The 72,089-nt window shown below is 27.9% G+C and overlaps 4 protein-coding genes and 2 pseudogenes across 4 annotated transcripts; 2 read left to right on the plus strand and 4 right to left on the minus strand.

Annotated features, from left to right (window-relative positions):
- Nucleotides 1-326: 326 nt before the first annotated feature.
- On the minus strand, nt 327-2,983 carry LOC132947087 (E3 SUMO-protein ligase PIAS3-like). The gene is given in 4 exon segments (XM_061017283.1): nt 327-501; nt 503-1,503; nt 1,570-1,906; nt 2,896-2,983. Coding segments are annotated over 3 exon segments (1,476 nt in total). The 5' UTR covers nt 1,904-1,906; nt 2,896-2,983; the 3' UTR covers nt 327-360.
- Nucleotides 2,984-10,525: 7,542 nt separating this feature from the next.
- LOC132947354 (mini-chromosome maintenance complex-binding protein-like) lies at nt 10,526-14,147 on the plus strand. Its single transcript, XM_061017626.1, has 12 exons — nt 10,526-10,845; nt 11,000-11,176; nt 11,260-11,387; nt 11,626-11,698; nt 11,777-11,975; nt 12,066-12,186; nt 12,284-12,463; nt 12,790-12,899; nt 13,317-13,450; nt 13,514-13,684; nt 13,756-13,844; nt 13,917-14,147. The coding sequence occupies exons 1-12, from the start codon at nt 10,762-10,764 to the stop codon at nt 14,017-14,019; spliced, it is 1,569 nt and encodes a 522-aa protein (XP_060873609.1). The 5' UTR covers nt 10,526-10,761; the 3' UTR covers nt 14,020-14,147.
- Nucleotides 14,148-22,392: 8,245 nt separating this feature from the next.
- Nucleotides 22,393-23,174, minus strand: LOC132947559 (uncharacterized). Its single transcript, XM_061017861.1, has 4 exons — nt 23,168-23,174; nt 22,804-23,015; nt 22,603-22,707; nt 22,393-22,533 (listed from the first exon to the last, which is right to left on the minus strand). Exons 1-4 carry the CDS (start codon nt 23,172-23,174, stop codon nt 22,393-22,395), a joined length of 465 nt encoding a protein of 154 aa, XP_060873844.1.
- Nucleotides 23,175-24,955: 1,781 nt separating this feature from the next.
- On the minus strand, nt 24,956-27,612 carry LOC132947093 (E3 SUMO-protein ligase PIAS3-like). Its single transcript, XM_061017290.1, is given in 4 exon segments — nt 24,956-25,130; nt 25,132-26,132; nt 26,199-26,535; nt 27,525-27,612. Coding segments are annotated over 3 exon segments (1,476 nt in total). The 5' UTR covers nt 26,533-26,535; nt 27,525-27,612; the 3' UTR covers nt 24,956-24,989.
- Nucleotides 27,613-33,418: 5,806 nt separating this feature from the next.
- Nucleotides 33,419-35,011, plus strand: LOC132946049 (uncharacterized; annotated as a pseudogene).
- A 1,174-nt stretch (nt 35,012-36,185) lies between these two features.
- On the minus strand, nt 36,186-37,342 carry LOC132947292 (uncharacterized; annotated as a pseudogene).
- Between the last annotated feature and the right edge of the window lie 34,747 nt (nt 37,343-72,089).

Here is a 72,089-nt window from a genome sequence, read left to right on the forward strand (position 1 = left end):
AATCATTACGTAAGTCGGTGGTCTCAAAAATATGGACCACAATAAATATTATAATTATATTAATTTAAAAAAAAATACTACGTATAATAAATGAAATAAATAAATGTTGTATACAACTATTTTGTTATTTTTGATTTAGTATTAAGATGAGTAAAAAAGTGTATTACTCTCGAACCTTTGACATATAATTGATATATGGGCCCGTTGGTAATTTGAGTTTGAGACCACTGACATAAGTAGTATTTTAAAGAGCGTGTATTGTCACTATATTTAATTAAAATTGTATTAAAATAATAAATAATTAAATACAATATAAAAAAGAAGGATATTATTATCTTAACATTTATTAAATATAACATTTTAAGAATTAATTTTATCTTGTATGTCTATTTCAATTACTACTCCTTGCTCAGAACTAGTAACAGCTTGTTGCCGCTGTACTTGAGCTTGTGGTTTTAAATCAACTACAGTAACTGGTTGTATAGCATTAGCAGCTGGCGCCCTCATTTTCATGTTTATCTTTTTCTTTTGGTGGTTCTTCTTCATTGTCACTTAATGTCAAATCGACAAAGCTTAAGTTTTCATTTTCTTGATGTTTGACAGTTTCAGTTTCAGGGTGTTCTACATTCATATCAAAGGATTTTTCTTCGTCGCTATCTAAATCCACAGAATCAATAGGTTTTAATTTTGCATCAGGAGTACTATTTGCGGTTTTCGTCTCTTTCTTTTCTTCATAAACTATCCATGTGCCATCAGCTAAAATTTCAATTTCCTTACTACTGTCTTTTAAATTTGGGCTAGACACAACATTCAAAAAATAGTTTTCTATTTGTATGTCATCATACAAACAGGGCTTATTGCATGTAGGGCACATCCAAGTAGGCTTTTTTTCGTTCATCAATATAAACGTGCAAGCATCAAAACATTGTAAATGATCACAATGGATAGATTTGGCAGGCATTTTCATTCTGATTTTACCCAATGGGCACACCAAGGAAAATCGATACGATGTGGTGGCCAAATCTGGATCCACATCTGCTAATTTTTTAATTATATAGTTTTTGGTCTGTTCTGAACTCCTACCTCCTTTATCTCGAAGTCTTTGTATCAAGGTTTCTGAAGTTAATCTTTTTACCAGATAAATAGACATAACGTAATTTTTTCCATCAGGAGTCCAATTGATACAGATCACGTTGGGAGTGACTGGAGAAAGTTTGACAAGTTGAGTGCAATTTATAGGTCTTGGAGATCGTCTGGATTCAGCTCCTGGCCGAGTATTAGGAGCAGTAGGTGGTAATGGACATGCTTTCGCACCAAACCGGATTTGTAGTCCAAGAGGCATAAAATCTGTTACCTCATTAGTCATAGGTTCCACTAACTGACTAATTCGAATCTGGAATTGATAAATATAATCATTTTTTCCTGGGGAAACATCACGATTCATGGCAACAAGATTGACATTCTCAAGTGACACAAAAAATTTTAATTGCGTTTCTTTCATATCTAAATAAATAAGACACTTATTATAAATATAATAAACTTAAGATAAATAATAAAATATATTGCTACCTCTAGGAACGTTCTGTAATGTGCACTTGTCAGTGCCAGCTAGAAAAGTCGGCTGAAGAACCTCGTCAATTACCTCATAAAATGGTAATTTTTTGAACTTGATTTGGGCTACAGTTTCAGGAGATGATAGATAATATAGTTCAGATATTTTTGCTACATATGCAGTTTGGTTAAAGCCAGTTGATCTAGTTCTTAATAATTCAAGTGCCTGATCTTTTAATTCAGGTTTTCGTCCTAAAGTATTTTGACCAAAAGCTCCCAATAATGTTTGTAAGTCTTTAATCCGGAATTTAGACAGCATATTTTCATAACATTCATAACGGTTGGTCATCATAGTCTTAAAAAAAAAAAAAATAATAATAATTTAATACATTTTTTTTTATTAAGTAAATGTATAGTTATAAATAGTTATAATTGCCACATAATAAAAATAAATATTTTTTATTATATTTAAAATGGAATATAGGGGCTCATATTTAGCTTTATTAATCTGCTGTTGCGCGAATAAAAAAATATATATTAGGTGGTGATTCGTTATTAAAGTACTTATCAATTCAGTAACTAGAAACCTTTTAAATGTAAAATTGAAAAATAGGATTTTCCTGATTAAATTAAAATCATAGTTATTACAAATGTCCCATAATCATCCAATATACATGGTTGAAAATTCAACGCCAAAATAAAAAATATATTGTAATAAGTAGGTAAATAAGAATGAATATAGTATAAATATATTTACACATCTAGTTATTAACAGTATTTTTGTGTTGTATTGTTGTTTTTTTAATAATTCAGTTTTCTATCCTTGGGAAGTATTTAGAAAAAATATACAAAAGATAATATGAAGACGATCATTAGTATAGCGAAAAGCGAACAGTGCAATCACAACAGCGTTAGGCCTATGCATAATGCTAACGCTTTATAGGCTTTAGACAGGCTTGTCTAAACTGGAATTAAATAAAATAAAACGACTTAGACTTTATGGTTATTAAATGTCTACTCGGAATTATAGTAATAATTGTCTCCAGCCGAGAAAAACACAATAGTATAAAGTATAGCCACACACCACACTCAGAGCCTATATATGAGATTCTCTAACACAGATAAACACACTGGTATGTTCTAAACTTGGTTCTGTGCATCTGCAGTGCTACGTCGTCTGCTTGTTGGTGTTGTCCATCATAAAACACAGATAGGTGTACGTCATAATTAAACATAAATATGGTGCTAACCAAGTATACCTAATTAATAATAGGAACATGCATGCAGTTTAGATTATACCAGTGTATTTAGCCATGTCGTCTAGCGCACACTACTTATACTCACTATGGTTCCAGATCCCAGTACTCCAGTCCGCTATAAGGTATTAAAGTCCAGCGAAGTGAACAAGTAAGGATGAAGAAAATTTTAAGACTATAAATTACACATTGGAAATTTAGAAATTCGTATGTGAATAAAATATATTTATATAGGTTATTGGCGATTGAAAGTGATAAGATGTAACAGGGACGTTGTGTATACAACAATAAGGACGCCATTGGTCCATGATCCGTGTTCGTGGCTGACGTGGCCGCGTGTGCAGCCGACGATGGCACGCCGGGTTCAATCTCCAAGAGCGGTATAAACCATATTATGTCAATCCATGGTTATATACGATTGGCGGCAATTTTGACTTGTTGCGTTCACTGATACTTATTTATCTCGTTTAATATAATAGGTTACGACAAAAGCTTATAATTTATAATTTATACATTTTGATACAGAAACACCAGGAAGGATGTACTATGTACAGTTCCCGTAAGTCCTGTACATCCATATAATCATTCATCAGTGTTGTTAAATATACTATTATGGCATGTTATAATTTATAAGTGGGTAGGTATACCTTGTTTTATGATAGTAGTGTTAAACATTGTTTGTTAGTGTGTGTATTTAGAGTTTGGTATACATAGTGATGTACCATAAATTATATTATACACATTTTAGATGGTATAAAATTTAAATTGGTTTTAAATTTAGGTATTTTTTAGTTGGGCACTAGGAACATAATAATAATAATGATGATACAAATAAAAATAATTACATTATTTATAAACCATAAACTTGGTTTGAGAATCTGTATAAATATTTAAATGCCTTTGTATAATTTTGGGATTTTTATCAATAAAAAATGTATCTAGATGAATTCATTTAGATGAGTAAGAAAATTATCTAAGATGAACGTTTAGATACCTTGTAACTATTTATCTAGATAAGATAAAAGATGAACAAATAATTATCTATATATTTATCTATATAAGTCCGAACACTGCTTACACTATACCAACATTTTCCTTCCTATGTTAACAACTTCGGACTGTCTAATTCGTGTCGTAATTCATGCCTACATTTACCAGTTATTTCCGGTAATTGGAAAATCATAATTTATATTATAATTCATTTCTCTACGGCTCAACGCCACTATGGCACCTATGGCCTACCTATTTAAACATTTTAGTTAGGTAACTAATTATATCCGTCGACTTGGCAAGTGGTAAATAAAAAGGTATCTACCTAATTAATTTCCCGTTGTCTTATTTCGTGTAGATTCTTAAGGAAATGTAACTACCTATACATTAGTTATCTGAGGGGTTGGCGTATAACATAAATTGCGGATTCGTGTTAGGGATGTATATTTAAATATTTTATTATAAATAACATAAATCATTTTTTTTTTTTTTACATTTTATTAGGCTTGAAATTTTTTTGTGGGTTCAGACTTCAAAAGTTGTGTATTTTTTAGATTACTAAAAACCCGTATTAACTAATATTAACCCGAATAATAACGGTTATCAAAACCCGAACAATTTTTTGAATTTTTTATCCTGGTGTTTGAACTCCCGAATACATCTAGCACCCGAAACCCGAATAAATGATTCGGGTGCTAAGCCCTGGATAGTATGTTCAAAACCAAACCAAATAAACTGTCAATTTTTTTAGATTTAACTATCTTTGCTGATCATTATGTTTTTTGCAATAAATCAAATTTATCAAAAAAAGACAATATTTCCTTAAACAATAAAATTAAATGTCTAAGTAATTTACAATGTCCAATATATTAATATGCGTTAGACGTTACTTTTTTTTATCCAAATGTATTAATTTAATCTATATTGTATTTTTATATACAATATTATAAATTATGTTAACTAAACAATTATAAATATGACGTGTTTACATTAAAAACCTAAAAACTGTATAATAATATGTGTTTTTTATCTAGATACATTTTCATCCATTTTTTTTTTACAAATTTAAGTTGCAATACGTATTAGGTATACCTCTATACGAAATGAAGTTTCGTAAATAATAGTCAACGCAAATAATGTATTCCCCTACAGTACCACAGGCTAATGACCTAGTAGTCGAAGCCTTAACCCCCCCCCCCAAAAAAAAAAGTATTCTAGACATTATTTACACGCAGTCGCGGTGCATACTTTTATTTGCCAGGGCGACAAGAAAAGTTCAGCTGCTCAACCTACATATAACAAGATTATACCCTTTGCCCAACACACCTATTTGATGGATTTCATGCTGGATATATTTTAAAAACTAATATATTTACATCTAATCTTTGAAAATGTTATACAAGATTGCATTTGTGTTTTCCTAAATCGTTGCAACAGTTTTGACTGGTCCAACAGTTGGTCAAACAGTGCTTATACCTCGCATACCAATGATTCCAAATGATTTAACTTTTAGTTTTAAAAGAATTCAATTTCCAGTTAAGTTATCTTTTGCCGTGACAATTAATAAACCACAGGGGCAAACATTTAAATACGTAGGAATCGGTTTACGTCAAGACCAACTATATGTCGCGTTGTCAAGATCGGGTTGCGGAGAAAATCAGTATGTTCTACTGCCACAAGAAAATAAAACTAAAAATATAATTTACGCAGAAGTACTTTAAAATATATTCTTTTAAAAACTTCTTAATCGCGATCATAATAACAGAAATTGACGTGGACGAAGTCGCGGGCAACAGCTATACTTATTATATAATTGAAGATAATAATATAATTTACTAATTGTTTTTATTAATTTACCATGTAATGATTCAAAAACTTTTTAAAAAAATTGTTTTTTTTATTCGGTGATAAAAATAAATGAGAATTTATTGTTTAATATAGATAATTTCAACTCGCATACGAATTACGAAGGTATGTATCGTTACTGGTTGGCGGGCAACGTCGAGTAATTCATTATATAAAATAAAACATAATAATATTATAGTTGGCACTTTTAGTTGGGCTCGCTATGGTTATTATTTAAGGGGCAACATTAGGCAATTTATAATCTTGTCATAGCCGCCAGGGATCTATGTGTTAGTTGTAAATGATTATTAGTGTGAGTGAAATTAAGTGCGGGTATTCTCTATCGTACACGCATGCACATGTCAATAACTCGATAACCATATAAATTTCACTACACGAATTGTACAAAAACATACATTTGTTTTGACAAAATTAAAGTTAGTTAACGTTGTCTGGTTTTTATACTGAATAAATATTTGAATTCAGCAGAAAAGTGTCTGTAGATCGTACGAAACATTTTCCGTTTTTAATATTAATTATGATTATTTTCAAGTTTTAAATTACAGTTTACAATAATATAAAATTTAGTTTTTACAAAGTGCTTCGTAGGATCTATAGATAATTTTCCGGTGAGTTCAACCTACATATAACAAGATTATACCCTTTGCCCAACACACCTATTTGATGGATTTCATGCTGGATATATTTTAAAAACTAATATATTTACATCTAATCTTTGAAAATGTTATACAAGATTGCATTTGAGTTTTCCTAAATTAAATAAAAAAAAAGTTTACTGAAAAGTTAATATAATTTTTTACGATCTTTTAAATCTACCACCCGTAAATTAACAAATTCTCATTCGATATTCTTATTTTGTTGTTATACAAAAACTATTAAACGTACTTGAAATTGTCTTCAGCTGTTTATTTTATCATTTTCTAAGAATGACAAAATATTCAAAATATCCTTATTCGTTTTGAGATATTTAGAGACATTTGACATTTTTTGGTGTTTTCTTCTATATATTTCAATAATATTTGATTCGTTGGATCTAATAAATTGAAAATTGTATTTGTGAACGATTAATTTATATGTGAACGTAATTTGGTATTTTGTACAGCCTACGAAATTTAGATCTACAAATCTCTGGCCATGTGGATGTAAGTTAACTTTAGTCAATCATGCCAACGGACCTGATAACGCGATAAGACTTCTGATAACTGATTTGAATTTGTTAATATATATCTAATTAATATCGATCAGGCTACTTTTTTAAAACTTTGTACCTGAATTCCCATACATTTTGTTTGAATATTTAAAATTTACGAAATTGTATATGTTGATTATTAGAAAATTAAATTGAATATCTTAAAAGTACCAATCTCAAGGGTGGCATGAACAAATAGGGCCCGGGCATCGAAATCCCAACCATACATAATATGGTATTAACATGGATCTAGTTGTCTCGGCATCTATTTGTCTTCCATTGATCAAAATGTCTCACTAGTAACTAGTAACCAGGTTAGGTAAATAAAAATGTATTTTATCATTATCAACATTTATAAATTATAACTTAATAATTTGTATACTTTTTAAACAAGATGATCGTCATCTAGGAGAATTTAGGTCTTTAGTAAGAGATTAATTGTTTAATGACTAAAAAAAATGTCTAAGCTTCAAAGAGTAATTATTTATTGTTTCTTCATAATAATAATAATGTAAAATGTAATAATGCACGAGAAAAAAAATTTTAATTTATTAATAAGATAACTGGCATTGGCTTTCTGCTAGTTTTAAGGATTCTAGTATATAATTAGAAAATATAATTAGAAACAGCTGCTCGTACACTTATTGTAAACTATTTACTGTTTGTAATTATTGACCGATATTTGTTCTTTAAGTATTTCATACTCGAAAATGTTGACTCGCATAACCAAGTTGAACCAAAAAATGAAGTTATATGAAGGGCAATGTTTCGTAGATTTGGGTATTTTTGAGTAATTGCGTGTTTCCAAAATTCCGAGGTAATCTTAAGTAAATAAATTCGGAATCTAAAAACGAAAAATATACGGAACATACAATACGTGTTGCACACTTGTGTTACGTCCCAACCGACGCCGATATATACATCAACGCAGAAATGAAATACGTGATGTACTAGGTATGATGAATGTTTATTAACGTAGTACAAAATTACAATGTTATAATATATGGTGTAAAAGAGTGGTGTTACGACTCTTTAAGATAGAATTTAAACTGTGAGTGGTGTTCCGACCTGACTCTGAATGTCCCTAACCGTCTGAAGAGCTCTTGTCCTGGGCTTCTATATATATGATTGTGTCCTTTGGAGTGGGTGGTTGTAGTAGTGGCTAAGCTCGGTCATGAGACAGAGTTCGGGTCTCGTATTTGGTATGCTGGTCGACTCGTATCCTGCGTATGGGTGTTGGCTTTCCAGGAAAGATACGTGTGACGACACCTTCTATAGATTAATTGTTTTCTCTACGCTTTTGCAACGACCTCAGTATGTTATACTATACTAATTGCCTTATTAGTTATAGTGTCAAATATTATTAGAGACGTGCGGCGCGCTGTACATAGTTAATTATATGACTACTTAATACGTGGGTACGTAATACTTGCACGTGATGACTAATTAACAGTCGAGTCATAACTGACAATAATTTTGACTATCACGATTGACCGATAATGGTAAATTCCTAAATTACAATATAGCAATCCACATTATCCAATTATTTATTACGCAAACGACCGATACTGGTAAAATTAATTTTTATAATAAACGACTGGTTGGCGACCCCTGGTCGTAGCATTTTTTAAGGAGTAATATTTAGGCAATTAATTTGACACGTACATTTGGGGTGTGTCAATGTGTGAGTAGTAAATTAACATACTGTGTGTAATCCATTATGGTTTATAAGTATCGTATGTGCATGCACATGTTAAATCGTCACGGAAAATTTTAATATTTTTGTTTGTATGCGACTATAAAAATAACTAAAAGGAATCTTGTATTATATAAAAATTTTTAAGAATTTCTAACTCAAAATAATTTGCTAATTTTTGTGATTTTTCCGTATTTTATTTAATTATTTATTTATTATTGAATACGGGACGAGCCCAATTACATTGTATAGTATACAAATAACTAAAAGAAAGTTACACAAATAACAAAAATTACAAATATGAAATATAAAGAACGAACAGACAATAATTTAATGCTAAGTACTAAGGAAAAGTGAGTCCTCATTCGCCAGTTTCATCATACGGACAATGGGACGATTTGTTAGATAGATACAGTGATAGATCACATATTAATGTGAATAAAGTAATTTATATATAACCTATTTACGAGGAGCCTTGTTTAAAATTTTCAATCCTTAGCTATAGAAGTTGAACATTTTATAAATTTTTAACTACAAAATAATTATTAAATTTGAAATGTGATATATTTTGTCTAAATTTGAACTTTAAATGATTATAAAAAAATTGTGCATATATATTTTTAATATTTTTCAATATCTATTGTACCAATATATCAGGAGTTTTGCATTAAATTTTCACGCTTTTTTACCCAACAAATGCAATTTTATTGATATTTATTAAAAAAAAAACAAATTAAAAACTGACAATGTCCGTAAAAAATTTAAAAAGAGTCATAATATTTTCAAAATTGTACGGTGTATAGAAAATGATAGTATAAACATTCAGTAAAAGTTTCATGCATCTACAGATATTCGTTTTTGAATAACAGCAAAATAACAAAACCGCTACATAAAAAATCGAGTTTATATCATCCAATATTGAAAAAATATGAACTTCAAACGCTCATAAAAATAAATTTGATTTGTTTGTAGACATTTTTTTTTTTTGATTAAGGTTAGGAATGATGAATCTTGTATTATGTTTTGAAATATAAGATTTAAAAAAAAAAATTTTTATGAATTCTCAACTCAAAATAATTTACTAATTTTCGTGATTTTTTCGTATTTTGTCAAAATTTGAACAAAACTGTGACTAAGGATTTTTAATATTTTTCAAATGTCATTGTAACAATCTAGTAGGAGCCTTGAATTAAATTTTCAAGCTTTTTTACCAAACAAATAAAGTTTTATTGACATCCTTAGAAAAAAAGACTGATATTTGTAGAAAAAAAAACTAAAAAAAATGGAAACAGAAAATGTCCGTAAACAGCCCATAATAAGTCAAAATATTTGGAAAATGTTATGGTCTATAGCAAATGATAATATAAACATACAGTTAAAATTGCATATATGTATGGTTATTTGTTTTAGAATTACAACAAAAACCGAAATCAAATTTATCGAGAACCGACTTAGCGTAAAAATTCCCGGTTTTTTTTTTTTCCTTTTCTCGGCGCTTTTGAAAATTATTGGGAATTTTAAATTTTGACCTCCCAAATGCATAAACTAGATTCACTTTGCCATCGAACAAGATACAATCTAGTATCTACTCTCTAGGTAAGATTGATACTAATTACTAACTGTGTATTAACATTGATTATAAATACTTATTATTTATATTTTATATTATAGACGTTTGTGTAATGAAGACAATAGAGTGATATGAGACATTTGAATTTTTTTCTGTCAAAAAGTGTAACTATTTGACTATTCGAATGTAAAATTATAAAAATAGATAGGTCATAAATGCAAAGGTGATAGAACTGTTTTCTAATACCATCCACGCTATCTATCTAGTATCAAGTCTCTCATGACCACGATGTTGATTATCTATATCGTTGAGATAAACAAATAAAAGTGGGAGAAAAGTTTAAATTGATAGCATATTGCATTCATTTTGTGAGTGATGCCCGCGTTGCCACTCGCTGGCTACGCTGCGCTCGGAAAAAAAAAACGAAAATATCCCCCGACCTGTTGTGCAACACCACCACAAGTTGGTCACTGGTTAACCGCCGTAGGTTAACATTCTTATAATTTTTGGAAAAGTGCTTATCACTCCTTCACAGTTGTCTATAACTTGATCGTTCACTAATTTATCGGTTTTAGTTTTTTAACCTATTACAATTATTGTATTATTATTATTGCATCTCACCCAGTTATAAACAGTTACTATTATGGATACGTGGACTGCTGATATTTGGAACGGTTATGAAGAGGAATGCAAAAGAATTCTGAATGAACCAGGAAATTGGGAGAAGGTAATGGAAATTGATTGTTTGTCGATCTGTAAAATATGAGTACCTGCATTTATTAATGGTCCGCTTATAATCATTATGCTACTTTTACTTTACTTATGTTTAACACACATTTATTTTATTGCAAAAATCTTATGAAATTCATTTTAATTGTTAGGTACCTTTATTATTTGATGATAAAATAGCTCTTGGAACCTTTGTACGATTTAAAGGAATGATACAAGATATGTTAAATCCAGAATATTATAGTAGCAGTTTTAAAATTATCAATTCTGAGAATGATGAATTTACTTTGCGTCAAGCAAAATATCATAGCAGTACTCAAAATCTCAAAGTAAGAATAATGATTAACAAAAAAAAAAAAAAAAAAATGAATTATATTTGTTATAACATTTATAAAATTTATTCATTTTTTAGCCTGGAGAAGAAGTTGTATTTGGAGATACATTGATGGAACGGAAAATTGTTGCCTGTATTCCAATTCCAGGATTGAATGAATGGGCCAAAGACGTAAAAAATACAAACCAAAATGCGGAAGCTCAACTGTATGTTAATTATTAAATACTAGGTATAATCTGTTTTAAGAAAGAAAGGTACTGTATCGTGTGTGTAGACTAAGGGCCACTAACTGCCTACCAGGCTGTTGAAGTGTTGTACGCACTCTATTATTACTGACGTATCACCTGTTTTCGTCAAGACATGTTACCTTTCTTTCGTGAGACAGAATATACTTACAAAATTATTTATATTAAATTATTATTAAAATATAACATATTGATTTAGAGAAGAAAATATAAATAAACGCATTCGTCTTGATCCAGCATGTCAAAAATACTCTAAGGAAATATTTATTTTTGTAAGTATTAATTTGGTTGTTTTGTCATACATTTTATCATTATGATATTATTATTAACTTAAACATTTAAACATCTAGGTATACCCTGAAGATATTAATACCAATGAATTAATGCTAAACCAAATTGTAGAAGTTGTAGGATTTCTTGACCGACGTACAATTCAAGAGGACAATGGAGATTTAGAAGAACAATCTTCAATAGCTAAAGAAACGAATTGTATTCATGCAGTTCAATGGAAACTACTAACAAATTTAATTCCAGATAATGAAGAAACGTGTAAGTTAAATGTTTTGTTTACATATTTAAATTACGAAATTTGTGTGTGTAATTAATAATTATTATAATGTTAATACATTTATAAAACAGATAAATCTATCTGGAATGATGCACCAAACATTCACGCAGAGCTAAAATTTGTATTAACTCAAGCATCATTAGGAGACTCTTTAGTGGCTGACTATTTATTATTTTATCTTGTATCTACCATGTATGTATAATTGATGTTAAATACTACAAAATGTTTCCATTTGATTTTCACGTGTGCAATGTTAATATTTATATATATTTATTCAATATTTTTATAGTTATAATAGGCAAGAAAATTTGGTTCCTGGAAAATTGGCATTAAACATTCGTGGTATTCCTCATAGTATTGGACAAAGGTACACAAAACATTTGTACTCACTTATATCTTTTTTGGTAGTAAAAAGTGAGTATTTACCAATTCAAATACACACTATGAACAACATGGAAATAATTCCAAGGTAATATATATTTTATTACCTACCCATACAAAATATTAAGAAAATTTAAAAATATATTTATGCATATTATGTACTTCCAAACTTACTTGACATTATATTATTGATACTTACTATGATACTAATAAATAATATAGTTATATTGAGTATTTTTCATTAGTCAATCGCTAGAGCTTCTATTAATTACTTCAAAGTTAGCATGTATTTTGTAATTCAGTAGTTCTCAGCCAGTGTTCACTGAATATACTATTTAAACAATTTTTCTTAATCTCCCATTGATGAATAAGTTATAAAATGCTAAAGATAATAAAAATTGTATTTTGTTTCAGAAAATGCTATACTTCCAATAGACTGCAGAATGGATTTTTACAATTGTCAGATAGGACACATTTGGTCTTGGATGAAACAGATTTACAGCCGGGAAATTTGAATAGTCAAGGTATTTCAATATGTTTGTATATATATATTATTTTACCTCAATAATAACAGAATATTTTTTTACGAATAAAAACATTTTTTTGTGGATTTATGCAACTAAAGTAAGAAACATTATAATATATTTTAGTGTAGAATAAAAATTGACTAAACTTACATATTCAATTTTAAATAAAAAGAAAGCATTTAGCAACTACTTAGTATTGGTACATTTGGTGGGGGGGTTAAAAGTATTTCACTTAGTCATTAGAAGACAAACATTTTTTTTTACGGAAACATTATCAAAATATCTTAGGTCCTAAGATTTTGTCACATATTTAGTCCCTAATAAACTATCTATATAAGTATTAGTATACAATAATTAATATTACTGTTTGTATGTTTTCACTTTTAATAAATTATTGATCATGATTTTTCTTAGGAATGCTAAATCTTGAAGCTCTAAAAAATATAATTTCCAACCAAAAAATGAAGTATGATTTCACTCATTATATGATGGACTATGAAACCCAAATACCAACACTGACATTATCTATCGGAAAATCTCTTCTACCTGTAACTTAATTAGTTAGTTATAGTTTTGAAATGTATAATTCATAACAATATATATAATTTCAGTGCGATATTGATATTGTACTGAAACCAGACCCATCTTGTTGTGATGTCGAAGAGACAATGAAATCAGTACATGACTACTTAAAAATGCAGTTACCTCTTTTGGACAAATTGAGAAAATATATTGCAATAATTTCAACATTTCCTTTTAAATATGAACAGGATATTTTACAAGTAAGTCACCAAATATTAAGTTATTGTGAATTAATAATATAATTCATTAACCACTTTTATTTTTTATTTAGGTGGTTAAAAATGATTTTGTAGAGATGCTAATAGTTGATCCCAATAATGTTTCTAGTGATGACTTGAATATTTTTTTGATGCTTTCAAAGTAAGTTTTGAAACTTCTAACTTATATTTTGATAGTTGATGTTTGCTTACTTTCAATTATATTATTTTATAGATTAATTGCCTTATGTTCTGGAAAGTATGAATTTGATAATGCAATTTGGGAAAGCGTAAAATCATTAGAAAATCAACGCAAATTAAGAAATAAAGAACATTGAACGTATAAATAAGTATTGAAATACTTAAATGTTTAATATATTCAGGTCTAAAAACACAACGGGTTAACATTTTTAAATATTCAATCTAATGATTTGTTTTATATAAACATATACACATCATAAATAATATACCGATAAATACATTATTTATAATTATTACAATAAAAAATAATTCATAAAAATATGGATTGAATGATCAAAAATGTATTTTTATTATTTCAAGTTTTTGGAACGGATATGTAAGACTTCTCGATTCTTTTCACAATTTATTTCCAGAAACATATTTTAGTTCTCTATAAATCTTATTGTGTTGATACCAGCATATTTATATTTCTTATGTTAGAACAATAGAACCCTATTTCCTGTTTTTCCCTTTCAATCATGCTTTCTAATGATTTTATGATACAACTCTTGGTTTAGATTTTATAAAAAACTTTTGTGTTCTCCTTTTTTATTTTTATGAATAAATAATTAGTAAAGTAACCTGATTTGATATAATATCATTAACAATATAGAAGTTGTGTTTATAACTAATTTAAAATTCCTTCCTATAATCGATATTAGTTATAGGAAGAACATCAGGAATCCATTCGATAATAAATGGTATTGGTACTTGTCGAAGTTCATTGACAATACGTTCAAAACAAAAAGCTCCTTAAATTGTTTTTGAATATTTTTATTTTAATAAATAATTATAATATGGAAGTACCTACGATAAATATAAAATATATTTATAAGTGATTATACGAAAACTTCATAAATAGCCTATAGTAAGTTGATTGTGATTTTATAAAACTGGTACTGTATAGGTGCCAATGCATATTTTATTTTAAATTTGAAAGTGTGTTGATTCAGTCATGGAAATATATTATGTTATAAATTTATAATTCTTTGTTGATTTTCATAACGGCTATGTACCATGCCTCCGTGTTATTATTTGCTAACAACATATATACAAATTATAATATTAAATATTAATTATACTAAACAAATATAATTTATTTATATAGGTTGGGGCTTTATATAAATATTTAATGTATTATGCAAGCCTGGGCAAGTAAATGATAATTTTTAACTGAGTTAAGTTAAGTTGATAGAAAACATTTTATAAAGTTTAAAGTTAACAGTTAACCTATTTTTTTGTTTTAACTCAGTTACGTTAAAAGGAATATGAACATTTTCATTTGACTTATTTTTAAGTTAAAGTATTTATTTAAGTATTTATTTATTATTATTACAATATGCTCGTTTGCCACAGTATGGTATATCGTATATTTTTATATATACGATACACCTAAATGGCTATTGCTTTATGTATAATTAAGTTATTTTTCTTGAATTATTCTGGTTAATGAAACAATAAATAAATGTAACTATATTTCTAATTTCTTATTCTAGTAAATGGTTATGTAATATGCATAGGGTTCTAAATTTGAAATATTTCAATGAAATTATGAAAAATATTTTTTCTTCTTTTAAACGTGTTCGGTCATAGAGGATTAGAAACAATACATTGATTACACACTTAGAATTAAAGAAAAACATATTATTTTTGTTGATTTATTATTTCATATTCATATATTCTATATTATATAGTGCTGAAAAATATTCCTGGCATTATTTTTAGGATAAAAACATTTTTTACATGAGTCTTAAAATATTGTTGTATATCACTGTTCCAAAAGATATAGGTTTGAAATAAAGTTGAAGTCGATTCCAACAATGAATGAAATAATAGTGTATTTTTAGTAATTATAAAATAAATAATAAATTTAATACTTAGATCATATAGTTTGTTATAAACTTTTGTTAAACAACTTATAAATTATATGTAAATATGTTACATATTTTCTTTGTTTCATACAATAAACCAACTTTTAAAAACATTCAGAAGTTAACGACTATAAACTTTTAGGTATAATACAAAAATAAGTAACCTCCATTATTCATTTTTATTAAAACTATTAAACAACTCAATAGATTGCCTTTATTTACTGCAACGATTAAATTTTCGAATAAATACTAAATCCACCAGAAATCTAGAAAGCTTTTTAATTAATAATGTTTCTAAAACATACTCTAAATCATCTCCTTCAAATATACTGATGACTATAGGAAACACTATGAATATTAATTTTAGTTAAAATTATTATAGCTGTAAAATTATATACCACATAATATGTAATTGTTATATTAATTGAATTCAAACTTTATACTATTTGTACCAACATTTTATTGTTTTTCATGTCACTACACAAAACAAATTTTTTTTTATATATATATATTATTCTGTAAATGGAGTTTTTTTTTTCCGTCAATAAAGATAATAATAATAATAATAATAATAATAATAATAAACATTTTATTTTTTTTTTATTTTTTTATTGGGGTTAAGGCTTCGTTGACTACTAGGTCATTAGCCTGTGGTACTGTAGATTTTATTTTTATATTTCAAGAAAATAAATTTCATGAAATTTTAAAACCCTAAATATGCATCATCAATAATAATTTTAGTTTTTATTATATTTATTATTTAATTATTTATAAACTTACTTAAATTGAATTTGATTAAAAGTTACTCGTTATCTATTAAAACATTGACGGACAATCATAAAAAATTATGTTTGTTTGGTGATGTCAGGGGACACTTTTGAATTCATAATATGTAATAGTACTGCTATAGAAGTTCTCAAAAACCGACCAAAAATGGACACTACTGCTACAGCAGTGGTTTTTTTCAATGGTATCATATGAGAGACCAAGTTTACTGTCCATATACATCATAAAGTGATATTGGTCACTGACAAAATAAAGCAAATATAATTTTAAAACAATATTGATTATTTTTTTTATAAAATCGATTAATAAAATTGATTAATTTAGGCATACTTTTTATAATTACTTATAATCCACACTGTCCGTCAATATGTTCAGTTTATATCAATTAAAATAAGTTAAGTTGAAAATTAAGTTAATGGAAATTAAATTTAAAAAAAGTTAAGTTAAAAAGTTAAAATTAACTTAACTTTTAACTTAACATTAACTTTTTAATTCGTTAATGCCTATGTATTATGTATCATAAAATATATAAATGATCAACATTTATAAGATTGGTAAAAATTATTAAAAAAATTAAGTAAGTTTTTCAAATTATTTAAGTGTTAGTTAAATATAATTATATTGCTTATAAGTAGGTAGATATTTACATATTTAAATGAGGGAATTTTTTTAAAAAACTTTCCAAGCATAGTATACAAACAGTATTCATTTGTAGGCATAATTATTGTTAATTAATAATTGTATAATTTGTAATAGAATCACCTATAGGTAAATTGAAAATTTATCCACGACTTGCGCATGATGCAACCTTCCTCCATAGGACATTAGAACTAAGTGGTGGGAGAACCAAAACCCCCACTAATTTTGAATCTAAAAAATATTTTCACAAGTTACAATATTTACTGCATTATGTTTACATTATAGCATTATTTGATATTTTAACACATTTCAATTAGGTTCATCTCCAGAACAAGCCTCCTATAAATAAAAACCAAGTTATTATCTTCTTAAGACGATATTCAAAGTCACTGATTTAGTTAAATAAGCTTTTAGCTAGGTACATCATACCATTCAATATATTATTTGGTTAATGCTAGTGGTGTTTTGGAGGGTATACGCGAGTATCACAATATAAATCACGGATATGAATACAACTATTTAAAGTTATCAATGTTGTGGACACGGTCGCATATACCTGCGTGGTTCACAAACCACAAGCCGTCTATACTTCGACATACGCATCGAATAAGGCAGTAACTCAAAAAAATCGAAAATTGAGTTACTGCTATGGCGTTATAGACATTTTTTCACTCTATCTCCTACGAAAACGGCAGTAACTGCATCATGATTGTGAACAGAGTAAAACAGGATCTAAAAATAGTTGGAAATAGTGAAATCCCACGAAAAAATAAGAAACTTGGGTTATGTCATCTTAAAATACATTTTACCATCGAAGATGGACGTAAATTGAGTTACTTCTTTTTTCTTCGGAATGTTTTTTTCTTTCTAGGAAGTAAGTAGTAACCATGTGTAAAATAATTATATTATAATTATTTTATTTTTATAACATACTTAATATTATAGTATTGTTATCACTGTTTATCTAAAAATAATGTCCGTGAACATATAAACAATTTTCCAGTAATAGAATCACACTATAACAGAGAAAATACAAAAAAACTATATTTAGAAAGTACTTTAACTATATAAAAGATGCATAGGTTGTTTTACTTTCAAGACTGGATTTCTATGAAGGATGTGGGTATTAAAACAAAAAACACAACATTACGTCAGTATACAGATATATTTAATGAATATAATTATAGTTTTCATAAGCCAAAGATGGTTTTATGTGATGTTTGTGAAAGGTACAGGATGCTCAGTACTGAAGAAAAAGAGGCAGAAAAAGATTTGTATAATGAATATATTAAAAATAAACTATTGCTAGAGAAAAAAAGAATTTTTACAAAGTAAGAAGTGAAAATGACAAAGAATTTTGTGTTGCAGTTTTTGATCTTGAAAAAGTTCTCATCACACCCCAGGGTGATGTTAGTAGTTTTTATTATAAACGTAAATTCGCTACGTACAATTTCACCATCTTTGATATTGGAAAGAAACATGGATACTGTTTTTTGTGGCATCACTCAGAGGGTAATAGAGGTTCAAATGAAATTGCAACTTGTCTATATAAGTTTTTAAAAATAATCAAAGACCAAGGTATTAAGGAAGTTGTATTCTATTCAGATAACTGTCGTGGACAGAACCGTAACCGTTATGTTTATTCTATGTGGGAATATGCCTCACACACTTTAAAACTTAAAATAACTCATTGGTTTTTAGAACGTGGTCACACCCAAAATGAGGATGATTCTATGCATGCTGTGATTGAAAATGCCAAAAGAGGTAAAATAATTTACATGCCTGATCAATGGGTCACATTAATTCAATGTGCTAAAGTAAAAGGTGAACCTTATACTGTTTTTGAAATGTTTTACAATGATTTCTTGGATTTTGGACCACTAGTTGAGAATAAAATATTCAACTGGAAAAATTCTGATGAAAAAACATTAATCAAGTGGAATAATATAAAAGAGGTGTCTGTTAATTATGAATTTCCTTATGTTATTCAGATAAAGTACAATTTAAGTTCAACAGATTCCATACAGATTAATTTTATAAAAAAAAAGAGAAAGAGGCCGATATGACAAATACATAACTCCCATAAGAGCATATAAAGAACAGCTGTGTATAGAAGAAGCAGAAATCCAAGACCTTTTATCTCTTTATAAAAAGGGTCTTATACCTAAAACTTATCATTCATTTTATGAAAATCTCAAATCAAAAAAAATGACTTAAATAATATTATTAAAGTTCCATATTCTTATTAATTACTACTACATTTTGTACTTTAAATGATGACAAAGGTTTTATTTTTTTTTTTCAAAATAAGAAGGATCTGTACTGTATATGTATTGTTAATGATAATACAATATAATAATATTTTTAATTATCATTCATTTTACTATTATTATCATTAATTATTTAAAATTATCATTCATTTTACTATTATAATATTATTATTATTATTTTATATTATTTTCAAGGTTGAAAAAGATATTTTGTATTTTGTTTTATATTAATAAAGAAGAAGTTACTGCTTTATATTGGTCATATTTTATCCCCGAAAATGGTGGTAACTTGAGTTAACTCATTTTGTGAAAGGAAGTAACTCAAGGAAAACCCAGGAAAATCCAAACTTTAATGAAATTGATATCAGGCCATATTTAGTGATACACAAATAAAATGTTGTGTAAGTTTCAATAAAATCCAAATAATATAAGAAGAAGAATTGTAATTCAAACTTTAATTTGCTTCTACTGAAAAGTAGCGAAAATTGAGTTACTGCCTTATTCGTTGCATTTGCGTTGACTTGATAATTGTATGGACGACGGCGCGTGCTTTGACAGTGGCTTGGTTGGTACTAATACAACAACGCAAACGCATTTACGCACTTTACAGTATGGACATAATCTTAGACCGTGGTATGAGACCTAGGAGGGCGTCTACTGGCTCCGTTCACAGACAAATGTCGTTTTCACGTCTTCTGTATGTTGTCGTGAGCTCGGAGTCGTTAACACATTAGACTAGGATGTACAGCTTGTCAAGACCGTCTCGCTAGTCTACTGTGTTGAGAAAGTTAAGGTTGTATTTCTAGTTCGGCATTACCATGTAGGTAAACGGCGTTTTAAGACCAGCTGGCTTATGCCTCCCCAGAACAACGGGAGAAAAGTGTTGGAGAATGTGTCGAACTTATTTTCTATTGTAACGGTATATATGACCCTAGCCTGGGTTGCATTAAGGTGAAGTGATTTTTTCTGACTTTGTGCTTTTTGATGACGATTTTTGATTGATTTGGTACTTTTCATGTATTCTGTAGTATTGAATTTTGATTGTAGGTATGTGAATATGTAATTGTTATTTTTAAAGTGATAATAATTACTTATTTAATTATAATTTAATTAGTGACGTGTAGGCGCGGATTTTAATTTAATAATGTTGCCAGTGTTTGCGTGCGCGCCATCGATATATATTGTTATCATGATGTTCACTGTGTTCGGTCGTTGGGTAAAAAATCTTGAAAACTTCATAGAAGGCTCCTAATATATTGTTTCAAAGACAGAATAATATGAAAAATATTAAAAATCCAGTCACAATTTTTTTTTTTTATAAACATTCAAAGTTCAAATATTGACAAAATACGTAAAATTCACAAAAATGTGCAAACTATTTTGAGTTAGAAATTCATAAACATTTTTCTTTTTAAATCTAAGATTTCAAAATATAATACAAGACTCCTCATAAGGTTGTCTAGCTTAATCAAAAAAAAAAAATTTTCTTCATGCAAATCAAATTAAATTGTAAAATGTAAAATATAACTACTTACAGACAACAAATATTATTTTAGTTAAACTAAAATATCTAACAATTATTCGACAGTTTGTCTAGCCATGAGCCACATTTATACAATAACATTATTCACTTTTTTCTCTAATAGATTTTTAAAAATTGTAACTATTATAAATTGTAATATAATATATCTAACTATATAAATGTGAAATGAAAATCTCTCTACAGGCTAAACTCTGGAACTATCTATCAGATCTTCTTGATTTTTAATTAAACGAAAGAGTATTTCACAAAGAAGGTTTATATGAAAGAAAATTTTAGGGAAATCCACCGGAAAAGTAGAAAATCTGGATGTCAAAAATACAACAGTGGCACCATCTGTCCAGAAAAAATAAACTAAATAATAAAATAAAAATTTAGTTTATTGTTGCAGATTAAATTAATAATAGTGTATAATATATTGGTGCTATTGGTTAATCAGGCATGTTTGTTGATTTGTATTACTATCTTTTGTTAATATAAACATACACATAAATTAATGTTTGTGGGTAGATTAGACCTCTGGGAAGAATATAGGCTAATTTTAAAAGGATTAAATTTGGTTTTTTTTATTCATGTGATTTTAGTACAGTTAGGTTAGGATAGGATTTTGTATTAATTGATTATATTAATCCACCGTAGGTGGTATTAAGTAAAATCGACAAACTTGGTTTAACTTTGGTACTTAAGAGTTAAATCATAGACTTACGTACAAATAGCACGGAGTTCGCGATCTACCGCAGGTACATTGTCTACCTGATAATGTACTGCTGCGAACCAGAATTTTTATTCCAGGCAACAGAAAAGTTGAGATAAATTTTGAATACCATACACCTAATATTAAATAACCAACTGAACAAAGTTTGAGTCATATAGAGTTGGTACATTTAACGGGCAACAAAATGCACAGGATCAGCTAGTATAATATAATAATAAGACTATATAAAATTGGCAATACTAAATTATGTATAAAGGCCGGAGATATAAAAATGTCAACCTTAAAAGTAAAAACTGACATATAATGTTATTTGTTCTTTGTTTAACATGCTTTACATAATACAATAGTCAATTATATGTTCACATATTTTTTACAGTACACCTCCTATATATTCTTTATATTTAAAAATTAAAAATTAAAATTACCGCCTACTAGGTATTTAAATTACATATATAATTTTTATACAAATTGGATTTTGTTTAGGTAATGCATTTTAGAAAATAATCAAGATTCATTTTTAGATTTAAGATTTCATATATTAATCAGTTTCACTGAAGAATACTGTGAGTGATACAAAATTAAAATTCATGAATATCATAATAACATTTTTCAAAATATAATAAATTATTAGTAATACTTCTTTTCAATCTTCACTGCTGAAGAATAGTCCTTTTAGGAGAAGATTCATTATAAAATAAGTTTTTTATTTCATCATTAAGAGACACACTGCTATGTAGTTCTTTTAATATGACTTCTTGTGTATTCCATTGTCCAGGTTGTTTATTATATTCCTATGAATACAAAATATATATATTAACTATTAAAAATATTGTGGTGGTATAATCATAAAATAAACATACCATAGCATATGTTTTTCCTTTCAATGAAGATAGATAAGGTTTTATCTTAAAAGATGATATCTTGTTTAAACCGGTAAGACAAATTCTACGAATCATTGTTGGTACCTAAAAAAATATCATTGTAATTATTACAATAAATTTGGCTAGCTATATGAATAATTATTTTTATTCAATATTAGCATTATTATATTTTATATTCACTTTGTTTAATGAAACATAGTTTAGCAATGCAAATATATTTTTAGATGGAATCATATAAGTTTTCCCAAAATCAATTAAGTTACATTCGACCATATTCGTATTTTTAAAATCTAAACTCGATACCCTAGCTCTATAAATCCCTTCGTTATTCATTGTAGAATATACTGTAACAAAATCGCCAGTCTTTACGGCTATTGGTTTGTAATGATTACCTATAAAAATAAATGATAGTATACACTATATAATATACGCATCAAAACAAGTTCAGTTTAATATTTACAAGAAGTTTATATAGGTACCTACTAAATACAACAACTTTTAAAAAAAGTACAATTTTTATTTTAAAATAAAGTATCTAAAATACGGTTCATAACCAATTTTAGATCTGAACAAAGTTGCACCAGTTTGGATTAATGTTTATGTAAAATATTACCATCTAATTACCTCAAAATTGCCAATATCAAAAAATTATCACAAATAAGCAAAATATTAAGTAGTACTATTTCTAAACCATTAGTTTTAGTTTTAACTGTTATAGCCCCTGATATTATGCAAAATCATAATATTATAATGTGACATTTCATTTATAATTAGTAATATTATTATTAGCAAAACCCACTCATGAGAAATCTGGTTTTAAATTTCCAATTCTTACCTATAAAAATTGAACATTTTATACATTTTTAACCAAAAAAATATTTGCAAATGTTCGAGATATTGACTAATTTCGTACATAATGTATCTTGATTTTTTCAAAATTCCTATTATAAAATCTCATAAGGAAACTTGTATTAATTGTTCAAGCTTTTAGACCCGTCGATAATTGTTTGGTCAATAATAGGAAATTTTTTTTCTTCAAAATTTCAAATGTTTATAAATAGGTCGAAAAGAGTCAAAATATTTTGAACATTTCAATATGTAGGTACTTACAGACAATTATAATATTTTATTATAATCTTTTGGTGAAAATTTAAAGTATCTGTTTTATTTAATTATTGAATTATTATTACAACAATATATAGAAAATCGTTTGAGGAGAAATTATTAATTAACGGTCGAATATCCATCGCAAATAAAAGAATTTCAAATGCTTAAACGAAATTAATGTGACTTTCTGGTAAACATTTCTTTTAACTTTTCTTGTTTGGACAGACAAACATTTTTTAATAAATGTTGGTCAAGTTTTAATTTTAGACGCCTATAAAAAAAATGTATTATGGATCTGTGTTCAACTGAAAGAATATTATTTAGACGATATATAAAAATAAAAATTTTTAAAGCTCTAAAAGAGTCAATATTTTTTGAATATCTTGTAAAAAAATGTTCTTGTACTATATAAAAATTTTATTCAAATATAAAGTTTTTACGGTTATTCATTTTTGAGTTACAACAGAAAAACTTAATTAATTTTGTAGATAACTGGTTTTGTGTAAAAATTACTTTAATTTGTTAATTTTCTTTTGTTTTTCATGACGCTTTTGAGAACCACTGGGAATTTCTTACTTTTGAGTTTTGACCCAAAAAGTACCAACTAGATTTACTTTCCTATCAGAAAAGAGGCTGAAGTAGAAATTTGAACCATTTGTACTGTCCTGATAGGTGATTGAAGACACAGAATAAAAATGAAATAGAAAAGAACGAATCGTTGTAAAATAAATTCAATCATGTGTGCTGGGGGACCCATCATCCTGCATTTCAGTTAATACTAATTGTTTTATCAATTTATATTTTTTAATTATTAAAAAAGGAAGATGTATGCTGCCAGACGGAAACATGTTGTTTGGGGTATTTTATCTTGAGATAGAATATAATATATTCTGCATGCCAATCATTACGTAAGTCGGTGGTCTCAAAAATATGGACCACAATAAATATTATAATTATATTAATTTAAAAAAAAATACTACGTATAATAAATGAAATAAATAAATGTTGTATACAACTATTTTGTTATTTTTGATTTAGTATTAAGATGAGTAAAAAAGTGTATTACTCTCGAACCTTTGACATATAATTGATATATGGGCCCGTTGGTAATTTGAGTTTGAGACCACTGACATAAGTAGTATTTTAAAGAGCGTGTATTGTCACTATATTTAATTAAAATTGTATTAAAATAATAAATAATTAAATACAATATAAAAAAGAAGGATATTATTATCTTAACATTTATTAAATATAACATTTTAAGAATTAATTTTATCTTGTATGTCTATTTCAATTACTACTCCTTGCTCAGAACTAGTAACAGCTTGTTGCCGCTGTACTTGAGCTTGTGGTTTTAAATCAACTACAGTAACTGGTTGTATAGCATTAGCAGCTGGCGCCCTCATTTTCATGTTTATCTTTTTCTTTTGGTGGTTCTTCTTCATTGTCACTTAATGTCAAATCGACAAAGCTTAAGTTTTCATTTTCTTGATGTTTGACAGTTTCAGTTTCAGGGTGTTCTACATTCATATCAAAGGATTTTTCTTCGTCGCTATCTAAATCCACAGAATCAATAGGTTTTAATTTTGCATCAGGAGTACTATTTGCGGTTTTCGTCTCTTTCTTTTCTTCATAAACTATCCATGTGCCATCAGCTAAAATTTCAATTTCCTTACTACTGTCTTTTAAATTTGGGCTAGACACAACATTCAAAAAATAGTTTTCTATTTGTATGTCATCATACAAACAGGGCTTATTGCATGTAGGGCACATCCAAGTAGGCTTTTTTTCGTTCATCAATATAAACGTGCAAGCATCAAAACATTGTAAATGATCACAATGGATAGATTTGGCAGGCATTTTCATTCTGATTTTACCCAATGGGCACACCAAGGAAAATCGATACGATGTGGTGGCCAAATCTGGATCCACATCTGCTAATTTTTTAATTATATAGTTTTTGGTCTGTTCTGAACTCCTACCTCCTTTATCTCGAAGTCTTTGTATCAAGGTTTCTGAAGTTAATCTTTTTACCAGATAAATAGACATAACGTAATTTTTTCCATCAGGAGTCCAATTGATACAGATCACGTTGGGAGTGACTGGAGAAAGTTTGACAAGTTGAGTGCAATTTATAGGTCTTGGAGATCGTCTGGATTCAGCTCCTGGCCGAGTATTAGGAGCAGTAGGTGGTAATGGACATGCTTTCGCACCAAACCGGATTTGTAGTCCAAGAGGCATAAAATCTGTTACCTCATTAGTCATAGGTTCCACTAACTGACTAATTCGAATCTGGAATTGATAAATATAATCATTTTTTCCTGGGGAAACATCACGATTCATGGCAACAAGATTGACATTCTCAAGTGACACAAAAAATTTTAATTGCGTTTCTTTCATATCTAAATAAATAAGACACTTATTATAAATATAATAAACTTAAGATAAATAATAAAATATATTGCTACCTCTAGGAACGTTCTGTAATGTGCACTTGTCAGTGCCAGCTAGAAAAGTCGGCTGAAGAACCTCGTCAATTACCTCATAAAATGGTAATTTTTTGAACTTGATTTGGGCTACAGTTTCAGGAGATGATAGATAATATAGTTCAGATATTTTTGCTACATATGCAGTTTGGTTAAAGCCAGTTGATCTAGTTCTTAATAATTCAAGTGCCTGATCTTTTAATTCAGGTTTTCGTCCTAAAGTATTTTGACCAAAAGCTCCCAATAATGTTTGTAAGTCTTTAATCCGGAATTTAGACAGCATATTTTCATAACATTCATAACGGTTGGTCATCATAGTCTTAAAAAAAAAAAAAATAATAATAATTTAATACATTTTTTTTTATTAAGTAAATGTATAGTTATAAATAGTTATAATTGCCACATAATAAAAATAAATATTTTTTATTATATTTAAAATGGAATATAGGGGCTCATATTTAGCTTTATTAATCTGCTGTTGCGCGAATAAAAAAATATATATTAGGTGGTGATTCGTTATTAAAGTACTTATCAATTCAGTAACTAGAAACCTTTTAAATGTAAAATTGAAAAATAGGATTTTCCTGATTAAATTAAAATCATAGTTATTACAAATGTCCCATAATCATCCAATATACATGGTTGAAAATTCAACGCCAAAATAAAAAATATATTGTAATAAGTAGGTAAATAAGAATGAATATAGTATAAATATATTTACACATCTAGTTATTAACAGTATTTTTGTGTTGTATTGTTGTTTTTTTAATAATTCAGTTTTCTATCCTTGGGAAGTATTTAGAAAAAATATACAAAAGATAATATGAAGACGATCATTAGTATAGCGAAAAGCGAACAGTGCAATCACAACAGCGTTAGGCCTATGCATAATGCTAACGCTTTATAGGCTTTAGACAGGCTTGTCTAAACTGGAATTAAATAAAATAAAACGACTTAGACTTTATGGTTATTAAATGTCTACTCGGAATTATAGTAATAATTGTCTCCAGCCGAGAAAAACACAATAGTATAAAGTATAGCCACACACCACACTCAGAGCCTATATATGAGATTCTCTAACACAGATAAACACACTGGTATGTTCTAAACTTGGTTCTGTGCATCTGCAGTGCTACGTCGTCTGCTTGTTGGTGTTGTCCATCATAAAACACAGATAGGTGTACGTCATAATTAAACATAAATATGGTGCTAACCAAGTATACCTAATTAATAATAGGAACATGCATGCAGTTTAGATTATACCAGTGTATTTAGCCATGTCGTCTAGCGCACACTACTTATACTCACTATGGTTCCAGATCCCAGTACTCCAGTCCGCTATAAGGTATTAAAGTCCAGCGAAGTGAACAAGTAAGGATGAAGAAAATTTTAAGACTATAAATTACACATTGGAAATTTAGAAATTCGTATGTGAATAAAATATATTTATATAGGTTATTGGCGATTGAAAGTGATAAGATGTAACAGGGACGTTGTGTATACAACAATAAGGACGCCATTGGTCCATGATCCGTGTTCGTGGCTGACGTGGCCGCGTGTGCAGCCGACGATGGCACGCCGGGTTCAATCTCCAAGAGCGGTATAAACCATATTATGTCAATCCATGGTTATATACGATTGGCGGCAATTTTGACTTGTTGCGTTCACTGATACTTATTTATCTCGTTTAATATAATAGGTTACGACAAAAGCTTATAATTTATAATTTATACATTTTGATACAGAAACACCAGGAAGGATGTACTATGTACAGTTCCCGTAAGTCCTGTACATCCATATAATCATTCATCAGTGTTGTTAAATATACTATTATGGCATGTTATAATTTATAAGTGGGTAGGTATACCTTGTTTTATGATAGTAGTGTTAAACATTGTTTGTTAGTGTGTGTATTTAGAGTTTGGTATACATAGTGATGTACCATAAATTATATTATACACATTTTAGATGGTATAAAATTTAAATTGGTTTTAAATTTAGGTATTTTTTAGTTGGGCACTAGGAACATAATAATAATAATGATGATACAAATAAAAATAATTACATTATTTATAAACCATAAACTTGGTTTGAGAATCTGTATAAATATTTAAATGCCTTTGTATAATTTTGGGATTTTTATCAATAAAAAATGTATCTAGATGAATTCATTTAGATGAGTAAGAAAATTATCTAAGATGAACGTTTAGATACCTTGTAACTATTTATCTAGATAAGATAAAAGATGAACAAATAATTATCTATATATTTATCTATATAAGTCCGAACACTGCTTACACTATACCAACATTTTCCTTCCTATGTTAACAACGTCGGACTGTCTAATTCGTGTCGTAATTCATGCCTACATTTACCAGTTATTTCCGGTAATTGGAAAATCATAATTTATATTATAATTCATTTCTCTACGGCTCAACGCCACTATGGCACCTATGGCCTACCTATTTAAACATTTTAGTTAGGTAACTAATTATATCCGTCGACTTGGCAAGTGGTAAATAAAAAGGTATCTACCTAATTAATTTCCCGTTGTCTTATTTCGTGTAGATTCTTAAGGAAATGTAACTACCTATACATTAGTTATCTGAGGGGTTGGCGTATAACATAAATTGCGGATTCGTGTTAGGGATGTATATTTAAATATTTTATTATAAATAACATAAATCATTTTTTTTTTTTTTACATTTTATTAGGCTTGAAATTTTTTTGTGGGTTCAGACTTCAAAAGTTGTGTATTTTTTAGATTACTAAAAACCCGTATTAACTAATATTAACCCGAATAATAACGGTTATCAAAACCCGAACAATTTTTTGAATTTTTTATCCTGGTGTTTGAACTCCCGAATACATCTAGCACCCGAAACCCGAATAAATGATTCGGGTGCTAAGCCCTGGATAGTATGTTCAAAACCAAACCAAATAAACTGTCAATTTTTTTAGATTTAACTATCTTTGCTGATCATTATGTTTTTTGCAATAAATCAAATTTATCAAAAAAAGACAATATTTCCTTAAACAATAAAATTAAATGTCTAAGTAATTTACAATGTCCAATATATTAATATGCGTTAGACGTTACTTTTTTTTATCCAAATGTATTAATTTAATCTATATTGTATTTTTATATACAATATTATAAATTATGTTAACTAAACAATTATAAATATGACGTGTTTACATTAAAAACCTAAAAACTGTATAATAATATGTGTTTTTTATCTAGATACATTTTCATCCATTTTTTTTTTACAAATTTAAGTTGCAATACGTATTAGGTATACCTCTATACGAAATGAAGTTTCGTAAATAATAGTCAACGCAAATAATGTATTCCCCTACAGTACCACAGGCTAATGACCTAGTAGTCGAAGCCTTAACCCCCCCCCCCCCCCCCAAAAAAAAAAGTATTCTAGACATTATTTACACGCAGTCGCGGTGCATACTTTTATTTGCCAGGGCGACAAGAAAAGTTCAGCTGCTCAACCTACATATAACAAGATTATACCCTTTGCCCAACACACCTATTTGATGGATTTCATGCTGGATATATTTTAAAAACTAATATATTTACATCTAATCTTTGAAAATGTTATACAAGATTGCATTTGTGTTTTCCTAAATCGTTGCAACAGTTTTGACTGGTCCAACAGTTGGTCAAACAGTGCTTATACCTCGCATACCAATGATTCCAAATGATTTAACTTTTAGTTTTAAAAGAATTCAATTTCCAGTTAAGTTATCTTTTGCCGTGACAATTAATAAACCACAGGGGCAAACATTTAAATACGTAGGAATCGGTTTACGTCAAGACCAACTATATGTCGCGTTGTCAAGATCGGGTTGCGGAGAAAATCAGTATGTTCTACTGCCACAAGAAAATAAAACTAAAAATATAATTTACGCAGAAGTACTTTAAAATATATTCTTTTAAAAACTTCTTAATCGCGATCATAATAACAGAAATTGACGTGGACGAAGTCGCGGGCAACAGCTATACTTATTATATAATTGAAGATAATAATATAATTTACTAATTGTTTTTATTAATTTACCATGTAATGATTCAAAAACTTTTTAAAAAAATTGTTTTTTTTATTCGGTGATAAAAATAAATGAGAATTTATTGTTTAATATAGATAATTTCAACTCGCATACGAATTACGAAGGTATGTATCGTTACTGGTTGGCGGGCAACGTCGAGTAATTCATTATATAAAATAAAACATAATAATATTATAGTTGGCACTTTTAGTTGGGCTCGCTATGGTTATTATTTAAGGGGCAACATTAGGCAATTTATAATCTTGTCATAGCCGCCAGGGATCTATGTGTTAGTTGTAAATGATTATTAGTGTGAGTGAAATTAAGTGCGGGTATTCTCTATCGTACACGCATGCACATGTCAATAACTCGATAACCATATAAATTTCACTACACGAATTGTACAAAAACATACATTTGTTTTGACAAAATTAAAGTTAGTTAACGTTGTCTGGTTTTTATACTGAATAAATATTTGAATTCAGCAGAAAAGTGTCTGTAGATCGTACGAAACATTTTCCGTTTTTAATATTAATTATGATTATTTTCAAGTTTTAAATTACAGTTTACAATAATATAAAATTTAGTTTTTACAAAGTGCTTCGTAGGATCTATAGATAATTTTCCGGTGAGTTCAAATTTTTTTTTCAGAATCAATATTTGACAATGTTAACTTACTTTAATTTTATCAATAATTTAGGTCTTTTCAGTTAAAATTGATGGAAGTAGCGAGGTCCCTTAATGAGCAACGAAGTGCACGGGATCAGCTAGTTTTGTATACGATTGAAAGATACACTATGAATACCTAATGAACATAATATATTTAGATAATTGACAATTCCAAACGTATTTTTTAGGTTCTAATTTACAGTAATAGTACCTAATCTATATAGAACACTATACTTTTGAAAAAAATGTTTCCAGAAATTTTTTTTTAATAATTAAGAAAACCTGTATTTGTTTTTGAAGTTGATGTTAATCGGCAAATTGATGAGATAGACAAAAAAAGTTTATTCATTAGTTGTTTGATAAAAATAGGGATATATGAAATCGATAATAATGAGTTGCTATTTTTAAAAATTATCTACGTTTAATTGTGCATGCATACTACAAAAGGGAAACATTTTGAAAATAGGACAGAATTTATATTTTAGTATCCTCTACCTTCCTCGAAAATTACCATCCATATCAGAGGTTATCCAGATGAAATATTTGGTATTTTTTAATAACTAAATTAATGAAACACATGCGACATATGTGATTATAAACTATAATGATAATTATAAAATACAACTGAAACAAGTATAAAACCCCTATTGATGCAGTATTTCACTGTTAAGAGGCACACATGTATTAATCATTTCCTATATTCATGTATACATCAATATAACCAATCAATTATTACAGTTAATCGATTAAATTGAAATTTAAGAAATAAAGTTGTTATGCAATATAATAATTTTCGAGTTTTTCAAGATATTAGTAAGACACTGTAATGGATGGGTTGAATTTGAATTCAATGATCAACCATTGCATATAAAATATGATTCTAAGCAGAAATAGGATATCAACCTCTATTTCTAAGAACATTTAGTAACATCACTCAGAATCTAAAATGGCTTATATTGGTATTAATTGTCATATTACCTATACACATTTAAATTAACTATCTTAAATAAATATTACATTCAATAATTTATATAACTATAAATGTTATAATTACCATTAGTACAAATAATGGTATCGCCAGTTCTCAATTAAATATTTGATAAGATTTCTAGTTCTGGTGTGTTTATCAACACTGTCTCGTTTTCAGTAACATTTTGTGGTTTTTGAATAGATTTTTAGTTTCCATTGAACACCTAAAAAAAAAAAATAATATATATTATATACATTTAAGTAACATTTTACTTTAAATTATAATGAACATAAATATAATATCTATAAGACTGTATGTAAAATACTATTTGAACTAAAAATATTTCTATTATTATAAGTATCAAATAAAAATAATAAAATTGTGTAGCATCAATCCTTGTTATTGTGAATGGATTATTAACATTTAATACATTTAATTCATTGAATAAATTATCTTATCTTATTAGTTGATTAATTATAATTATAAAATCATAAGATAGGTACATATCTATTTTCAAATAATTTTAAATAGGTATAGTACCTATACATTACGTACAATCATAAATGGCTTTCCAACGTCACAAAATGTTAGAAACATATCTTGAATTTGTTCAGTTGTTTGAATATCTTCTAAATCACTGAGTCCTATTTTAACAACTATTCCAGGCTGAAATTGTACAAATAAAAATAAACAGAAATGTAGATTAGACTATACATGTATAAATAGTAATTATATTTGTATTATGAACTGGAAAACAGACTTGACTCAAATTATGGTAATATGGATAAAAACCATAGAAAACTTGATCAAACAAAAATCATTAAAAATGAAATGATAAATTATAAGTATAAAAAAATACCTTCTTCAATTCATCAGCCAATTCATAAATAACATTTGATGGAACTGTTTCAATGTTTCCAAAATCAATGTAGAAAACATCATAACAACCTTTATTTTTTTTTAAATATTTTTACTCTATACAAACCATCATTTTCAGATGAAAAAACTTTGACCATGTCTCCCTCAACTGGATTATACTTAATTATTTTATCTAGTAATAAAAAAAATGCATGTATAAATTAATTGTTTTGTAGTTTATTACATTAAATAATTGCGAATATCAAACTAAGGTTATTGGTTATCTCCAACTACCAATTGTTATATGAAGACTATACTAACTAGTATGGCTACAATTTTGACTATCAAATATGGTGTTTTAAGGTTATACTTAAAATATTTTTAAAAATAATAATAACCATCATTTATCAGTTATTTTTTCCTAAAATATATTTAACCACAATTGATTGATTTTTTTTTTAACTGCATGCATTCTACAGATACTTGACTAAGACAGAAAAATATGCTATGAAGTTATTTCATTTTGGAATATGTAAATAGTCGTTGCAGCGATAAATTATCATCATTTTCAAGTGAACTTTTGAATATTAAAATATAAAATTTGTGATTAATAAAACATCAATTGAGGGGTGGGCGGGAATAACGTGCTATGTAACATTTTTTTCAATTTTCATGTTTTCGCGGAATAACGTGCTATGAAGCAATCTCGATATATTTTAAGAATCGAAAAATTCCCAGAATGTTTTTATCGTACACAATCATCGTGTATATACTTCGAAACCGGCGATTAGTTGACTATTAAAACGTGCTATGTGCGTTAAGCGTTTACTATTCACAGTAAGTCAACGCGACGCGAGACGTGCGAATATCACGATTGTGTTACCAATTTAACTATGACAAGTCTAAATAATTTATCTACTAGTGATGTTAACCGTTTAAGTGATGGACGAAAACGGAAAATCAATATGACAGATTGGAAAAATGTAAAAAACAAAACTCTTCGAAATAGTGGGAAGGAATATACATCTCAGAGTAAAAAGCTTGTACCAGCTAAGACACCTCCAACCGTGGTTAGTAAAAATGTTATGAATGTAGTAAAATAAACATAATGTTGAAAAATATTTTATACACATTTTTAAAAATTTTAGGATCAAGTTTGTGACCAGAGTTCATGTCCTTGGCAAGGTTGTGCAACAATGACTTTAGCAAGAAAACTTTTATTATTTGACGAATTTTATAAGTTAACGTATGATGAACAATCTGCTTTTTTGTATAAGTGTATAAAAGTAAATGCTCCTGTGAGAAGACGACCAGGAAAAACAGATGCTACATCACGACGATTTTGTTCATTTAAATATTACATAGGTGATTTAAAGGTATTTAAAAATACTCTTTTAAATACGTTTTGTATTACAAGAAGACGTGTTATGACGCTACAAGATAAAATTAAATTAGGTATTATTACACCTAGGGATAACCGTGGAAAACATTTAAATAGACCTCATGCTATTGATGCCCCTGTAAGAGATTTAATTAGACAACACATAAATAGTTTACCTCGACAACCGTCTCATTACAGCCGTATCGCTACAGATAACCTGCAATGTTTGAGTTCAGACTTAAATTTGTGTAAGCTTTATCGATCGTTTAAAAGTAAATATCCAGATATAAATGTCAGTAAACGTATCTATAGAAATATTTTTCGGTCAGACTTTAAATTACGTTTCGGCTATCCGCGTTCAGATACATGCAAACAGTGTGATTTTTTTTATAATAAATTAGTGGCAGCTGATACAGAGGAAGAAAGAAAAAAAATAGAAATTGATAGTAAGTTGCATCATTCTAAAGCTGAGCAATCGTATGATGCCCTTAAAAAAGATACAGACATCGGTAGACTCAATAGCTCTATTGTAGTGCTTTGCGTTGATCTACAGCAAGTATTATTTTGCCCAACTCTTACACATTCTAACATGTTTTATCAGAGATAACTTTCCAACGATAATTTAGCAATTCATAACGTAGGTAATAATGAAGTTTCTATGCATTTGTGGTATGAATGTATCGCTAAAAGAGGCTCATTAGAAATAGCTTCGTGTATTTTAAATTATATCGAAAATAATTACGATATTCTTGGACATGGTGAAGAGAGGAAATTGATAATATGGTCTGATAGATGTGTCGGTCAAAATAATAACTGGCGAATATTAAACATGTATTCCTATCTAATATTTTGCAAGTATTTTACAGAAATTAATCAAAAATTTATTTCGACTGGCCATAGTTTTTTACCATGTGACCGTGATTTCGCTTTAATTGAAAAACAAAAAAAAACAGCAAAAGTACTTGTACCGTCACAATGGAAATATGTTATAGCTAATGCAAAATTAGAAAAACCATTTCGTATTATAGAAATGTCTCAAAATGATTTTAAAGATTTTTCTGCATTAGAGCAAGATATTACAAAAAAAATCTAAAAATAACACAAGCAATGTGGTTGAAATTGACAGCTGATGCTCCTAAGCATGTAAATATTCGTGAAAGTCACAATACACTGAGACCTTGGACATTACATCAAATACGTCAAAACAACTTTAATGATAATACTTTATCTATTAAAGATTTACCACCAGCCTACGAATTCCCAGTGGCCTTAACAAAAGAAAAGCAAAAAGATCTTTTAGACATGTGCAAGTATATGCCTCAACAATACAGTGACTTCTATACATCATTACCTGGATAATATATTGTATTAACTTTAAAATATGTAAAAATAATTATGTGGTTTTTTAAAGGGTAATAAAATACCAGGATAATATTATATTGTATTAATTTTAAAATATGTAAAAAAAAATAATGTGATTTTTAGTAATAAAATAATATGTTTTATTAATATTAGTATTTATGATATAATTTTGTTTGAGTGAAATGAATACAGTACCTACACAAATAAAAAAAATAATAAAATATTGTAGAGTGTTATAGTCGAATATGGAAGAACGTTCTACGTGCGTTCCAAATAACATTAAAAAAAAATGTATAATACAGTTTTCGTTTTTAGTTGTTCCTGAACATTTACGAATTGCTACATAGTTTTCCTGATCTCTTACAATACCCTTCAAAGTTTTTTAATTATTTTCGTATGTCGAGGAATTCGTTTTTTGAATTGCACGATGCTATAAAATATGATATCCGAAAAGAGGATACAAATATGCGCAAGTCGATAACTACGGAAGAACGATTAGCTGTAACATTAAGGTAAGTTTATTTTTTATCTGTATAGATAATTAAGATATAAAACGTACTTTAATAAGTAACACTGAAATTTATTAGAGTTAAAATGATAAATATAACATCTAAATTTATATAAAAAGAAACTAAAACATTCTAGTATAAAATATAAGAACAGTTGAAATAAAATAAAATAAAAAATAAACACCTTTGTAAAAATAATATTAAAATAAAATAATAATGATAAAACAACTTGCTATAAATCAACCAGAAATATAAAAATTAAAGAAATTACTTAAATAATAATAGATAAACAATTTTAATATTTAACTACTTTTACACTATTTATGTTATGAAAGTATCAATCATTAATATTGTAATCATTTATATATGTTACTAAATTTGGTTCATTTGATGACTGATTAGGATATGTTTCAATAGGAGAGACGTAGCTTTGTGACGATTCTGATAGAGAAGTTGACCTCGATGTTGATGAGTGATTAGAAAGATTAGATGAACAAGGGCTATGTTGTTGTTCCCCTGTTATCACTAATGGTTGTTGAAAGCTGGATTGTGGTTGGTGATATTGATTATTATATTGTGTATGATGAATTAAGGGTGACATGGGGATACTGTACTGCTTATTAAGTTGACAATATGGATCAAAATTCGCCGTCATAGCTGGAGGTTTTTGCATCTGCAATCCATTAGATATAGCTTGCATAATATTCGATTTTACTGACATTTTTAAATGGGCAGGTACTTGCTTAAGGTCATCAACAAGTGACAACATAAACAAGCGATCTGGATCTTCCATGTATACTTTTTCTCTGCGTTCCCTTTCTTGTAAACTTTTCGTTACAGAGTTGAAAAATTCATTTTCATATTCATTTTCAACAGTTTTTTGCTTTTTGACGGGCTTGTGACGTAAAACATTTTCTAAAACTTCTCCAGTAGTTTCATTCAAGTCGCTATTAACTTCTTCAATGTCATTTTCATTTTCATCTGGAGAATCATGTGATGAACTTAAATTTGAAGTTGTCAGTTTATTTGCTGCACAAGAAGAAAGAAACGATAATTGATTATAATAAACATATGTTTTCTATGTACTTCCTCCTGACCCAGATTTCAAATTCTTTCTTTTAGCCTGTTCTCTAGAAAATGAATTCCTCAAACTCTTCCATTTTCTTTGTAACTCTTGCACTACAGTGTAAAACATTTCATAATTTATATTTTATTTGTAAGTTAATTATTTTTATTGAATTATATAAATAAAATAATAATAAATTTAGTAGAAGTGTCTTAAGACATTTTTTGTTATTTGTCGAATATTCTTTATTTCCAGATATACAGGATGTACATTAACAGAACTTCATTACGATTACAGAATTGGAGTATCTACATTGAGTAATATCATACAAGAGACTTGTGTTGCAATTTGGGATAATTTAAAAAATGCATATATGCCAGAGCCAACGGAAGAAAAATGGGTGGAAATTGCAGAACTCTATTGTAGCATTACAAATTTTCCTAACTGTATTGGCGCGATTGATGGAAAACACATCAGGGTAGTCAAACCAGCACATAGCGGCTCATTATACTACAACTATAAACATTTTTTTTCGATTGTTCTCTTAGCTGTTTGTGACGCAAATTATTGTTTTATCGCCGTAGATATCGGAGACTACGGTAAATATAGCGATTCGTCAATTTTTAAAAACTCAAATTTTTACAAAAAAATGATTAAAAAAGAACTGTCCATTCCCGAAGATTCAGTACTTCCAGGAGCGAGTGACTATAAACTGCCTTACGTAATTGTGGGAGATGAAGCGTTTGGTTTAAGTCATAATGTAATGCGTCCATATGCCGGAAAAAATTTACCACTAAAGAAAAGAGTGTTTAACTATAGGCTTTCAAGAGCTCGTCGATTTATTGAGTGTGATTTTGGTATTATGTCTAATAAATGGAGAATATTTCATAGGCCATTAAATGTATCCGAACCATTCGCTGAAAATATTATAAAAGCGTGTGTACTATTACACAATTTTGTTCGTGTTCGAGATAGTAATTCATTAAGGTTTGAAGACACATTATCATATGAAGGGTTTCAAGATGAAGATGAAAGAACAGACAACTATTCAGGAAAAACACCTACTACAATTCGTGATAAATTTGCTGATTACTTTATGGGTGAAGGAAGTGTTCCTTGGCAATTAGATAGCATAAATAAGTAAAAATATAATTTAATTTTAAGTGATCTGAGTAAAATAGTTAAGTAAAAAATAAATTAAACTATTAAAGTATAATATTATGTATGTATAGCCTATTTGTTTTGAATAAATTAATACTTTCTTAAAATATAATGTAAATGTGTTATATGAATACTTACAAATTTCTTTTTGTTGATTTGTTGCCATTGAGTCATATCCTTCATGGAATAATCGACATATTTCCAGCCATGAGTTTTGTTTAATTATTTTATTTGCATAATTAGGACTTGCTGTATCCCACAATTCTACACGCTTCTCAATTTCGATTATAAATTTGTCTGTATCGAGACTCATTGTACACAGTGTCATATTTTACATAAAACTATATAAGTTTTTCGAAAAATACTGTTATATAATACTGTTATATTATAACGTGTTCACTAATTAAAAAATAATTTTACGTAATTTAAAAATCTAAATAATCTGGAGTCCGCGTGTCTCGTCTGAACGTACTAATTTAATTTAATTTGTTATCAGTGGCTCGGACACAGACACAGTGTCCGGCGGCTAGAGAGGATGGGACACGCAACTTCGGTGGCGCGACACACACTCCGTGTCTGAGTCTCGTGTGTACGAGTGTATTTATAGCAATTGTTATTAGCCAATAACTCCATGACGTGTTTCTCGCATTGTGCTGAAATCGAGGTCTATTTCAATGCCCTGCCCCCACTTTCAAAATTTGAACTTCTGACTACGCCAAACGTTTGTGCATCAACTCCCATCGTTTGTGTAGAATTGTGCACCAAGTCCAATCGTCTGTGTGCAAAAACTGAAAGCTCTATACCGAAAACAAAATGGGGGTGCCATTGAAACGGAACAGCCTCTTTCTTGAAATTTTAAATATTTTTCATATTAATAAAATATGTCGTTTAGGTACCTAAAAGGTTTAATACGATTGTATTAATGCCATGTGAACATATAGAAATTGTAGGACAGTAGGTATAGGTACGTAAATTAACAAAATACCTATATATTTAACTACTGTATTATAATAATTGAATAGGTAATATAATATGTTTTAAATTTTTTGTACCTATGTTAAGTTATATTTGATAGACAAACTCTGCAAAAATATAATATAACTTAAAGTTTCTTTTATTAATAAAACTTCAATAACATAATTTTAGTGTTCACATAAAAAATAAATAATAATAAACATTTTAAAAACCTCAGCATTGTTAAAATCAAATAAGTTTAAAACAAAATAAGTATATAATTAGGTATAATACTAACATAATCATTAAAAATTAAAATCATTTTACATTATCGACAAAAAATTAATTCGAAAAATAAGATAAACTATTTAAGAAACGTACAATGAAATATTGTCGTTCCATGCGAATGTGCTTGCTGCTCGATTCTCGATAACAATATGTTATAAATAGATAGTACAGGCTCTAATATAAAAGATCTAGATTTAGTCCAAACTCAACTAGAGATTTTATTTAACATGTTACAAGATGATTCAAACAATTTTGAATCCTTAATGGAAAAATCTGAAGAAATCAAATTTATAAATTTTTAACCACAAAATAATTATTACATTATAAATTTGATAAATGTTGTCAAAATTTGAACTTTAAATGCTTATAAAAAAAAATTGTGCCTATGTATTTATAATATTTTTCAACTGCTATTAGAACGATATACCAGGAGCCTTATATTAAATTTTCACGCTCTTTTACCCAACAAATAAAATTTTATTGATATTTATAGAAAAAAATCTAAAAAAATTGAAAACTGACAATGTCCGTAAACAGCTCAAAAAGAGTTAAAATATTTTCAACATTTTATGGTGTATAGAAAATGTTAATATAAACATTCAGTGAAATTTTCAAGTGTTTACAGTCATTCGTTTTTTAATTACCATAAAATAAGAAAATTGTTACATGAGAAATCGAGTAAATATCAAATGTTGTAAAAATATAAATTTCAGACGCTCATAAAAATTTAATTTAAGTTTCTTCTAAACATTTTTTTTTTTGATAAAGGTAGACAAACTTATGAGTAATCTTATATTACATTTTCAAATCTTAGATTTAAAAAGAAAAATTTTTATGAATTCTCAACTCAAAATAATTTGCTATTTTTTGTGATTTTTCCGTAGTTTGTCAAAATTTGAACTTTAAATGCTTATAAATAAAAACTGTGACTAAGGATTTTTAATTTTTTTCATCTGCCTTTGAAACAATAACCTAGGAGCCTTCTATTAAATTTTCAAGCTTTTTTACTCAACAGATAAAATTTTATTGATATTTATAGAAAAAAAAACTAAAAAAATTGAAAACTGATAATGGCCGTAAACAGCTCAAAAATAGTCGAAATATTTTGTAAATTTTATGGTGTATAGAAAATGCTAATATAAACATTCAGTCAAAATTGCATGTCCCTACGGTCATTTGTTTTAGAGTTACACCAAAAACCAAAATCGATTTTCTCGAAAACAGATTTTGCGTAAAAATTCCCGTTTTTCCTTAATTTTTCTTTTGTTTTTCACGTCGCTTGTGAAAACTACTGGGAAATGTTTACTTTTGACCCCCCAAAGTACCAACTAGATTCACTTTCCTATCAGAAAAGTTACTATTGAAGAAAATCCAAGCACTTTTACTGTCCTAAAAGGTGAAGACAGACACAAAAATAAAAAAAAAAATAAAAAAAAAAACACACATCACTGTAAAATCAATACATTCATCGCTTCGCTCAGAATCTAAAATGATAATATAAATTGATAACAATGTGTAAAGTTTCATTCGAGCGAAGCGAGGAAAAAAATTTTTTAGTCGGCAAATTGATAGATATACACCCCCCCATGAATCATAGTTCGGGACGGCCCTGCAATTACATTTGTAGGTATACCTTTGATACATTTTCAGCTTATCGATGCGATATCTTTTTCGATACAGGTAAGTGGTAACCCTGTTAATTTTGTATACAAACCTAAGATGGTGGAGAAAGAATTATAAATTAATAATGACACATAACTAATATAAATTTTATAATATTTGTGTACAACATAATATTAGAATTATTATTGAGTATTGACTAATGTAATTTCTTATGACATCCAGACCATCCAGTGCAAATGTTATTTTGTCCTCAAAAATACACTCTATGAGAATAATAAATTATCCTGTCCTGCACAATCAACCCAATTCGATTATTTTTATATTATTAAAAGGGAAATATTCTACAGTTCACGAAAAATACTAAGCTATTTTTACAAATTATTTTACTCCATTAAGTATTTGAAAAAGTTAAATAAAAAATCAGAGTTCAATGTGGGGCTGTAGAAAGTCCTCTTCTTTCAGATAAAAAAACAGTCATCAAAATCCGACAGTTTTTTTTTTAATATCGTCTATTGACCGTCGTAAGGCATTAAAAATATTACGATAAGTAGTTGAAAGTTGATTGTTGTGTGATATTTAATTGCTACTTATTCTCTAAACATTTTTAAAAACTAAGCTTTTTTATAGACCCCATTTTCATCAAAATGGTGAACTACCTTATTATATGCATTTAATTTTTTTTAGGACTTAAAAAATGAGTATAGTCTTAGTGAAACTTTCATAACTTTATAAATCTAGGTAATTTGAAAACGTACCTTATAAAAGAAATAAAATACGTCGGGCATATTTTATTAAACAGGTTTATTTTATGCACACAAATACAATAGTTATACAAAATATACAATATAGTTATACAAAATATACAATAGTTATAAAAAATATTCAATAGTTATACAAAATATACAAATACAATAATTACAAAAATATACAAATAAAATAATTTTACAAAATATACAAATGGTTCAACTGCATACAAATTATACACGGCCCCCGCGCTCGAGTACAGTCTCGTCAACATCATTGCCCGAAACGTGTGGTTCATTCTCCGACGAATTGAACAAAGTTTGAATCGTATACAGTTTGTAAATTTAACGGGTAACGAAGTGCACGGGATCAGCTAGTATTCATATATTTATTAATTATTATTTTAGAAATAAAACAGTGAAAATGCGTGTGCTACATGCTACGACCACATATTATTTTCTACAATTCTACAACAAAATTTTGTAATTTGTCACTATAAAAATCACAATCGTTTTACTAAATCACACAGAAAAGCAGTCTAATAAATGGTAATGCACGGACAGCTGGACGGTTTGTACGACGTAGAAAATATTAGGATTGTGTGTAATATACGCGACAAATTATATCTTATCTTGGATTTTATATTGATACCTACATACTTTTATTAACTGTGTTTAATGTTTATCTATCTCCGTCAAATTATTCACTCTATTATCGCATATTGTACCATAGGATTTTATCTATAAAAATAAAATTTATGTTTGACAAAAAAACCAAGTTATATACTTTGATCAGTTTAGTTATTTGAATACAATGAATACGATCGTACTAAATATGCATTAATCTCCATATATTCAAAATACATGAAAAATAGTACCATTTTCATCAGAATAATATAAATCGTCGAAATTACTCACTATAACTCCACTTGAACGTAGGAAAAAAAACATGCTGTTGCATACAAATCCTAGTCCTGGTGTTCACATTTAAAACTTGTCGCGGTGTAAAAAAGGTCAATATTACTGCATTTGCATGATGAGTGGTGAAATATTATTGAAAGATGATGACAATTGACAGTACGGTGTAAACACAGAATATATTGCATGTGAGACATTTTAAGATCTGTCATAAATAAAATTGCCAATAACAATTTTTATATAACAGGTGAATACTATTTGATTTAAAAACAAACTTTTAGAATAATTAAAAGAATCAAAAATAATTAGCTATTTATCATACCTAATAGGTATTCACAAATCATAATTAATAAAGATATAAATTTGCTTTCATATTGCAGTTTCTTTAAATTTGAGATTGATTGTAGTTAATAAAACATTCAGCACCGTATATGTAAGTTTTAAGATCTGAAATAAATACAAATGTATGCCAATTATAATTTATAATAATTTATATTTTAAGTAATCCAAATAAATTTCGGAGCTACATAAATTATTTATAATAGATAAACAATAACACTGCTTACTTTGACAAGTAGATTCAAGTTTACGATGAAAAGTGAATAAACATTAAATTCTAATGGTATTGTTGCTCTTGTCATCATTATTAAAATAAGACTTTTAAATGATTTGTTTCGAGAATAACATGATCGGTGTTCAAAAAGTGAGTTCAATATACCATTTTGCTGTTAAAATAAATAGGTATAAATACACATAGGTAGGAGGTATACAGCTGTAGTAAGCAAGTTACTACTTAACAATAAAACAAATCCCACAGGTACATAATTACACTATACTATAATTTAGATACTGTAATTCGGCATATATCGGATAATAGAAACGGAAATAAGGGTTCTTTCTGTTAGTAAATAATATTACATTATTAGTTCTTGTTTAAGAAACGCACTGAACAATATAATTGCTCTGTATACCACAATGTACAAAATATAAAAAAATATAAAACAGTAGAATGATTATTTTTAGTACAACGCTGTACGTGACGATATCCAATATAAAAAATATTAATGATTATCTCAAATCGAATACACAGAATTATACAGGAAGTCATAAAAGGCGTGGGCTGGAACGATGTTCACACAAACCACATCCGTGAGCCGAGATACAGTATCTATAGGCAAGGGGTACGGGGAACCGCGAATCGGCCTGTTTTCAGACGTGTACTACCACCCATTAGTGCAAGCACCTTCACGCCACTCTGTACGAGCATTATTTTGGACTTAGAAAATTATCAACAATATAATAAAATTCACAATAAACAACAACTGTCTTTTATTTATTATCAACCACGACTACAACATCAAATAAAGTGTCTGCGACCTGCATCTATAATATCTTGGTAGCCACTTATCTACTATCAGTACTACGATAGTAGGTACCAAGCTCCCGAGAATATTACACAGCAAACAGCCATTATATGAACTAGTATTGACGTATAATGTTTAGGTACGTTCATGGAATTATTTTTTTTTTTTTTAATAATACAATTTGAAGTTATCCTCTATTGTTGTATGTCGATGAAAAATTATAACGATGCAATATTGTCTAAAAACATTATATATTTTTCAAAATGTATGTTATATGGTTATTGACTTAGATTTAAAAAAAAAATATTTCCAAAAACAATAATACAATGAAAGTTCGGTTCGTTTGAACAGAACAGTAAAACTGATAGGTACTAGAAACAGTCAAACACTCAAACATCTCTAACACGAAATCGAAATTGATTTAAATATTAATTTGTAAGTAGAAATTATTTAGGTATTTGAATGGTTGAACTATTATTTAAGTGTATTTTTTTGCAGATTTTATTAAATATAAATATAAATATTATTATAATTATAAATTAATTGTTTTCACGTAACACTGATTAAAATCTTAAGCTTATATTTACAATTTTTGAAATACTTTTACTACAAATCTTTATTAAATTTAAACTTATAATATAAAACAAATAACAATATTAAGCTATGGAAGCCATTATAGTCAATAGAACATCTTTGGGGCGTAACTGCGTAAGAGTCATTTTTTTTTAAATTGGCTTTAAATACACAAATATATTATGATTATGAACAATTAATCAATTCAAAATACGTAAACACTCATTATAAATCATATTAAGTCTCAAATCGAAGTGTTATACGATGTTCTAAGGTTGTAACACAGTTCATGTGAAAATAACTGTTTTTCGGCTCTCCTGAACAATTTGGAAATTCGAGTTTACGCCCTTTTACCTTCTAACCATCGAATTATTACAATAATAATAATAATAATAATAATAATAATAATAATAATAATAATAATAATAATAATAATAATAATAATTCACATTACAATTAATGATAGTTGACTGAAGTGAAGGGAGATGATAAGGAAAACGGTCGTCGTCGCCGCACAGAGTTGTATAACACGAAACGCTTTAGCTTGGCGTGAACAGGTGTTATGCAAAAGTTATCATGTGAATCAACAAAATTATGCAAAATTTATTAAAGACAAAAATAATACTTAGATATTGTATAATAGGTTGCTAGGACACATTTGATATTTTGATTTTTACCAAAGTTATGGGCATTTTAAAATTGTAAGTTGTTTGTAAATTGTTTTATACTCATATCTTATAATTCTTAAATATTAAAATTTCAGGGATACCTCTCGAGATGCCGTAGCCCGTAGATAGTATTTTTGTATTTTTATTTAATAATATGACCTTCTTGAAATGAAACTTAGATACCTGGCAATACATAATAATTTTTTTAGACCCATTATAACGATTAAAGTGATAAACCACATGTGACTGTGTAAACTGTAAAATATAAACAATATAAATGTTTTGTACTTTTGCATATTTGATTTGGTAAGTACTGACTAAAGTAAATTTTTCCGTTAAGTGTTTTTCTAAATAAAATAATTATATTATTTTAGAAAATATTGTATATAATAATATTATTGATGATAATATATACAACTATACAAGTTATACACATGATAATTTTATTTACAGCAATCCTCCTCTATTTAATTTGGTATGGCGTATTTGAGTAATAATAATACTTTATTATTTACAATTTGTTAATAACTACTTATATGGTAACAGCGATTATATAGGTAGTTTATCAAATGAGCTTAAAATGACCTTTTCATATACCAATAATTGCGCTCTAAACATTTTAGGGTCGATGGACTGATTGCGCTTAATACATTTTTCAATACTAAAAAAAACTTATTAGTTAATAATAATTATTAATATAGTAAAAAAGTAGGTCAGCGCATTTTGGTGGTGGATGTTTGTCCATCGTCCCTTCGGGCCTCGGACAGGATCGTGTAATTTTACTGTATTCGATTTGAATGCAATGATTGAATTTGATAAAAAACGATTCTGAGTGGACTAGGGAATCTTTTTTATTTAATTTTATTCGTTAAAATAAAGTTAATTTGTTTATACAACGCTAGCGTACTTAATTTTAAATAAATGAAAAAGTAGGTACAATAAAATTGTATTAACTTCCACCGACATGATATCGTTAAGTAGAATCTCATAGGAGCCTTACAAAGTGATCAATTCCGGTGCACATTTCACTCTTTTTTATGCCATCTGTAAGTGTTTGTTACTATTTTCATTTGTAGTTTGGAACATTTGTTAACATACGTAAGTTTTCGTGGTGTATTATTTATACAGTGTATACCTACATTATACATATATTTCGAGACCCACAATGATTAATGGAATAAACCACATGTGATTATGAGAGCTGCTACCTACTGACTACAGCAAATTTGCAAGATCAATTTTGTTTTAAAAAAACAAATAAGTATAATTTTTAGTGAATATTGAACATATAGTACACATTAAAATATCACAACATTCCTATACTCTATAAATTTAATATTTTTCTTGACTTTGAATAAGAAATCCACAGAATTCACTTTTGTTAAACACCATTAATAATTATTACAATTATTCAGCGTTACAACTTATTATTTTTAATATTATTTATATGCAAAAAGATGGTTGCCTGTCAGGATGGTTACCACTCTGCTGTAAATCAGAAGGATTTTTGTAGGGTTTCTGTAAGGGAAGTTTGGATTTGAATTCAATGATATAAAATATATATATATATATATATACCTGTAATACTATTAACAAGTATATTTTATGATAATATTGTTATTAAGTAATTCATTTTCATTGTACACTTTATAACTACAGTATGTTGAATTTGTGAATTTTTTGAAAAATGTCATCGCGGGTATACTATATAAAAGTATATAAGTTCAAGTAAAAAAAAGGTGGGAAAATGGATGTCGCTCTGCTGTACAGTATGTTACAAGTGGGTCACTGTAATGGATGGTGTTAAATTTGAATTCAATGATAAAATATCATTGTATAAGAAAAACGATTCTGAGCAAAAACGGTCCATCAGCTTATGATATCACCAAGTATATTTGATGATATTATTGTGAATAAAGTCATTTATACATAACCTATTTACGTGAAACCTTGTTTTAAATTTTTAATCCTTAGCTACAAAAGTTGAACATTTGATAAATTTTGTCAAAATTTGAACTTTAAATGCATATAAAAAAAATTGAAAACAGACAATGTCCGTAAACAGCTCAAAAAGTGTCAAATTACATTCAAAATGTTATCGTGTATAGAAAATGCTAATATAAACATTCATTGAAATTTTCAAGAATCTACAGTCATTTGTTTTGAAAAGTTGAAAAATATTAAAAATTCATAAGTACAATTTTTTTTATAAGCATTGAAAGTTCAAATTCTAACAAAATTTATCAAATTTATAATTTAATAATTATTTTGTAGTTAAAAATGTATGAAATGTTCAACTTTTTTAGCTAAGGATTGAAAATTGAAAACAAGGCTCCACGTAAATAGGTTATAATATATAAATTACTTTATTCACAATAATATCATCAAATTTACTTGGTAATATCATAGGCTGACTGACAGTTTTCGCTCAAAATCGATTTTTTTATTCAATGATATTAAATCATTGAATTCAAATTTAACACCATCCATTACAGTAACCTACTTGTAACCTACTGTACAGCAGAGTGACATCCACTTACCCACCTTTTTTAAAGTTATAATCACTCATATTATTTGTATCTATTTAACTAGTTATATTGTATTGTAATGTAAACACTAATTAAAATTAATATTTTACTCCGCATATTAGTTTTATGAGCGTTCCGGTTCGTACAATTTTCCATTTCGAGCATTGCTTCATACCAATGCTAGTTTGACACGACGTTTTCGCTCAGAATCGTTTTTTGTATACAATGGTTTGTGATTGAATTCAAACATAACACATCCATTACAACGACATGCTTGTTAACTACTGAATAGCAGAGCTGCTTTTTTTTTTAATTTTTCATTCTTTTTTAAAATTATTATTAAAATTTTTTTTTTTATGTCTGCATCACCTTTTAGGTCAGTAAAAATACTTAGATTTTCTTCAATAGTATTTTTTCTGATAGGAAAGTGAATCTAGTTGGTACTTTGGGGGGTCATGAGTAAAAATTTCTCGGTAGTTTTCAAAAGCGCCGTGAAAAACAAAAGAAAAATTAAGAAAAACGGGAATTTTCAAGCAAAATCTGTTTTTGAGAAAATCGATTTTGGTTTTTGGTGCAACTCTAAAAAAAATGACTGTAGTTACATGAAATTTTGACTGAATGTTTATATAAGAATTTTTTATGCACCCTAACATTTTCCAAATATTTGGAGCTGTTTACGGCCATTTTCAGTTTCCATGTTTTTTAGTTTTTTTTTTCTATAATTATCAATAAAATGTTATTTGTTGGTTAAAAAAGCTTGAAAATTTAATAGAAGTATTCTAGTATATTGTTTTAAAGGCAGATGTAAAATATTAATAATCCATAGTCACAATTTATTTTTAAGCATTTAAAGTTCAAATATTGACAAAATAAGTAAAAATAACGAACATTTGCAAATTATTTTAAGTTAGCAATTCATAAAAAATTTTCTTTTTAAATTTGAGATTTGAAAATGTAAAACAAGATTCCTCATAAGTTTTCCTAACTTTATCGAAACAAATTGTCTACAATAAAGTCTAATTAAAATTTTAAGAGCATTTGAAGTTCATATTTTTACAACATTTGATATTCACTCGATTTCTTATGTAACGATTTTCTTTTTTTGTTGTAATTAAAAAATGAATGACTGTAGATATTAGAAAATTTCACTGAATGTTTAGACACCATACAATTTTGAAAAAAATTTGACTCTTTATGCTTAATTTATAAAAATATCATATTTTTTTTTGTAACTATATTATAATAATTGTAGCAGCCCTACCGGTCCGCACAAGAACCAGCCCATCGGGAAGATTCCCGATTTCCCAATAGACCAATCCACCCCTGCCACTAATGTCCGATTTTTATCGTCAATTATAAAAAAAAAAAATTAAAATTTCTTTAAATAGCACAACAAAAGTAATTCAACTTTGAAAATGTTATCATGTAAAGTGAATGAGAAATAAACATTTGGTGAAAATATATTATATATTTATTGTAAATTAAATTTACAGTTATTTGTTTTAAATTACAACAAAATAAGAAAATCATTCAATGAGAATTCGTAACAGGTAAATATTAATTTGCTTTATAATAAACTTTTATTTTTGTTCAAATAGAGAAACTAATGGGGAATCTTGTATTTAACTTTAAATTCTTTAGTAGAAATAAAAACATTTTTACAATGGGCTAACTTGATCAAATTTGCAAATTTTATTTTTTTGACGAATATTGTCAATATTCTAACATGTTTTTTTTTCTTTCTAGTTAATCGATAACACTAAAAACCAAAATCCGTATTTCCTTAAGTTTTGTTTTTTGTTCTTTTTGGCACTTTTGATAATGTCAACTAGAAAACCTACCTTATTGGGCCTCAAAAAGTGATTCACTGCTATTCACATTTAACACATTTTGCACGGAAACACATATTACAATTTTCAAAATATTTTGACTCAGAGATATTAATATAGTATTATATATAGTTACACATGTCTTTTCAATTGTTTGTAAACACTTTAGAAAATTTTTGATTTGAATGTTATAACCTTTTTAATATGTAGATATCCATTTTTTATAACTGCCTAATGTTAGTATTTTGACAACATTTTTTAATTTGGGTAAATGCATCGTGGGTACTGTAAAAGTATGATACATTGTTATACTTTTATCTTCACATGACTCGGACATGAGCAACTCAAAAATATAATGAATAGTTCTACATAAAACTATATTTGTTATATATTATAATGTATAATATTATAAACACTAAGAAGATGTGGGTGTCGATCTGCTGTGCGGAAGGTACAAAGAGGTCACTGTAATATATGGTTGTAAATTTTAAATTTGAATTCAATGATATATTATCGTTGTAGGTACCTATACGAGAAACAATTACGTGGAACCTCAATGTGTAGTTAAGGATTAAACATTGTTTGTTGATTTGACCTGCAGCTTATATTATGTAGGTATCTGGTATATTATATACTCATTTGTCAAATACATCGAGGTATTGTAACTCAAAGACGAATAACCGAATGAAGTTACTTGAAATGTCCATCATATGTTAATATTAACATTTCTTGATGATATCTTTAAATTAAAATCAATAAACTAAAAAACCTGTAAATAATTTTCGAAAACAAAATCAAAATCAAAATTCATATCAGATCCAAGACTTCGTAAAATAACGACTATAAGTACATATTTTTGAAATGCAAAGAGCCTCTGCCTCGTGTTTAACTTGTATAGTGACTGTATATTATTTTCTCAGGTGTAAAAAAGTGGAAAAATATCATGTACCTTTGCGAACCCGTTATTAATATTAAATATATTTTAATATTTTCATTTTTCAGCGTAAAATGTATAAAATGTATAAAATGTATAAAATGTATAAGGGTTATTTGTTGATTTGAGTATGGTCGTAAAGATAACTTATATTTGAAAAAGTTATATTATGTTGACGTAAACGAATATAGATTGCTTGATATAAATTTGAAAATAATATTCAATCACAGTTGGGGGACTTAGCAGCGAATCATAATCACAAGTCAATAATACAAAAAAAAAGTATTCCACGTAGCTTATCAAACTCATAAAAAAATTTAAGGTCACTTCTTTTTTATATTTTATACACGGACATTGGTATCTTAATCATGGTATGTATTGGCACAGCACTAACGATTTTTTTGACTTAAGATTGACAATTTTAAACAAGGATTCTCATTAATAATTCTTATTGTAACCAAACTAATTCAAAAGTATATTTTTACAATTCAAAATGATCACAACTTAATTGAAACAAATAACATGAACAAATACTCTGAGATGATCTATAGATAATGTTCATACCTTTCAATTTTAGATTCTGAGCGAAGCGATGAATGTATTGATTTTACAATGATGTGTGTTTTTTTTTTTTATTTTTTTTTTTTTTTTTTTGTCTGTCATCACCTTTTAGGACAGTAAAAGTGCTTGGATTTTCTTCAATAGTAACTTTTCTGATAGGAAAGTGAATCTAATTGGTACTTTGGGGGGTCATAAGTAAAAATTTCTCAGTAGTTTTCAAAAGCGCCGTGAAAAAACAAAAGAAAAATTAAGAAAAACGGGAATTTTTACGCAAAATCTGTTTTCGAGAAAATCGATTTTGGTTTTTGGTTTAACTCTAAAAGAAATGACCGTAGGGACATGAAATTTTGACTGAATGTTTATATTATTATTTTCTATACACCATAACCCTTTCCAAATATTTTGACTCTTTTTGAGCTGTTTACGGCCATTGTCAGTTTTCAATTTTTTTAGTTTTTTTTTCTATAAATATCAATAAATTTTTATTTGTTGGGTGAAAAAGCGTGAAAATTTAATATAAGGCTCCTGATATATCGTTCTAATAGCAGTTGAAAAATATTAAAAATACATAGGCGCAATTTTTTTTTATAAGCATTTAAAGTTCAAATTTTGACAACATTTATCAAATTTACAATTTATTAATTATTTTGTAGTTAAAAATTTATAAATTTATAAATTTTTAACTTTTATGGCTAAGGATTGAAAATTTATAACAAGGCTCCACGTAAATAGGTTATATATAAATGACTTTATTCACAATAATATCATCAAATATACTTGGTAATATCATAGGCTGACTGACCGTTTTCGCTCAGAATAGTTTTTCTTATACAATGATATTATATCATTGAATTCAAATTTAACACCATCCATTACAGTGACCCACTTGTAACCTACTGTACAGCAGAGCGACATCCACTTATCCACCTTTTTTAAAATGTAAATTCACTTTAATTTTAGAAACTACAGAATTAAATGTATTATTGTTAATGTATATTTGGTATGAAGTATGTTTGTAAGACGGAGACAACAAATTTCCGTGAAGCGTCCCGCTCACAAACATATATTATAATATGATAGAATTTTCTATGTAATAGAAAAATATCGAATAGCGCGTGCAATTTTTTTTTTTTTGTATTTGTTCAATGTTCATTGAAATGACCTCAAGGTCTTCGTCAACGCTTATCACAAGTGTGTAGTAGGGAGACCATGTGATTTATTTATCTATGTATATATATCACTATATACATGATACTACCCCCCTTCTCCAAGAGGAGACATGTGCGGTCTTCACTCCCGGTGGAGTGGGACCTAGTTGGAAACCGGATGACGTAATCGGGCGACAGCATGGGGATTTTTGGTGGTTGCGTAGAACCACACAATTTTTTTTGCACTTTGCTATGAATCGAACCGATGACTGTGTGAGTCGTAGTCAACTGCGTGACCACTGCGACACTCCGGCCCCTTTATTTTTTTTAACTCAAAAACGAATAACCAACGTTATTAAAGCTTAGATAGCTTGAAATGTTCACCAAATGTTATTATACTTTTTAAATTAAAATTAAATTTATTGAAAAACAATTGTCACTATTTTTTTGTTCGGTTATTAGCCCTGCATATTCTCCAAAACTACATATTTGCATTTTATCTTGATTTATTATTTATAAGAAAAATCTATATTTTTAATAAATAAAAAATCTTAAATGAATAAACCAATCTTAAATAGAAGAAAAAGTCAAGTTGATTAAAATGAATTCACATTGAATAAAAAAAATATAATTTGAACAAAAAATGTAATTGAAATGAACTAACATGTAAATCAAATAAAAAAACATAGTAGATTCAAAAAATGCCAAGTTTAAAAAAAAATCTATATGTAATAAAAAATCTTAAAGAATAAAAAAAAAATTAAATATAATATAAAAAATTGGTTAAGTGGATGTCGCTCTGCTGTATAATAGGTTACAAGTATGGTCACTGTAATGGATATTGTTAAATTTGAATTCGTTTAGAACAAGACCGCCGGCGACCAACAGTGGCCCATTATATAAAGTCATATCATTTGTAGGCCACTTGCTAGCCGGCGACCCAAGACATTTCTTCATTTTATATTATTATACAAGGTTTACTGATTAAAACTGTATAAATTTTATCAAAATCGGAAAATTAGAGCTATTTTTACAAACGTAAACATTTACGATAAATTATGTGAAAATAGTATGGCCCACCACGCTCAGAAATTACTTGGGGCGCCGGCGGCCATGCGGCAGCCAACGTGTTAATTACGTGATAATAAAAAGATCATTACATGATAAATCAAGTAAATATCAAATGTTGTAAAAATATGAATTTCAAACGCTCATAACAATTTCATTCAAAATTGTATGGTAATACATGTATGCTAATATAAACATTCAGTGACATTTTCAAGTATCTACAGTCATTCGTTTTTTAATTACATGAAAATAAGAAGATGAAAAATTGAATGAATATCAAATGTTGTAAACATATGAATTTTAAACGCTCGTAAAATTTAATTTGACTTTCTTGTAGACTTTTTTTTTTTGAAAAAGGTAGACAATCTTATTATGAATTATGTATTACATTTTCAAATTTTATATTTAAAAAGAAAATTTTCATGAATATCCAACAAAATAATTCGTTAAAAGATAATTTACAATTTGTTGAAATCGAAGCACTCCTTCTGGAAGAAATTTTGTTTACAGGATACAAAAAAAAAACACTATTGTACAACCACTAGATCCCTCGCTCTGCTCAGAATCTTAAATAAATTTATTTAATTACAAAAATATTAGTTTATTGACAATTATATAGAAAAAAACTAAAAAATTACATTTTATTGAAAATGTCTGTAAACAACTTAAAACGTGTCAAAATATTTTGAAAATTTTACTAATTATAGTAGATGATAAAATAAACATATGGTGTGAATTTCAAGGACTTATCTACAGTTAATCGTTTTAAGAATTAAAACAAAATAAGAAAATCGCTGCAAATAGGAAATCGAGTGAATAACCATGTTGTACAAAATTGAACTTGAAAAGCTCATCAAAACGTAGTAAAACTTTCTGTTAGATATTTTTTTTTTTGATAACAAACTCATTAGGATCTTTACATGAAGTTTTCAAGCTTTTTGACCAAACGAGTACAATTTTATTGATATTTATATAAAAAAAAAATTGGAAACTAAGAATGTCTGAAAACTGAAAGTCGAAATATTTTGAAAAAGTTATGACACAAATTTAAATAAATTCTATTAAAAAAAAAAAAAAACAAACATCATTGTGAAAACAATATATTTATCGCTCTGCTCAGAATATTAAATATACAGTTCATAATAACTTTAATTTTAACAAAATAACTAAATTAAGTTAAAATTATTTATGAAATGAAATAACTTAGTTACCAACTAAGGTTTTATCTGACAATCTATTTATTTTTAACTGATTAAGTTAAAAGTTATAAAAAAGTAACTTATATATGTGATTTTTTCGGGCGTGATTGACACACACCCGAAAAAAAACTCACATCATTCTAAAATCGATACATTAATCAGAACTTAAAATATTATCTATGGAATTGTCATGATTTTGACAAACTTTGTCCAGTTTTTTTTTTTTTTAGAGTTATATCAATATATTATTTAAATTTTTTAACAAATGGTGACTCGGAATTCATCAACTTACACCGACATGATATCGTTAATAAGAACCTTATTGTGGCCTCACCAAGTGATCCCTAGTCCCTACGGTGCACAATTATCACATTTTACTTGGCAAAAAGTGCTTCTTACATTTTAGATTCTGAGTGGAACGATGAATGTATTGATTTTACAATGATGTGTGTTTTTTTTATTTTTTTTTTTATTTTTGTGCCTTTCATCACCTTTTAGGACAGCAAAAGTGCTTGGATTTTCTTCAACAGCAACTTTTCTGATAGGAAAGTGAATCTAGTTGGTACTTTAAGGGGGCCAAAAGTAAAAATTTTCAAGTAGTTTTCAAAAGCGACATGAAAAACAAAAGATAAATTAAGGAAAAACAGGAATTTTTACGCAAATTTTGTTTTAAATCACATTTTACTTGGCAAATTATAAGTGCTTCTTACATTTTTCTTTTGTAGTTTGAACAAATTTAAAAAGTTTGTTCGTATTGCGTATGGTATATAATGTATGGTATATACATATACCTATACATAAAGTTTGATACTCACATCGACTAAAGCGATAAATCACATTATTTCTTGAGAGTTGGTATATTTGAGAATAGGTAGTTTATTCAACTGTTTATGGAAACACTTGTTTCGTTTTGTATTTGATCAATCACACTTTAAAATATAAAAATATACAACATTTTGTATTATTCTTTCAATTGTATTCGACGCTGTTATTATTATGGATACAAATAGGGTCAGCAGTTTTAATATGTTAACTTTTATTTTAATGTTTAGTTGTATTAGTTATATAGTATGCCCTGGACGTGAGTACTTATATAAATATTTTTTTTTTTAGTTTACACGAGATTACAGATTATTATTTATGGTGATGTATAGGAAGAATATACGTTATTTTCACAAAAATTCATAGAATGACGGTTGAAAAATATAAATAAAATAATTTAATAGAATACGGTTATATCATACCTAATAATACTGTTTGTATTATATTGCGTGAGATTAAGAAGTACCTATAAATTATGTTTCATTTAATTTGTCGAATAAAGTCTTTTTTACAAAAAGAAATATAATATAATATGTGTATTCAAAATTAGATTAGGTTTATGTTTAATTATTTGATAATTTTATGTTTTTGGCATAGGAAAATATTATGCTACCTTATCATTTTTGAAAAATAAAATTATTTTAGTGACCATTAGTTATTTCATATAAAAATATGTGTATCAGATTACATCGTATGATACTGTATCAGTATAAGTATTGTCATATTTTACTTAACAACATTCATTAAGCCATAGAGACTTTCTCAGTCACAAGTGGTTCCTGTTCGTACAAGCATGATAGAAACTTTGATTTCAGCCGATTTTCTATTATCAACTTTAATTTACTCATTGTCATAGGTTTAAGGTCAGAATAATATCTAGGCATCTCGTTCATAAGAAATTTAATTTTTGAATTAGTTATAATCATGTTAAATATTACAGTAACAAAATACTCATAACATGCTTAAATATTGAAATATCTGAATATCAATAAATGTGTATTATATTAAGATAATAGAGTTGTAACTTTTATTTAAATTAAATTACTCAGATTAATTCAATATTATATTAAAACTTACATCACAAAATTAATTCTGCTGAACACAAACTTAAGTAGGCACCTACCTATTGTTATAATACGTTTGACTTTAGACTTCACGTGTTAAATGCCCTTCAAAGTCAACCTTTCCAAAACCATATAATTATTGAAAAATAACATATTTTTTTACTTATTATAATTATTATTTTGAATCAAGCTCAAATTGTTTGTGTCAGTAAGTATAATTATTATATTTTACTGTACAAAATATCTATACAGTATACATTACACGTACGGTGTGTTCCACTTTAATCTCAATCTGATACAGTGTCCCGGAATTCAGTTGAAATATCAATAAAATAAGCTCAAATTAGATTTGCACGATGTTAGGTTCTTATAGTTTTTACACCATTATTGTAATTACACTTAAATAAACATGTTAACATTTTTAATATACTGTTAAATCAAACATTTCATTGTTTGTTACATTAAACTTAATATTATGTATGTTATGTACCTATTTGCGAAAATTATGAAATATAATAATTACTGTAATAGTCTGTAATGTAGGTATAATATTGTTTAATAACTAATTTGACTTTTATATGTACTCGTTTAATTTCATATTTGTATAAACTTTAAAGTCATAATATGTATATATTATCATGCATATAATATCAGTTGATAATTTTATTAATATTACAATTAATATTCGTTTTTATTAAACATAATATCATTACAGACCAAATGGTTCAACAAGGTTTCATGATAAAAAAATCTTCTGGCAAGTATTTGATTTAGATCTTTGGATATCAAAGCTATGTTCTTCACTGTCTGTACTTAATGGCGTCATAATATACAACATATTTTGTGTTCTTACCTAAAATATTAATACGCTACTTTCAGTAAAACATTTTTTAAAACTAACGATTTTAGAGGTCCATTTCAATGCCCCCCCCCCACACTTTAAAAAATAAATTATAATAAACATATTAAAAACCTCAGCGTTGTTAAAATCAAATAAGTTTAAACTTATTTATGATTATTTATTTACTTATTATAACAAAGAAATGTATATAAGAGTTTAAACATTTCTTTATCAAATATAGATTTTTTTATTAAGGGGGTTCCAAACTACCACCTTTTAGAGTAAAATAGACCTATACGCGTTCCAACGTACTAACTTGAATTTTACTTCTATAGTAATTTTGAAAACATATTTTAATTTTTTTATGAAGTCTATTTTTAATCCTTCAAATCAGAATAAAAAAAAAAAAATTTAAAACTATTTATGTCCAATAAAATTTTTAAGAATTTAAGTTATTATTCTAAATTTCAAGTGAGGTTTTTCTTTATAAGAATAATAAATTCAAAATATGGCTCGAAGGATCCAAAGTTGATTGAACAAAAAAACAAAATTAATATCGGTGTAAAACTCAAGTCGGTATGTTGGAAGTCGTTAGAGAATCGTCTATGATTTACAACATTTCGCCATGAAATAAATTTGTTGTTAGGCATAATGTGACATGTGCATGCGAGTGTGAGTGCGCAACTCTTATCTAGTTCGCCGGGAAGTCACTCACACTAATGATCATTTTACTACACACAAGCATGCACGTACTATACAGATTGTCTATAAATTGCCTATACTCAACTCCTTAAAAACGGTCGGTATGAATCCCCTTAGATATAGATATTTTATATACATTTTTTATGTTATTCAGAATTTTTTTTTCAATAAAGTTTTTTATTTGACTCGGCTTTTTAAGTTGGAAGGTATTTTATGAAAAAAAATCTATGTTTAATATAAAATCTAAGAAGAACAAAAAAAAAAAATCTTGATTGAATAAAAAAAGTTTAATTTAATGAAAAAAAATCTATATTTAAAAAAAAAAAAGGCGGGCATGTGGGTGTCACTCACACTGTACAGGCTATAAGTGGGTCACTGTAATGGATGGTGTTCAATTTGAGTACAAAGATATAATATCATTGTATAAAAAAAACTATTCTGAGCGAAAACGGTCAGTCAGCCTATGATATTACCAAGTATATTTAATGATATTATTGTGAATAAAGTAATATATATAATATATCCTACTAGCTGACCCCTCACAGCTTCGCCCGTACAGATTGGTTGTTTATTTTGCCTTTGGACGATTATATGTATAATTGTTTATTCAAATTATATTGTTTAATGTGATTGGCAAGTAAATATAAAAAACGGTTAATGAAAACGTATTGAAATGTTTCTAGAGGTATTATTGATAAATATATTTATATTAAAAATTGCTGATCCCGGGCACTTTGTTGCCCGTTTAATATACCAACTCTATATTATGACTCAAACTTTGTTCAATTCGTTATTTAATATTCGGTTTATGGTGTTCAAAACTTATCCGTTGCCTAGAATAAAAATTCTGATTTGCAGCAGTATATTATCAGGTAGGCAATCTACCTGTGGAAGGACGTGGACCCCGTGCTGTTTGTACGTAAGTGTATGAACTAGCTCTAGAAGTCTAGAGTATCAAAATTATACCAAGTTTGTAGTTTTTACTTAATTCCACCTACGATGGATTAATATAATCAATTAATACAAAATTCTAATCTAACCTAACCGTACTAAAATCCGATGAATAAAAAAAAACAAATTTAACCTTTTTAAATTAGCCTACCTTTTTGCCAGAGCTACACTCAAACATTCATTCATATCTTTATACATAAATGTGAAAATGAAAACCTTTTAGGCCTATGTTCTCGGAAACTAATGAACCGATCGTTATGATTTTTTTTAAAAATTGAAGAACTCATTGCGGAGAAGGTTTATGGCATTTGATCGATTCTCTTACTTAATAAACAAAGGAGTTATCAATTATTATAAATAATGGCCCGTTACGTAGACTTGGCAACATGGCAAGCATTCTGGGTTTCCACAATCACTACTAATTTGATCCTCCCTGACCCCCCAGCGTGTCCGACGGCCGACGGTTATTCTTATGATGCTCGGGTTTCCCCCACCCGTACAGCAACAAAAACAACAAAAACAAAGACGCCGCCGACAACGGTTGTTGTGCGCGGTGAATGCATTCCGCGGCTGCCGGCTACTAAGGACGAACTGACCGACATTTGAAGTGAAGCCGCGTAAAATTCGGAACGCTGCCCAATGTTTGTGCACCGATGTATGTCGAATATCCAAGATGCCTGCATTTAAATAGTAAATAATAATAAGTAGTAGTATTTAATTTAATTTTTTTAATTTTTAAATTTCTTTTAAATCTAAGAATGTTTTATAACCTCTAATCACGTCATCCATCATTTTTGACTCATTTTGATTCAATTTGCTGATTTTTTGTCGTTGTTTATTCAATAGATATATTCTGGCCTGCGTAGCCATTTATCACAATGAAAAGGAAAATTAATTTAGGTCGTTCATTGAATAAATTAAAACGTTAACGTTTACTCAGATTAAGTCAAAATAACAATAGCTCGCCCGATAACTGCAATATTAATAGCGATAGTAACAATATTAATAACAATAATGATGATAATATAAATAACATATCTATTGCCAATAGTGTTAGTAGTATTAATGATAACAATATTAATAACAACTTTGCATATAATGATAGTGATATAGTCGATATTATTAATGATATAATTATTAATATTTACGATTTTCCTGTTGACGAAAATTTAGTTGAACCACCGTGGTTCCATGGCGTCGTCATGAAATGTCGGCATTTACTTATGAATAAGAAATTAATATCTATATATTTGTTTGCCTTGGACGCTCCATCACACGTAAACGGCTGCACCGATTTGGCTAATTCTTATTTTGTTGTGTTCGTAATATTGTCAGGAGAAGGTTCTTAACTCTTAAGTAAGATAATTTTAAGAAAATCCACCGGAAAAGTAGGAAATTTGGATGTAGGTGCCATCTGTTCAGTAAGAACAGAAACTAAATAATAATATATTTTTCTTTATTGTAAGGTTGCTATTGGTCATGATTAAATAATGAATATAATTTTAGACCTGTAGCTATGTAGCTTAGTAAAAACGGTATTCCCAATACTAATTTGTTGACACATGCTTATCGTAATATCAACGTGTTAATAAAACATTCGTACTTATGTACGCACTTCGAGGAGTCTGCAATCTACCGCAGGCATGCATTTTTGAGTCCTTGAACTTATAAACATAAGTTATAATATTGGCTATTTCCAACTATTTCACCCGAGGTAACTGTTGCCCGGGCAACGCCGGGAGGAATAGCTAGTATATGTATATACATTTATTGATGAAAAATAATAATACAAATTAACATACATACCCGATTAACCAATAGCAACCAATATATAATACACTATTATTATTTTAACCTGAAAAAATACATTTTTTATTATTTAGTTTATTTTTGTCTGAACAGATGGCGCTACTGTTGTATTTTTAACATCCGTATTTCATACTTTTTTAGTGATTTTTCCTAAAATGTTCTTTCAGAAGAACATTGTCCTGATAATGACAAACACAACAAAAAAAGAATTAGCGAAATCGGTCCAGCCGTTCACGCGTGATGCGATGACCAAGGGAAATAGGTATCCATTTTTATATATGGAGATGTACGTGGAACCTTGTTTTAAATATTCTATCATTAGATGTAAAAGTTGAGCATTTTATACATTTTTGACTACAAAATAATTATGGAATTTTAAATTTGATAAATGTTGCCAAAATTCATATTTAAAATGCTTATAAAAAAAGTTGTGCACATGGGTTTTTAATATTTTTCATCTGTCAAAATATTTTCAAAATATAATGGCGTATAGAAAAAGCTTATATAAACATTCAGTCAAAATGTCATGTATCTGCGATCATTTGTTGCAGAGTAACACCAAAAACCAAAATTCCCATTTTCCTTAATTTTCTTTTGTTTTTCACGGTGCTTTTGAAATCTATCAGAAATTTTTACTTGTGAACCCCCAAAGTACTAACTAGATTCACTTTCCTATCAGACCAGATACTGTTGAAGAAAATCTAAGCATTAATGCTATAGCATATAACATTTTCATTCTGAATTAAAGGTATATTTTTACTAAAACGTTCCTAACCTCAATATAATAAAAAAATGTGGCATTGGCTTTTCGTGTAAATAGATACCTATTTACAACACAGTACCATCTGTCCAGAAAAAAATTAACTAAATAATAAAAAATGTATTAATTGATTATAATAATCCACCCTAGGTAGAATACGACAAACTTGGTATTACTTTGATACTTTAGAGTTAAATCATACAATTACGTACAAACATCACGGGGTCCGCGATCTCCCACAGATAGATTGCCATCCTGATAATATACTGCTTCGAATAAGAATTTTTATTCCGGGCAACGGAAAAGTTAAGATTAATTTTGAACATCATAAACTGAATATTAAATAACGAATTGAACAAAGTTTGAGTCCTATAGAGTTGGTACATTTAACGGGCAACGAAGTTCACGGGTTCCGATAGTAATATACAGGGCTCATAACTTATAGCTCTAAAAAAGGTTGTTATAAGCGCAATAATATGCTCTTAAAAATATTCATATAAGCGCGTAAATATGCACTAAAAATACTAAAATATGCGAAAAAAAACATTTGTATAAAAAAAATTACCAAGCTTTTATTATTAAAAAAAAAATTGAATAATATTACATCGGAATTATTGTGGTAAACGACTTGTGGTACTCATTTATTCTGCGATTGTTCTGTTATAAAAAAAAAATTATAAATTATAATTAATAATGAATAATGATACCTATATATTTTAAATATTTTTAAACATATATTTACCTTGAAAGTTACATTGAATAATTAGATGTTTGTACAAGTTTTCAAAGTAAAATGATCTTCGATTGTTACTGAGTAGAGTCTTGTACATTGAAAACGATCGCTCAATGTCCACTGACGTAATTGGTGCAAACTTAAAGTACACGAGATCATCTGTTAAGAAGTCTTCAGGAAATCCAGGTTCAAGATCTGTGTTCATAGTTATACCAGATAATATATTTGAAATATTTTTTAAAATTTTAAGACCGACATTTTTGTGGATGACATTATTGAGTTTATTAAAAACAGCTTTTCCAATTGGTCCTTGAAGGGTTTCAAATACTTTTTCAACATTTTCAAATACATTTATAGCTTCAGCTAATGTGGTAGTCCTTTTTCTTGCAACTTGGTAATGGAAACTGTTAAAATTGTAAAATTTGACTTTATGTAGGCCAAATCTCTTTCAATACCAGCTTTGGAAATATATTTTTTGGCCTCTTTGATGCTAACAGCATCATCGGCGTCTAGTTTTTCGAAAATTTTACGTATGATTTCAATGTTTTCACAATAGTAATTCGAGGTGATGATCCACGTACTCCAACGTGTTATAATAGGCTCCGGTGGCAAATTTAAATGAGGAGCTTCATCTTTGAACAGTTGAACACGGTTTGGTGCTTTTCAGAATATTTTTTTAACACTAGAAATAAGTTTGTCGACATTACTAAATTTGCCCCTTACTTCCTCTGCTACTCGGTGGAGTCCATGAGCTGTACACGTAATATGAATCATTTTGGAATAAAATGCTATCAATGTATTACCAGCTTTTATCATATAGGGAGCGGAGTCGGATGTAAACAATAAAACATCCTCGTGTTGAATACCAATGATTCCAATAGATTTGTCGAATACTCTGCAAATAGTCGAATAATTTGTTTTTTCTAATTGTTCTGAATGAATATTGTTTACCCGGGTAATCTGCTTCAAGTATACCAACAATTACATTAGCGACAAACCTACCTTCAACATCGGTAGTTTTGTCAATACCGACCCAACTTTTTTACCAGACAGTTCAAGTTTAATTTTACTCATTGTTTCGTCAAAAATGTCATCTATGTATCCAAGTCTCAAGTTTGTTTCTGTAGGAACATTATTTCCGGTATAAATTTCCAAAAATGTACGAAAGCTTTGATTTGAAACTTTATTCAGTGGTATATTTGCTGATAACAACGCAAAACACAAATCTTTACTGAATGAGGACTTTTTGGTAGAGTTGGTAACCAATTGTTGTTTTTTTTTCACTTTGATTTTCTGCACGTTTAACGGCCTTAATATGTTTTTCGGTTTTTAAATGTTGTGTGATATTAAATTTTTTTTCGTGGTTAATTTTAATATTACAAAACTTACATAGTAATACACTAGCGTCGGTTGCAAATGTATTTTCACCAAATTCGTGAACAATATTTTTAAGACGACTAGAAACAGATTGTTTTTCTTTAGGCATTGTAAAATAAATTATGTGTGAACAAAACTATAGAATTTAGATTGTGAATTCACGAAATGAACTAGCATGCATACAATACGAACAATCGGAAACGACTGAGTAATAATCTGTAAATAATCTGAAAATAATGATATCGGAATATCTAGATAATGATTTCGGAATACCTAGAAACTAAAAATAAAATACTAGTGCATATGCTACAATTTCTTTAACGATGGGATTACCAAGTATCAAGCATACACTCTCGCTAGGTCGCACTTCATCTAAACTCGTATAGTTATATATAGTTTTTTCTTATAATATTATAAGAACAATTAATTGACACGAATTAATTACTAATATAAATAATTAATACGACTATAATTACTTTTTATTATTAAGAAAAAATGTTTTAAAAGCTACGGAACTGAAAACAAAAAAAAAATAAATAAATAAATATTATGCAAAAATAATATTGGAAAATAGAAAAAAAGCAAAATAGCACTTATACTTCGAAATATGCAAAAATATGCAACATAAAATTTCGAATTTAGCTTCTTGGTTATCTGAAACAAATTTATAGCTCACATAGGTATCTCTAGGACCTCTCAAAAAAAATATGCAAATGCTAGAAGTTATGAGCCCTGGTAATATATCTAAATAAATGGAAATTTATAAATTATTATTTATCTTACCTTTAAAGAACCAGTTGTACCATCAACGGTTTTACTTGGATTACGCTTAATCAGCTTATAAAAGATTTTTTAACCGATCATATTCGACTAGTTAAACTTCGGTTAACATTAATCGGAGATGATACAACTAGTCCTAAGTGTCCTATATAATCATGGAGAGCACATCCGGGATCGAAATTATGTATTGCCTCAATGATGTTAGGACGTAGGTAAATTGGTTGGGTAGCAAAAAAATAATATCAATGCTCGCATATCACGTGACATCCAAAAAAACCAAACTATGTTTCAAACTATAATTTGTGAAAACAAGCGTAAAAAGGTGGATAAGTGGATGTCACTCTGCTGTACGGTAGGTTACAAGTGGGTCACTGTAATGGATGGTGTTAAATTTGAATTCAATGATATAATATCATTGTATAAGAAAAACGATTCTGAGCGAAAACGGTCAGTCAGCCTATGGTATTAGCAAGTATATTTGATGATATTATTGTGAATAAAGTAATTTATATATAACCTATTTACGTGGAGCCTTGTTTTAAATTTTCAATCCTTAGCCATAAAAGTTAAAAATTTATAAATTTTTAACTCCAAAATAATTAATAAATTATAAATTTGATAAATGTTGTCAAAATTTGAACTTTAAATGCTTATAAAAAAAAATTGTGCCTATATATTTTTAATATTTTTCAACTGCTATTAGAACGATATATCAGGAGCATTATATTAAATTTTCACGCTTTTTTACCCAACAAATAAAAATTTATTGATATTTATAGAAAAAAAACTAAAAAAATTAAAAACTGACAATGTCCGTAAACAGCTCAAAAAGAGTCAAAATATTTTCAACATTTTATGGTGTATAGAAAATGCTAATATAACATTCAGTGAAATTTTCAAGTATCTACAGTCATTCGTTTTTTAATTACAATAAAATAAGAAAATTGTTACATGAGAAATCGAGTAAATATCAAATGTTGTAAAAATATAAATTTCAGACGCTCATAAAAATTTAATTTAAGTTTCTTCTAGACATTTTTTTTTTGATAAAGGTAGACAAACTTATGAGTAATCTTATATTACATTTTCAAATCTTAGATTTAAAAAGAAAATTTTTTATGAATTCTCATCAAAATAATTTGCTATTTTTCGTGATTTTTCCGTATTTTGTCAAAATTTGAACTTTAAATGCTTATAATTAAAAACTGTGACTAAGGATTTTTAATTTTTTTCATCTGCCTTTGAAACAATAACCTGGGAGCCTTCTATTAAATTTTCAAGCTTTTTTACTCAACAGATAAAATTTTATTGATATTTATAGAAAAAAAAACTTAAAAAAATTGAAAACTGACAATGGCCGTAAACAGCTCAAAAAGAGTCAAAATATTTTGTAAATTTTATGGTGCATAGAAAATGCTAATATAAACATTCAGTCAAAATTTCATGTCCCTACGGTCATTTGTTTTAGAGTTACACCAAAAACCAAAATCGATTTTCTCGAAAACAGATTTTGCGTAAAAATTCTTGTTTTTCCTTAATTTTTCTTTTGTTTTTCACGTCGCTTGTGAAAACTACTGGGAAATTTTTACTTTTGACCCCCCAAAGTACCAACTAGATTCACTTTCCTATCAGGAAAGTTACTATTGAAGAAAATCCAAGCTTTTTTACTGTCCTAAAAGGTGATGACAGACACAAAAATAAAAAAAAAAATAAAAAAAAATAAAAAAAAAAATAAAAAAACAAAAAAAAAAACACACATCATTGTAGAATCAATACATTCATTGCTTCGCTCAGAATCTAAAATTCAAAGAAATCGAGTATTAAACAATGGGATAAAAAAAAAAAAACATCCTGACTTTTCTTATGGGGGTGCTGGTTCTTAAATAGTTTATCTTATTTTTCAAATTAATTTGTTGTCGATGAGGTAATATGATTTTTATTTTTAGTTATTATGTTTATTTTATTCCTCATAATATACTTATTTTGTTTTAAACTGATTTGATTTTAACAATGCCGAGGTTTTTAGTACCTATGTTTATTATTATTTATTTTTTATCTAAACACTATAATTATATGATTGAAGTTCTATCATATTTATGCAGAGTGTGTCTTTTAAATTAACTTAACATACAAATATTTAAAACATATTATATTACCTATTCAATTATTTTAATAAAGTAGTTAATATATAGGTATTTTTTTAAATTTATTTACCTATACCTACAACTGTCCTATTATTTCTATACGTTCACATGGCAATAATAATATCCTATTTAACCTTTTAGGTACCTAAACGACATTTATTAATATGAAAAATATATGAAATTTCGTGAAAGAGGCTTTTCCGCTTCAATGGCACTCCCATTTTGTTATTGGGATAGAGGCATAGAGCTTTCAGTTTGTGAACAAACTATGGGACTGGGTGCACATTTCTGCACAAAAGATGCACAAACAATAAAATTAGCGTAGCCAGAAGTTCAAGTTTTGAAAGTGGGGGTTGGGCATTAAAATCATAGATGTGTTAACTAATGGACTGCTACTTCCTCAGCCCCAACCTAGAGAAATACTCAGACAACATCTATTAAGCAAAAAGGGGTATTATGGAAGAATAAATTACGTATTGCTGTTTATTTCATGTATTTTAGATTCTGAGGGAAGCGATGAATGTTGATTCTACAATGATGTGTGTTTTTTTTTTTATTTTTTTTTTTATTTTTGTGTCTGTCATCACCTTTTAGGACAGTAAAAGTGCTTGGATTTTCTTCAATAGTAACTTTTCTGATAGGAAAGTGAATCTAGTTGGTACTTTGGGGGGTCAAAAGTAAAAATTTCCCAGTAGTTTTCACAAGCGACGTGAAAAACAAAAGAAAAATTAAGGAAAAACAAGAATTTTTACGCAAAATCTGTTTTCGAGAAAATCGATTTTGGTTTTTGGTGTAACTCTAAAACAAATGACCGTAGGGACATGAAATTTTGACTGAATGTTTATATTAGCATTTTCTATACACCATAAAATTTACAAAATATTTTGACTCTTTTTGAGCTGTTTACGGCCATTGTCAGTTTTCAATTTTTTTAGTTTTTTTTTCTATAAATATCAATAAAATGTTATCTGTTGAGTAAAAAAGCTTGAAAATTTAATAGAAGGCTCCTAGGTTATTGTTTCAAAGGCAGATGAAAAAAATTAAAAATCCTTAGTCACAGTTTTTATTTATAAGCATTTAAAGTTAAAATTTTGACAAACTACGGAAAAATCACGAAAAATAGCAAATTATTTTGAGTTGAGAATTCATAAAAATTTTTCTTTTTAAATCTAAGATTTGAAAATGTAATATAAGATTACTCATAAGTTTGTCTACCTTTATCAAAAAAAAAATGTCTAGAAGAAACTTAAATTAAATTTTTATGAGCGTCTGAAATTTATATTTTTACAACATTTGATATTTACTCGATTTCTCATGTAACAATTTTCTTATTTTATTGTAATTAAAAAACGAATGACTGTAGATACTTGAAAATTTCACTGAATGTTTATATTAGCATTTTCTATACACCATAAAATGTTGAAAATATTTTGACACTTTTTGAGCTGTTTACGGACATTGTCAGTTTTCAAATTTTTTAGTTTTTTTTCTATAAATATCAATAAATTTTTATTTGTTGGGTAAAAAAGCGTGAACATTTAATATAAGGCTCCTGATATATCGTTCTAATAGCAGTTGAAAAATATTAAAAATACCTGGGCACAATTTTTTTTTATAAGCATTTAAAGTTCAAATTTTGACAACATTTATCAAATTTATAATTTATTAATTATTTTGTAGTTAAAAATTTATAAATTTTTAACTTTTATGGCTAAGGATTGAAAATTTAAAACAAGGCTCCACGTAAATAGGTTATATATAAATTACTTTATTCACAATAATATCATCAAATATACTTGGTAAAATCATAGGCTGACTGACCGTTTTCGCTCAGAATCGTTTTTCTTATACAATGATATTATATCATTGAATTCAAATTTAACACCATCCATTACAGTGACCCACTTGTAACCTACCGTACAGCAGAGCGACATCCACTTATCCACCTTTTTTTATATTTTTTTCAAAATTTCAACTTTGGTTATCAGGTGATCGCTATCGCCAAAAATCTTTAATCAATTAATTAGTAATCATAAATCTTGGAACAATAAACAATCATTCATTGTTTCTTCCAAAATACCCCATTTTGCTTATCAGATGTTGTCTGAGTAAATTTAAATTTATAGGTCTATGATTGAAATGGACCTCGATTTCAGCACAATGTGAGAAACACGTCATTAAGTTATTGGCTAATAACTTTTATCGGGCCATCAAATGTAACTGTCCTAAAAAGTAGATGTTTGATTTATACTTGAAAAGTAAAAAAATATAATTAATGTATATAATTAATGTCGTCTTTAGTTTCTTCTTTCTTAATTTATTAGCCAACATAGTTCACCTTCTAAAGGTGTTCTCAAATTTAACAAGACCACTACCACCACCGCTGCTGTGTGCGCGGATCTGTGGCACCACATATTATAGTACAAGCAGAGCATATTTTAAGTAATTTTCACTTGGTGGCTCTTCAATAAAATTGTTTACCTGATAAATATAGAAGGGAAATAAACTCTTCTATCTCAACAATTTTAATATAGGTTTATTAACTGAACTCTACTGAGAAATATATTAGGCAGCACATATAATATAAGTGTCATACACTCATACTTCAACTGTTCTTAATATACTTTGCAATCGGCTGAAGTCGATCATTTTTACAATATCTAATGTACTTGTTATAATTTAGGGCTCTTTGATGATGCAACTAATTGGAAAGAAAATGTTTTACGATTAAGTTAGTATACATTTGTTTTTTATAATATTTTATTTTAATATTGAATCATATATACTGTGCAAACAAGATGATAAAATATTTTAAATACTACATAGATATACAGTGTCGTTAATTAGCAACTAGAATTCATTGATGACTGGTCGACACTAAAAAAACATGTTAAAATACTACTACCCCAATGTTGTTAACCGGATGAGAGACACTGTTGATAAGCTTCAAAGTCGAACAAATAACTCTTATTCGAATTGATTATAATATAAGTTTATTAAATATAAAACACAAATCAATTATGAATAGTTTCAAATTATTGAACTTGTACAATTTAAGACATAAATAATCAGCATGGATACCGTCAACTAGTAGCCTGCCAACTATAGAGTGATGAGCCTTTCGTTAGGGTCCCTCTTATATAGGTGCATTGATACAAGGAAAAGGAGTACCTACACGTACATCCTTGCTACGTGTAGCCTTGCTTTTATATAACAAATTATATCATACTTTCCTTGTACCTATTACATTGTCCTTTATATAATAATTAATGCTGCCCATCACGTACCGGACACATGCCGAGCTGCGTGTGGTCTTATAGGTACATTGTAGCATTTGCAACACCTCCCCCACAAAACGAGGGCTTATGGTTAATAAGGCCTCTAACTATTGCTCAGAATGCTAAACTACTAGTATCATGAAATCCATCCTTTACAAATATGAACAGTTATTAGTAGTTTACAAAATTCTTAATATTATGTTAGTACATTACATTTTCCTTTTTTATTATTATATATATGTATTTTTTTTTTCATACACTTAATCAATTTGCAACACCAATCTCGTTTATTTAATTAACATTAAATGAGGGCTTATCCCTCACACATCCTTGCCGTTTAAAAATATATTTTATCTAAACTTAATGCCAATATATTATTTTGTTAGTAAACAGTTATGGTGCAGAAGGGTTTGTTCCAGTTTTCGAGGCCCTACTAAGTGGTCAGCACAGGTTTTGGTCCGTATGTCGTTGGACAGTTATTTAATTTGACGATATTTACAATACATGGAATATTTTAATTTGTGCATATTTAATATGCACAGAGAGTACCAAGGTGGAATCACTGAATAGGGATATATTCGGATAAGTCTCGAATAAGGCTGTTACTGTTCCTGTAGATATTTGGTCTTTAAATTCATTGTGTGCGCATTCGTTTTTCCTGGTCGTATTTTGTGGAATATCGTTATTAAATACATAATTTTATAAGGAAAATAATAGATACCCCATTAAACATAAAAATAGTATATTGTATTCATGCTCTATTAATTGTATAAATTGCTTAGGATATACTTTGGAGAAGATCGCAGGTAAGTACTAAATTGTTTTCAATGTATGATGATTAAAAATATTGATTTTCCGTAAAATATTTGCAAGGCTGGGCAAGTCAATGATTTTTTTTTAACTCAGTTAAGTTAAGTTAATATGCACCAATACCAAAAAGGTAAAAGTTAAAAGTTAATTAAACTATAGATTAACTCAGTTAAGTTAAAAGTTAATAAACACTTTTTGTTAACTTTTTATTAAGTTAAGCTAATTTGTTTACACAACGCTAGCGTACCTAATTTTTTTCCAACCCAAAACTAAATTTTAGTATGTAATGTTTATACTTCATACAGTATTTTCATATAAGTTAGATTCGAATGATATACATTTTTAACTTCAAATATTTACGATACATTTTTTTTGACATGAAAACGAAATAGACTGATATAGTGAAATATTATAAAATTAAAAACAAAATAAATTAACTTACTTCTTAAAATGAAAAATTAACCCGTGAATTTCACGTTAATTAAGAAAGAAATTTAGTAAGTTAACAGTCAAGTTAATGAAAAGCCAAAAGTAACTAGTTAAGTTAAAAAGTTAAAATTAAATAAACTTTTTAATTTATTTTTAACTTTTTAACTCGTTAATGCCCCAGTCTTGAAGAATTGTTTAAATTGTAAAACGTTTATACCTTATTCATGTATAATATGCATTGCCGCAACAACCGGGTGTGTTGCGTATGTCAAACACATGGGACCAGGGCCCCAACCCATAGTGCTCAATGATAAAAATTTAAAAATATATAAAAATAAAAAAATAAAACCACTTTGTTGAAATAATGATTATTAATAAAGATTGAAACAAGATTGAACAATATATCGGTTTTGTTTTGTACACAGCATTATCGTACATCAACGTTTCTTTTGCGGCCTGTATAACCAAAATTAAAAATAGTTTGGTTTCAATTGATTAAAGTGCGTCATTCGAAGGAACGCGAATTTTGACCGGTTAAGTATGAGTGTGATTAGTGTTTACGCGTTTCAATTATCGGTGTCTTTTTTTGTATGCGGGAAAAACGAGACCGGGTTTGCTTTTATATTGCACGTTCAAAAGGCAGGATCTCCTACGGTTGGTGTTTTGTAGTCGACAATATGCTATCCATTATGATGACGTATGTGAAAACTTAGTTGCGATATTTATTTGAATAATTAAATTTATAAAATAATAAATAAATGATTGCCATAATTTTTTAAGTGAGTACAGTGTTTATTTTTGAGTTTCTAATTGACTATGTATGGTATGTTCAATTTATTTGTTTTCTGGTAATTATTTATATTTAAAATGGATAAAAAAGGCTAAATTTATTACATTTATTTATTTTAAAAAAAATTAGTATCTACGTGTTTTAATT

Source organism: Metopolophium dirhodum, chromosome 6 (genome assembly GCF_019925205.1).
Source record: "Metopolophium dirhodum isolate CAU chromosome 6, ASM1992520v1, whole genome shotgun sequence".
NCBI classification, from domain to species: Eukaryota; Metazoa; Arthropoda; class Insecta; order Hemiptera; family Aphididae; genus Metopolophium; species Metopolophium dirhodum.

What these genes read in the sequence shown, in the direction of transcription:
- LOC132947354 (XM_061017626.1), top strand. Translation starts at nt 10,762, where the DNA reads ATGGATACGTGGACTGCTGATATTTGGAACGGTTATGAAGAGGAATGC. An exon ending in TCCAGATAATGAAGAAACGT is followed by an intron (nt 11,976 to 12,065) that starts GTAAGTTAAATG and finishes TTTATAAAACAG; the next exon opens with ATAAATCTATCTGGAATGAT. An exon ending in ATTTTTTTGATGCTTTCAAA is followed by an intron (nt 13,845 to 13,916) that starts GTAAGTTTTGAA and finishes ATTATTTTATAG; the next exon opens with ATTAATTGCCTTATGTTCTG.
- LOC132947559 (XM_061017861.1), bottom strand. An exon ending in ACTATGTTTCATTAAACAAA is followed by an intron (nt 22,708 to 22,803) that starts GTGAATATAAAA and finishes ATATTTTTTTAG; the next exon opens with GTACCAACAATGATTCGTAG. An exon ending in AAGGAAAAACATATGCTATG is followed by an intron (nt 22,534 to 22,602) that starts GTATGTTTATTT and finishes TTGTATTCATAG; the next exon opens with GAATATAATAAACAACCTGG.